The 72,089-nt window shown below is 47.7% G+C and overlaps 2 protein-coding genes across 4 annotated transcripts; one reads left to right on the top strand and one right to left on the bottom strand.

Annotated features, from left to right (window-relative positions):
• The first annotated feature begins 39,191 nt into the window (after positions 1-39,191).
• Positions 39,192-49,313, top strand: LOC120050524 (insulin-like growth factor-binding protein 5). Its single transcript, XM_038997112.1, has 4 exons — positions 39,192-39,525; positions 48,429-48,646; positions 48,774-48,893; positions 49,176-49,313. The coding sequence occupies exons 1-4, from the start codon at positions 39,192-39,194 to the stop codon at positions 49,311-49,313; spliced, it is 810 nt and encodes a 269-aa protein (XP_038853040.1).
• A 2,307-nt stretch (positions 49,314-51,620) lies between these two features.
• LOC120051450 (insulin-like growth factor-binding protein 2-A) lies at positions 51,621-71,469 on the bottom strand. Of its 3 annotated transcripts, XR_005477263.1 has the most exons (5): positions 70,978-71,450; positions 57,410-57,588; positions 53,242-53,382; positions 52,634-52,866; positions 51,621-52,394 (listed from the first exon to the last, which is right to left on the bottom strand). XR_005477263.1 is itself a non-coding variant. In XM_038998311.1 (4 exons), the coding sequence occupies exons 1-4, from the start codon at positions 71,354-71,356 to the stop codon at positions 52,708-52,710; spliced, it is 858 nt and encodes a 285-aa protein (XP_038854239.1). In that variant the 5' UTR covers positions 71,357-71,450; the 3' UTR covers positions 51,621-52,707. The 3 variants fall into 3 exon arrangements, 2 of the variants coding, with proteins under 2 accessions (XP_038854239.1, XP_038854240.1); XM_038998311.1 differs by having other exon boundaries at positions 51,621-52,866; XM_038998312.1 differs by lacking the exons at positions 51,621-52,394; positions 52,634-52,866; positions 53,242-53,382 and adding an exon at positions 55,841-55,993 and having other exon boundaries at positions 70,978-71,469.
• Positions 71,470-72,089: the final 620 nt, after the last annotated feature.

The following is a 72,089-nucleotide window of genomic DNA, read 5'->3' as shown; positions in this document are numbered from 1 at the left end:
GAGCACGTATGACAGACTTGCCGTGTTCAGTGTGACAGTTAATCTGCACAGGGTTCCAATGTCATTCAGAGGTCAAGATGACAGCCTAGCATGTGAGGAAACTAACCTATTCTTATGTGTCCTGGCTACAGTATCTATGCCCTGTCACTGTTTTGTTTGAGTTGAGTTTATATGTCTTTCTTTTTTTAACCACAGGGGCTGGATACAGACTCTAACGGAACCTTGGAATACTCAGGAAAACAAGGATAGTTTCAAACTGAACTAAGGGAATTCCCTTTGTGCAACTTTCAAGACAAGTCCCCAATGACTCAAACATGACCCATTGCGTAAAATGACCTGATACAATACAAGTCACAAAGTATCTGTTCCCTCCGTTATTTCACCAAACATCTCTCTGCAGTGAAATTCAGCCGACCTGAAGAGTATTTGGACGACGTCTCGGTCTCAGGTTTTAGGGAAGTATATCGTTGTGGACCTGTTTGACTTGGACAGGGTGCAGACTGTTTTGGAAGTGTTATTTCAAAAAGGATGGATGTGCAATTGGACTTTGGTGAGGCTCCACATGTGGGTCTTTGAAAAGCCTGGCTACTGAGACCGGCTGCCACACACATGAAAGACGTTTTCCTGCTCTCCCTCTCTCTGTCTTTTCTTTCCTTTCTCCCTCGTTCTTTTCAAGAAGAGGGAATACTTGGACCCTGGCTCAAAGAGCTTCCCAGAGGGGATGGAGCCCACCCTGACGTGGAGCTCAGTTTACCCCTCTGACTCCAGCAGAACCTGGCCTGGGACACAGCTCCTCCTTCCTCTGATTTAGTCTGAACTTGAGCTTTTCCCCTCCTTGCTAGTTAGTTAGGAGGATAAATACTAGATCTATAAAATAGTAGTTGTGGAGTCAGTGGTATCTACTGCAAATAGTTATCTACAGTAGTTAATGCATATGGAATCTCCCCACGACCACAATACATCTCTTATTTTATACCCTATAATCAGTGCTATAAAATAATCAGGGTATAGAAGGCGCCTGGTAGTGGGTAGCATAGGTGCAGGGCTGTAGATTCAATCAAGAGAGAGAGAAATACTTGATTTGTGCTCATAGCAACCATTGTGGATATAGAGGATGGCAACCATAACAGAGAAAACATGAATTCCGTATTCATTGGCTTGCTGAGGAGGATAGAATCTGCTGTGTTGGGTGCTGCATTCCAGAACCTCTTTGGTGGGTTGTAAACCATGACGTTGTGATTATACAGGGTATGTCTATGAAGTCTGTGCACATAAAGCATTATAGGGTTTTCATTCCCCTCGCAACAGTATATACTAGAAGACATGAACAAAGACACATTCAGACCTACATCCAAGAGAAACATCTGCACCTCATCCAAATCCACAATGAAGCACCCAGAAAAGATTTGCTCTAACAGCAGTACATACTCTGGGGATGTTACAAGTATGATATTGTTTCCTGTCCTCTGCTGTTTTCCCCTCTCCTCTCCAACAGATCCATCGCTTTTCCAGGATGAAGTCAACAGATGGGGAACTCTCTCGGTCTCTCTCTCTCTCTCTCTCTCTCTCTCTCTCTCTCTCTCTCTCTCTCTCTCTCTCTCTCTCTCTCTCTCTCTCTCTCTCTCTCTCTCTCTCTCTCTCTCTCTCTCTCTCTCTCTCTCTCTCTCTCTCTCTCTCTCTCTCTCTCTCTCTCTCTCTCTCTCTCTCTCTCTCTCTCTCTCTCTCTCTCTCTCTCTCTCTCTACAGACTTCTAAAGAGGAAGGGTAAGGCATAAAGATGTCAGTACTAGTCAGAAGGAGCCCATTGGTTCAATGTCATTTTATTGAAATGACGTGGAAACCATGTTGATTCAACCAGTATGTGCCCAATGGGAGTGCTCTTCAAATTGATACATCACCTACATAAGAACGCCTGAAATAATTCACCCACCCAATAGACCATGTGCTCCATCTCCAACTCTGTATCGGTTTGTCTTCCCTTATCAACATGAGACACGTCTTGTCCCAACTGTCCTAATATGGTTACTACTCAGAACAGTGGACAGACAGATATATTCGCCCTCGTGTTGGGAATGAGAAGTGATGAACAGCAGCGATAAGACATATCCCGCGTACTTCAGATACACACATGGTTCCCCCTCCGGGCTCCAAATATTTATTATCAGAGGAGTTATTAGCGGCTACAAGGAATGCCTTGATTGCGGTATCTGTGTTGAGTTGAACTGTGTTCTAATACTAAGGTCAAGGGTGATCCTAGCAGTGTTGCTACACTCTTTGGGCTCGTACAGCTGACTGACACACGCTGCTTCCCAAATGACACTGTATTCCCCTATGGGCCCTGGTCAAAAGTAGTGCACTAGGGGAAGTGCACTAGGGAATAGGGAGCCATTTGGGATACATGCAACTTCCCACCTCCTAGGTGACCTCATCTTGTCCCTGGGGTCCCCGAGGGAGCCGAGCCCTCTCCCCAGTCGCCTAAGATTCTGCCGTGGCGTGTAATGTGTATTTTGATAGTGTTCCTGCAAGGCCAGCAGTGTGAGTCTCTCTGACAGGCCAGACTGCAGTAAGAACACAGTGTATCAGAACCAACCCTGCTTCAGGAAACACAGGAGCAATGGTCAGTGACAGCATGCTGATGGATGACAACAATGTTTCAAGGAAAAGGGGGATGTGATGGGGAGCAATAGGGTGGGTGGGGGGAAGGAGAGTTCAGACCGTGGAATCCCTCCCAAACCTCTGTCCGGTCCGTCCAGATGGACAACTGGAATTACCTAAGAGCAGTGTTGCAGCCTGGCTTAACGGAGGGGAACTGCTGCTGGGCTGTCCGGGGGAGGGGAGAGGGAGGGAAAATCCAGAAAGAGAAGTATCAATGAACCATCGTTTTTTATTGTTTGATTTGCAAAAGTCCAGCAATCCCTTCTACTCCCTTCAGGTGTGTGAATCCTATTCAACCCTCAAGCTGCAAAAACTATTTGGACAGACCCTTTCAATGTTGCAATCCTGCAATCCTACCGTTTCTCAACTGACAACTGCAACGGATAGACCACAGAGCAACCGTTTGACCTGAATTCACAGAATCTTTTTTTGCAATCACATTCCTAATGCTCTGAGTGATGCAAGTCGGTCTCCCTAGCCGAAGACATCAACACGGATGTTCTTCTCAGCAAAGCCTAAATGAGAAGAAAGATGGCCGCCCTGGGTGTTCCTGAAAGTCCCATTGAGCAAAACTGTGTGTTACACTCAACAACATCTGCAAATCATACTGCACTGTTATTGCTTTTTCTGAACACAAACGTACGTTTGTTTGTGATTCACATGCATAGTTGCATACATTTGCTGTCAATGTCTGTCATCTACCGATCAGATCATGTTGAAATTGTCTCTGATTATATACGTACTTGAAAACACACCGTAAAGAAGAGGGGTGCATGGCAACTGTTAGGGTCCAATAACATAAATACACTACCTTACGGTTAGACAAAGGACAATGCATGATTGGAGTAAAAATGTTGCTCTGTATGAAGGTGTCTGCCTGATGACGATATGATAATCAACTATGCAAATATAAGTTTATGTCTACAGCTCTTCAAAAGGAGAACATCGCGCTCTCCCAGAAGTTTGGTTGTTGCGTACAATCTGTTGAGATAAGCAAAAAGGATGTCGCATAAACTTAACATAAAAAAATGTATATATCTTTTTTCACTGCAACAGGGATAGCATACACAGATGTTTCAGCTTTGCAGCCTTTTGCAGTGTGTTGGTACCTATCTTTCATTCAAAACAGCTCTGAAAAAGGCCTCAACAAATCTACAACTGAGAGAGACCCTCTAGAGAAGTGTACGAAGAAACCTCACAGGGAGAGAGAGATGTACAGACTCAGTGAGCATAGCCTTGCTATTGAGAAAGTTCTCAAGAGAAGACAGGCTATGTGCACACTGCCCACAAAATGAGGTGGAAACTGAGCTGCACTTCCTAACCTCCTGCCCAATGTATGACCATATTAGAGACACATATTTCCCTCAGATTACACAGATCCACAAAGAATTTGAAAACAAACCCAATTTTGATAAACTCCCATATCTACTGGGTGAAATACCACAGTGTGCTACACAGCAGCAAGATTTGTGACCTGTTGCCATGAGAAAAGGGCAACCAGTGAAGAACAAACACCATTGTAAATACAACCCATATTTATGTTTATTTATTTTCCCTTTTGTACTTTAACTATTTGCACATCGTTACAACACTGTATATAGACATAATATAACATTTGAAATTACTTCATTATTTTGGAACTTATGTGAGTGTAATGTTTGCTGTTAATTTTTATTGTTTATTTCACTTTTGCTTATTATCTACTGCACTTGCTTTGGCAATGTAAACATATGTTTCCCATGCCAATAAAGCCCTTAAAATTGAAATTGAATTGAGAGAGAGTAGTACTCTTGAGGCAGTCCTTCAGAGTGCTGTTGGAAGTGTCCAATAGGACTTTAACACGGGTTATATTGGAGGCCAGTCCTTCAGAGTGCTGTTGGAGTGTGCACTAGGCCTTTAACACAGGTTATATTGGAGGCCAGTCCTTCAGAGTGCTGTTGGAAGTGTGCACTAGGACTTTAACACAGGTTATATTGGAGGCCAGTCCTTCAGAGTGCTGTTGGAAGTGTGCACTAGGACTTTAACACAGGTTATATTGGAGGCCAGTCCTTCAGAGTGCTGTTGGAAGTGTGCACTAGGACTTTAACACAGGTTATATTGGAGGCCAGTCCTTCAGAGTGCTGTTGGAAGTGTGCACTAGGACTTTAACACAGGTTATATTGGAGGCCAGTCCTTCAGAGTGCTGTTGGAAGTGTGCACTAGGACTTTAACACAGGTTATATTGGAGGCCAGTCCTTCAGAGTGCTGTTGGAAGTGTGCACTAGGACTTTAACACAGGTTATATTGGAGGCCAGTCCTTCAGAGTGCTGTTGGAAGTGTGCACTAGGACTTTGAGACAGGTTATATTGGAGGCCAGTCCTTCAGAGTGCTGTTGGAAGTGTGCACTAGGACTTTGAGACAGGTTATATTGGAGGCCAGTCCTTCAGAGTGCTGTTGGAAGTGTGCACTAGGACTTTAACACAGGTTATATTGGAGGCCAGTCCTTCAGAGTGCTGTTGGAAGTGTGCAGCTGCAGCGTTGCTCTTTGTTTGTGTTCCCTGGCGGGCCGTGCCGTTGCTCCTCCCATAATTACATTGGTCTTACAGGACATCAATGGGCTGTAAAGCCTGGCACTGTTTAGGGAGTGGCCCTTGGCTTGGTTCTAGTCCGGCCCTCAGGGGCCAAGCCATGGAGATCCCAGCCAAGTTGTTTGATTTAGGAGGTGAAACGTCAGGACATTTATCCTAGGTTGCGTCCCAAATTTCACCAAATTCCCTATGAAGTGCACTACTTCAAATTAGTGCACTATGAATGAAATAAGGTGCAATTTGATACTCGGGCCCTAACTTGAAATGGTATCAAACCCTGGTTGTCAACACCTGCCTTCCAATGGCAGTACTGTACTTACGTGTTAACCAAACAGCTGCTTCCAGTCTATGGACGACAGTTGACTTTCCAAGTCTCAGACGATAGGTAACTCATCACATGAGGTAGTAGCTATACTGTAAATGCACATCCTCTGGTACAGAAACCAACTAAATGAAGCACTGGCAAAAACAAACAACGAAGATGAAAGAGGATTTACAGTAGAAAGCGAGAGTTCTGAGTTTGTTTTCAGAGCGTGAGGTTTTCCATGTTGATTTAGGAGACGTTGAACGGTAGGGCGACTAAAACCAACATTTAGACACGAGGTCTGAGGAGGGAAAGGAGAGGGAGAGAAGATGGGAGAGAAGGAGAGAAGATGATAAATTCCTGTGTGATGTGTGAGGTGGAAGGACACAGACAGGCCAGACAATTACACAAAGGTGAAAAACGTGTGTGTGTATGTGTGTTTTGTCTTCCACACTAGGACTGGAGTGCCCTGTTGATGGACGTGTACTGTAAGTACTAAAGCTTAGGCATTAACTCCGAAATCTTAAGGTTAGGCATTAACTCTGAATGGTTAAGGTAAGGGTTAAGGTTTGGGATAGCAAAAGCCAAACTGAAACCTACTTGAAGGTAACAGCGTTCACTGTTGCTCCTAGTTGCCGAGTCCCACGTCATCTCCCGACGTCCTCAGACATGGATGGACGTCACATACTGACTTTGTTGGAGGTACCCCTCATTAAACCAAATATTTTTCTACAAAAAATTGATACGTGTGTGATGGGAGCAAATGACTGGTTGGATATGGACACCTGCTGCTAACGGTCATCCTTTCCAAACTTGTAAATTCACCACCTTGATATACAAATCAGTATCTTGCACCACACCCAAATTATCTGAAGAACCTCTACTCATTCCTTCCTCTTTATTTAACTAGGCAAGTCAGTTATTAAAAACACATTCTTATTTTCAATGACAGCAGGTTAACTGCCTTGTTCAGGGGCAGAACAACACATTTTTACCTTGTCAGCTCAGGGATTTGATCTTGCAACCTTGCGGTTACTAGTCCAACGCTCTAACCACTAGGCTACCTCTGCACACTCTGCAAGGGTATAGACAAAACCTTTTCCTGGTTGTCAAAATACAAACGTCTAATCTTGGTTCAGGTTATGTAGTCCTATATACTGATGATGACAGTGAGTGAGCTCCATCCACTTTCTCTATGTGTTATTGCATACATTATACAATGTTAGGTGTGTTAGAGTTGACAGGCTCCCCCGCACCAATCTGCTTATATAACCCATTAGAAATGACCATACCATTCCATGAAGAAATGAGGAGATATCAAACTAATAATAAGTGTATGACTCTGTCTCTCTCTGCCTTCTCTCTCTCTCTCTCTGCCTTCTCTCTCTCGCTCTCTCTGCCTCTCTCTCTGCCTTCTCTCTCTCTCTCTCTGCCCCTCTCTCTGCCTTCTCTCTCTCTCTCTCTCTCTCTCTCTCTCTCTCTCTCTCTCTCTCTCTCGTGCTCTCTCTCTGCCTTCTCTCTCTCTCTGCCTCTCTCTCTCTCTCTCTGCCTTCTCTCTCTCTCGCTCTCTCTCTGCCTCTCTCTCTGCCTTCTCTCTCTCTGCCTTCTTTCTCGCTCTCTCTGCCTGTCTCTCTGCCATCTCTCTCTCTGCCTTCTCTCTCTCTCTCTCTGCCTCTCTCTCTCTTTCTCTCTCTCTCTCTGCCTCTCTCTCTCTCTCTCTCTCTCTCTGGGTCTCTCTCATGGGCCTGGATCTGGTATACAGTCAGGGCACCATTACTGCCAGTTCACTATTTGCTTTGGATACTACTGCTATCGAGTATCTCCCACAAAGGCTAATATTTCTTGGTAATTAATAGCAGCCACTGTTGTATATGTCTCCAGAGGATGCCCTGGCTTTAACGGAGAAAGGATGAGGATGCAGGCTTCTTTACTCTTTTTAAATGTATCATTTTTACATTAGACACTTTACTTAGACAGTTGGAAACAGAGGGGGAAACAGTAAGGGGGGTGCAGGGATTGAACCGGGAGCCCTAACCCTAGATCACGGGCTCTGCACCAGAATACTTTGACAGTGTATTGTACGATACAGTACTGATAGACATTTTGGAACATTTGGCTACTTTAGTCCAGTTAGCGTTTGCCCAATCGAGAGCGCATTTAAAAAAATGTTTTACCCCTTTTTCTCTCCAATTGGTAGTTCCAATCTTGTCCTATTGCTGCAACTCCCATATGGACCCGGGAAGAGGCGAAGGTCGAGAGCCATGCGTCCACCGAAACACGACCCTGCCAAGCCGCACCGCTTCTTGACACACTCCTCACTTAACCCGGAAGCCAGCCGCACCAATATTTTGGCGGAAACATCGTACAACTGGTGACTGAAGTCAGCATGCATGCACTCTTCCCGCCACAAGGAGTCACTAGAGTGCAATGGGACAAGGACATCCTGACTGGCCAAACCCTCCCCTAACCCAGACAACACTGGGCCAATTGTGCACCGCCTCATGGTCACGGCAGTCCCTAAGACCTCTGCACCACTCAGGAGGCTCCAGGCCTAGCTAGTGATATGGCATGTGACCACTGACCAGACCAACTGTCCTTTCCTTCCTAAATTAGTACATACAGTTTAAAGTCACCACTTCAATGCTCTACGTTCTCTACTCTGTGCCCTCCCTTTGTAGTAACACGAAAGAAGTGATTATCCATAGTATTATGACTGTCTGTCTGTCCAGTGTGTGTGTGTGTGTGTGTGTGTGTGTGTGTGTGTGTGTGTGTGTGTGTGTGTGTGTGTGTGTGTGTGTGTGTGTGTGTGTGTGTGTGTGTGTGTGTGTGTGTGTGTGTGTGTGTGTGTGTGTGTGTGTGTGTGTGACCAGGTTCTAACCCATAGTCACACTGGCACAGAACACTTGGTAAAGCCCTCCTGGGAGAAAAGACAGTTGGAGGGCTGAAGTTAAATGGAAATCCCAGGTAATAGGAACTGACATTCATGTTGGGTCAGGGGTTCATGGGAAGCATTAGGAAGTAGCACATGCAGTATTCCACTCAATAAAAGCTGCATTCATGGAGCACATATTTGTTCAGAACCAAGTTAAGGTGTTTGCCAGCTTGCTGGGAGAAAATTGCCCGAATATCACCATGGAAACACAAAAATGTGTTATCGCAACAGCAACATAACAGAAGTTGGAGTTAATGACATCATTGATGACTGCAGAGAGTGAAATAACAGTAGACAGACAAGGTAGGGGCTGGCAGGCTGCACACTGAGGTCATTTTGTCCATAAACCAAGTAACTGGTTCACCACTCAACAAAGGAATGTCCAGTTGCAATGCAATTCATATCACCTTCAAGAAGGAGTTGTAGCAGTAGCCTACATCAATATCTCTAATGTGCAGAACAAGCTATGTGAGAGAGGAGTGATATGCCAAGTGAGGAAACATTTTATGTCCTTCATGACAGATGGGCTTCCTCCTGCCAGCTGGAAGGTCATACCAGGATGGTACAGTACTGTAGGTATACACTGTAGTGTGGAGAGATGATGAATCCATCCATAGACATGTTTAAAACATCCTCATCCTGCCACTGTGATTGAAGGGACTGTGTTTGAGTCAAACTGAGGGAAGCAGGTAATACTAATTACAGGCAGTCTAAAAACACAACATGACAGGCTCCTCTGGCAGACGGTAGGAGAGGAGAGGTGATCTTTGTTATGGTGTCCTATTCACAACACAACACTGACTCAGCAACAGCTGATAAGAGCCTCCTGTCTTCAGGTCATCATCATGTCTGTCTGTCTGTCTACCTGTACAATGTGTGTGTGCGTGTGTGTGTGTTTAGGTGTGTGTGTGTGTGTGTGTGTGTGTGTGTGTGTGTAGTTGCAGAATGTCCGATGTGACACTAGCGTATCTATCCAATCTCCTTCCTGTGTCTAAACTTGCAGAATCGGTCAGATACAGATCTGCCACATCAGTGGAATCTTCTCCTCTCGTCCCTCACTTTTCTCCTGTTTTGTTTCTCTGTTTTCCCACTATGTACTTTCTCACAGCCAAGATAGATAACTTTCAAGGTCACTGGCAGAGTAGGAGCTCTTAAAACGCTGAGATTTTGGCGACTGGCTCATTTGACATTGTTTGTACTGTTTGTTAAATCTTCACATCCGGTATCCTTGACAGTTTGCTGACACTTTTCAACGTCAACCGAGGTCAGGTATTCCCTTGAGCGGAACCTTCCAGCCCACCAACACCATGCAGAGGTCAATGTCACCAGCAGAGGTCACTCTAATGATGGTGAGGTGTGTGTGTGTGTGTGTGTGTGTGTGTGTGTGTGTGTGTGTGTGTGTGTGTGTGTGTGTGTGTGTGTGTGTGTGTGTGTGTGTGTGTGTGTGTGTGTGTGTGTGTGTGTGTGTGTGTGTGTGTGTGTGTGTGTGTGTGTGTGTGTAGATGATTCTGGTGGGAGGACCTATAGCAGGACGGGCTCATTGTTAAGACTAATAGTAAAGATGGAACGGTGTCAAACAAATCAAGCACATGGAAACCACATGTTTGACTCCGTTCCATCGAGCCCATTGCAGCCATGACAATGAGCCTGTCCTCTTGTAGCTCCTCCCACCAGCCTCGTCTGGCGTACGTCCATTAGAAGGAGAAACAACAGGTCCTTGGATAAGACATTATCTCATGGATAAGACGTTATCTCTTGGATAAGACTTTATCTCATGGATAAGAAGTTATATCATGGATAAGACATTATCTTATGGATATGACAGTACCATTGAATGATATTGGTATCAGTGAAACAGTAAACAGTCAACACACTATTATTTCTCCATAGTTCAACAGGTGATACCAGGACACGGTGTTGCATCTGTACACATCCCCCCCTTTAATCACATACTTTTGGTTCTAGGCACATTCTTTCTGATGACAGAGGCCAAATGTCCTGAAGGAATGTGATTCACCCTCAACATGATATATTACGCTGCACTCAAATACCACTAAATAAGTAGTGTTACTTTATGAGATTTCTCCTCTGACATATTTATCCTTTTGATTAAAGGGTGATTAAAGGGTGCAACCTGGTATACAATGGTTGCTTGTTTAACACATTTGATAGTATATGATTCAGTGCTTATGTGTAAACCAAGAAGTTGCACGTGGTTTCATCAAGACAGGGTCAAACGTATCCAGAATAGGTTCATACAATTTTTATTGCAACGTCTTAGACTTTCAGTTATGCAAACAGATTATTGTCAAAATATGAAGCCCCTGGCTGGTTGGAACCAGTGCCACCAACCAGTAACCAGTGAGGATGGTGTAGGGGAGGGTTGAGAGAGACAGTAACCAGTGAGGATGGTGTGGAGGAGGGTTGAGAGAGACAGTAACCAGTGAGGATGGTGTAGGGGAAGGTTGAGAGAGACAGTACCCAGTGAGGGTGGTGTAGGAGAGGGTTGAGAGAGACAGTAACCAGTGAGGATGGTGTGGAAGAGGGTTGAGAGAGACAGTAGCCAGTGAGGATGGTGTGGAGGGGGGTTGAGAGAGACAGTAACCAGTGAGGATGGTGTGGAAGAGGGTTGAGAGAGACAGTAGCCAGTGAGGATGGTGTGGAGGGGGGTTGAGAGAGACAGTAGCCAGTGAGGATGGTGTGGAGGGGGGTTGAGAGAGACAGTAACCAGTGAGGATGGTGTGGAAGACGGTTGAGAGAGACAGTAACCAGTGAGGATGGTGTGGGGGAGGGTTGAGAGAGACAGTAACCAGTGAGGATGGCGTGGAGGAGGGTTGAGAGAGACAGTAACCAGTGAGGATGGTGTAGGGGAGGGTTGAGAGAGACAGTAACCAGTGAGGATGGCGTGGAGGAGGGTTGAGAGAGACAGTAACCAGTGAGGATGGCGTGGTGGAGGGTTGAGAGAGACAGTAACCAGTGAGGATGATGTGGAGGAGGGTTGAGAGAGACAGTAACCAGGGAGGATGGCGTGGAGGAGGGTTGAGAGAAACAGTAACCAGGGAGAATGGCGTGGAGGAGGGTTGAGAGAGACAGTAACCAGGGAGGATGGCGTGGAGGAGGGTTGAGAGAGACAGTAACCAGTGAGGATGACGTGGAGGAGGGTTGAGAGAGACAGTAACCAGGGAGGATGGCATGGGGGAGGGTTGAGAGATACAGTAACCAGGGAGGATGGCGTGGAGGAGGGTTGAGAGAGACAGTAACCAGGGAGGATGGCGTGGAGGAGGGTTGAGAGAGACAGTAACCAGGGAGGATGGCGTGGAGGAGGGTTGAGAGAGACAGTAACCAGTGAGGATGGTATGGAGGAGGGTTGAGAGAGACAGTAACCAGGGAAGATGGCGTGGAGGAGGGTTGAGAGAGACAGTAACCAGGGAGGATGGCGTGGAGGAGGTTTGAGAGAGACAGTAACCAGGGAGGATGGCGTGGAGGAGGGTTGAGAGAGACAGTAACCAGGGAGGATGGCGTGGAGGAGGGTTGAGAGAGACAGTAACCAGTGAGGATGGCGTGGAGGAGGGTTGAGAGAGACAGTAGCTGTGAGGATGGTGTAGGGGAGGGTTGAGAGAGACAGTAACCAGGGAGGATGGTGTGGAGGAGGGTTGAGAAAGACAGTAACCAGTGAGGATGGCGTGGGGAGGGTTGAGAGAGACAGTAACCAGGGAGGATGGTGTGGGGAGGGTTGAGAGAGACAGTAGCTGTGAGGATGGTGTAGGGGAGGGTTGAGAGAGACAGTAACCAGTGAGGATGGCGTGGGGAGGGTTGAGAGAGACAGTAACCAGTGAGGATGGCGTGGGGAGGGTTGAGAGAGACAGTAACCAGGGAGGATGGTGTGGAGGAGGCTTGAGGGAGACAGTAACCAGTGAGGATGTTGTGGAGGAGGGTTGAGAGAGACAGTAACCAGTGAGGATGGTGTGGAGGAGGCTTGAGAGAGACAGTAACCAGTGAGGATGGTGTGGAGGAGGCTTGAGAGAGACAGTAACCAGTGAGGATGGTGTGGGGGAGGCTTGAGAGAGACAGTAACCAGTGAGGATGGTGTGGGGGAGGGTTGAGAGAGACATTAACCAGTGAGGATGATGTGGAGGAGGGTTGAGAGAGACAGTAACCAGTGAGGATGGTGTAGGGGAGGGTTGAGAGAGACAGTAACCAGGGAGGATGGCGTGGAGGAGGGTTGAGAGAGACAGTAACCAGTGAGGATGGCGTGGAGGAGGGTTGAGAGAGGCAGTAACCAGTGAGGATGGCGTGGAGGAGGGTTGAGAGAGACAGTAACCAGTGAGGATGATGTGGAGGAGGGTTGAGAGAGACAGTAACCAGGGAGGATGGCGTGGAGGAGGGTTGAGAGAAACAGTAACCAGGGAGGATGGCGTGGAGGAGGGTTGAGAGAGACAGTAACCAGTGAGGATGACGTGGAGGAGGGTTGAGAGAGACAGTAACCAGGGAGGATGGCATGGGGGAGGGTTGAGAGATACAGTAACCAGGGAGGATGGCGTGGAGGAGGGTTGAGAGAGACAGTAACCAGGGAGGATGGCGTGGAGGAGGTTTGAGAGAGACAGTAACCAGGGAGGATGGCGTGGAGGAGGGTTGAGAGAGACAGTAACCAAGGAGGATGGCGTGGAGGAGGGTTGAGAGAGACAGTAACCAGTGAGGATGGTGTGGAGGAGGCTTGAGAGAGACAGTAACCAGTGAGGATGTTGTGGAGGAGGCTTGAGAGAGACAGTAACCAGTGAGGATGGTGTGGAGGAGGCTTGAGAGAGACAGTAACCAGTGAGGATGGTGTGGGGGAGGCTTGAGAGAGACAGTAACCAGTGAGGATGGTGTGGGGGAGGGTTGAGAGAGACATTAACCAGTGAGGATGATGTGGAGGAAGGTTGAGAGAGACAGTAACCAGTGAGGATGGTGTAGGGGAGGGTTGAGAGAGACAGTAACCAGGGAGGATGGCGTGGAGGAGGGTTGAGAGAGACAGTAACCAGTGAGGATGGCGTGGAGGAGGGTTGAGAGAATCAGTAACCAGTGAGGATGGTGTGGTGGAGGGTTGAGAGAGACAGTAACCAGTGAGGATGATGTGGAGGAGGGTTGAGAGAGACAGTAACCAGGGAGGATGGCGTGGAGGAGGGTTGAGAGAAACAATAACCAGGGAGGATGGCGTGGAGGAGGGTTGAGAGAGACAGTAACCAGTGAGGATGACGTGGAGGAGGGTTGAGAGAGACAGTAACCAGGGAGGATGGCATGGGGGAGGGTTGAGAGATACAGTAACCAGGGAGGATGGCGTGGAGGAGGGTTGAGAGAGACAGTAACCAGGGAGGATGGCGTGGAGGAGGGTTGAGAGAGACAGTAACCAGGGAGGATGGCGTGGAGGAGGGTTGAGAGAGACAGTAACCAGTGAGGATGGTGTGGAGGAGGGTTGAGAGAGACAGTAACCAGGGAGGATGGCGTGGAGGAGGGTTGAGAGAGACAGTAACCAGGGAGGATGGCGTGGAGGAGGTTTGAGAGAGACAGTAACCAGGGAGGATGGCGTGGAGGAGGGTTGAGAGAGACAGTAACCAGGGAGGATGGCGTGGAGGAGGGTTGAGAGAGACAGTAACCAGTGAGGATGGCGTGGAGGAGGGTTGAGAGAGACAGTAGCTGTGAGGATGGTGTAGGGGAGGGTTGAGAGAGACAGTAACCCGGGAGGATGGTGTGGAGGAGGGTTGAGAGAGACAGTAACCAGTGAGGATGGCGTGGGGAGGGTTGAGAGAGACAGTAACCAGGGAGGATGGTGTGGGGAGGGTTGAGAGAGACAGTAGCTGTGAGGATGGTGTAGGGGAGGGTTGAGAGAGACAGTAACCAGGGATGATGGTTTGGGGAGGGTTGAGAGAGACAGTAGCTGTGAGGATGGTGTAGGGGAGGGTTGAGAGAGACAGTAGCTGTGAGGATGGTGTAGGGGAGGGTTGAGAGAGACAGTAACCAGTGAGGATGGTGTGGAGGAGGCTTGAGAGAGACAGTAACCAGTGAGGATGGTGTGGAGGAGGCTTGAGAGAGACAGTAACCAGTGAGGATGTTGTGGAGGAGGGTTGAGAGAGACAGTAACCAGTGAGGATGGTGTGGAGGAGGCTTGAGAGAGACAGTAACCAGTGAGGATGGTGTGGGGGAGGCTTGAGAGAGACAGTAACCAGTGAGGATGGTGTGGGGGAGGGTTGAGAGAGACAGTAGCAGTGAGGATGGTGTAGGGGAGGGTTGAGAGAGACAGTAACCAGTGAGGATGGTGTGGGGGACGCTTGAGAGAGACAGTAACCAGTGAGGATGGTGTGGGGGAGGCTTGAGAGAGACAGTAACAAGTGAGGATGGCGTGGAGGAGGGTTGAGAGAGACAGTAACCAGGGCGGATGGTGTGGGGGAGGGTTGAGAGAGACAGTAACCAGTGAGGATGGTGTGGGGGAGGGTTGAGAGAGACAGTAACCAGTGAGGATGGCGTGGGGGGGCTTGAGAGAGACAGTAACCAGTGAGGATGGTGTGGGGGAGGGTTGTGAGAGACAGTAACCAGTGAGGAAGGCTTGGGGAGGGTTGAGAGAGACAGTAACCAGTGAGGATGGTGTAGGGGAGGGTTGAGAGAGACAGTAACCAGTGAGGATGGTGTGGGGGAGGGTTGAGAGAGACAGTAACGAGGGAGGATGGCGTGGGGAGGGTTGAGAGAGACAGTAACCAGGGAGGATGGTGTGGAGGAGGGTTGAGAGAGACAGTAACCAGTGAGGATGGTGTGGGGGAGGGTTGAGAGAGACAGTAACCAGTGAGGATGGCGTGGAGGAGGGTTGAGAGAAACAGTAACCAGTGAGGATGGTGTAGGGGAGGGTTGAGAGTGACAGTAACCAGTGAGGATGGTGTGGGGGAGGGTTGAGAGAGACAGTAACCAGTGAAGATGGCGTGGAGGAGGGTTGAGAGAAACAGTAACCAGTGAGGATGGTGTAGGGGAGGTTTGAGAGAGACAGTAACCAGTGAGGATGGTGTGGGGGAGGGTTGAGAGAGACAGTAACCAGTGAGGATGGCGTGGGGAGGGTTGAGAGAGACAGTAACCAGGGAGGATGGTGTGGAGGAGGGTTGAGAGAGACAGTAACCAGTGAGGATGGTGTGGGGGAGGGTTCAGAGAGACAGTAACCAGTGAGGATGGCGTGGGGCGGCTTGAGAGAGACAGTAACCAGTGAGGATGGTGTGGGGGAGGGTTGTGAGAGACAGTAACCAGTGAGGAAGGCTTGGGGAGGGTTGAGAGAGACAGTAACCAGTGAGGATGGCGTGGAGGAGGGTTGAGAGAGACAGTAACCAGTGAGGATGGTGTAGGGGAGGGTTGAGAGAGACAGTAACCAGTGAGGATGGCGTGGGGGAGGCTTGAGAGAGACAGTAACCAGGGAGGATTTTGTAGGGGAGGGTTGAGAGAGACAGTAACCAGCGAGGATGGCGTGGAGGAGGGTTGAGAGAGACAGTAACCAGGGAGGATGGCATGGAGGAGGGTTGAGAGAGACAGTAACCAGTGTGGATGGTGTGGAGGAGGTTTTAGAGAGACAGTAACCAGTGTGGATGGTGTGGAGGAGGTTTGAGAGAGACATTAACCAGTGAGGATGGTGTAGGGGAGGGTTGAGAGAGACAGTAACCAGGGAGGATGTTGTGGAGGAGGCTTGAGAGAGACAGTAACCAGTGAGGATGGTGTGGAGGAGGCTTGAGAGAAACAGTAACCAGTGAGGATGGTGTGGGGGAGGCTTGAGAGAGACAGTAACCAGTGAGGATGGTGTGGAGGAGGGTTGAGAGAGACAGTAACCAGTGAGGATGGTGTGGAGGAGGCTTGAGAGAGACAGTAACCAGTGAGGATGGTGTGGAGGAGGGTTGAGAGAGACAGTAACCAGTGAGGATGGTGTGGAGGAGGCTTGAGAGAGACAGTAACCAGTGAGGACGGTGTTGGGGACGCTTGAGAGAGACAGTAACCAGTGAGGATGGTGTGGAGGAGGGTTGAGAGAGACAGTAACCAGTGAGGATGGTGTGGAGGAGGCTTGAGAGAGACAGTAACCAGTGAGGATGGTGTGGAGGAGGCTTGAGAGAGACAGTAACCAGTGAGGATGGTGTGGAGGAGGCTTGAGAGAGACAGTAACCAGTGAGGATGGTGTGGAGGAGGCTTGAGAGAGACAGTAACCAGGGAGGATGTTGTGGAGGAGGGTTGAGAGAGACAGTAACCAGTGAGGATGGTGTGGAGGAGGCTTGAGAGAAACAGTAACCAGTAAGGATGGTGTGGGGGAGGCTTGAGACAGACATTAACCAGTGAGGATGGTGTGGAGGAGGCTTGAGAGAGACAGTAACCAGTGAGGATGGCGTGGAGGAGGGTTGAGAGAGACAGTAGCAGTGAGGATGGTGTAGGGGAGGGTTGAGAGAGACAGTAACCAGTGAGGATGGTGTGGGGGACGCTTGAGAGAGACAGTAACCAGTGAGGATGGTGTGGAGGAGGGTTGAGAGAGACAGTAACCAGTGAGGACGGTGTGGAGGAGGGTTGAGAGAGACAGTAACCAGGGCGGATGGCGTGGAGGAGGGTTGAGAGAAACTGTAACCAGTGAGGATGGTGTGGGGGAGGGTTGAGAGAGACAGTAACCAGTGAGGATGGCGTGGGGAGGGTTGAGAGAGACAGTAACCAGGGAGGATGGTGTGGAGGAGGGTTGAGAGAGACAGTAACCAGTGAGGATGGTGTGGGGGAGGGTTGAGAGAGACAATAACCAGGGAGGATGGCGTGGGGGGGGCTTGAGAGAGGCATTAACCAGTGAGGATGGTGTGGGGGAGGCTTGAGAGAGACAGTAACCAGTGAGGATGGCGTGGAGGAGGGTTGAGAGAGACAGTAACCAGTGAAGGTGGTGTGGAGGAGGGTTGAGAGAGACAGTAACCAGTGAGGATGGTGTGGAGGAGGTTTGAGAGAGACAGTAACCAGTGTGGATGTTGTGGAGGAGGCTTGAGAGAGACAGTAACCAGTGAGGATGTTGTGGAGGAGGCTTGAGAGAGACAGTAACCAGTGAGGATGGTGTGGAGGAGGCTTGAGAGAAACAGTAACCAGTGAGGATGGTGTGGGGGAGGCTTGAGAGAGACAGTAACCAGTGAGGATGGCGTGGAGGAGTGTTGAGAGAGACAGTAGCAGTGAGGATGGTGTAGGGGAGGGTTGAGAGAGACAGTAACCAGTGAGGATGGTGTGGGGGACGCTTGAGAGAGACAGTAACCAGTGAGGATGGTGTGGAGGGTTGAGAGAGACAGTAACCAGTGAGGACGGTGTGGAGGAGGGTTGAGAGACACAGTAACCAGGGCGGATGGCGTGGAGGAGGGTTGAGAGAAACTGTAACCAGTGAGGATGGTGTGGGGAGGGTTGAGAGAGACAGTAACCAGGGAGGATGGTGTGGAGGAGGGTTGAGAGAGACAGTAACCAGTGAGGATGGTGTGGGGGAGGGTTGAGAGAGACAGTAACCAGTGAGGAAGGCTTGGGGAGGGTTGAGAGAGACAGTAACCAGTGAAGGTGGTGTGGAGGAGGGTTGAGAGAGACAGTAACCAGTGAGGATGGTGTGGGGGAGGGTTGAGAGAGACAGTAACCAGTGAGGAAGGCTTGGGGAGGGTTGAGAGAGACAGTAACCAGTGAGGATGGCGTGGAGGAGGGTTGAGAGAGACAGTAACCAGGGAGGATGGCGTGGAGGAGGGTTGAGAGAGACAGTAACCAGTGAGGAAGGCTTGGGGAGGGTTGAGAGAGACAGTAACCAGTGAGGATGGCGTGGAGGAGGGTTGAGAGAGACAGTAACCAGGGAGGATGGTGTGGGGGAGGGTTGAGAGAAACAGTAACCAGTGATGATGGTGTGGAGGAGGCTTGAGAGAGACAGTAACCAGTGAGGATGGTGTGGAGGAGGGTTGAGAGAGACAGTAACCAGGGAGCATGGCGTGGAGGAGGGTTGAGAGAGACAGTAACCAGTGAAGGTGGTGTGGAGGAGGGTTGAGAGAGACAGTAACCAGTGAGGATGGTGTGGGGGACGCTTGAGAGAGACAGTAACCAGTGAGGATGGTGTGGGGGAGGCTTGAGAGAGACAGTAACCAGTGAGGATGGCGTGGAGGAGGGTTGAGAGAGACAGTAACCAGTGAAGGTGGTGTGGAGGAGGGTTGAGAGAGACAGTAACCAGTGAGGATGGTGTGGAGGAGGTTTGAGAGAGACAGTAACCAGTGTGGATGTTGTGGAGGAGGCTTGAGAGAGACAGTAACCAGTGAGGATGTTGTGGAGGAGGCTTGAGAGAGACAGTAACCAGTGAGGATGGTGTGGAGGAGGCTTGAGAGAAACAGTAACCAGTGAGGATGGTGTGGGGGAGGCTTGAGAGAGACAGTAACCAGTGAGGATGGCGTGGAGGAGGGTTGAGAGAGACAGTAGCAGTGAGGATGGTGTAGGGGAGGGTTGAGAGAGACAGTAACCAGTGAGGATGGTGTGGGGGACGCTTGAGAGAGACAGTAACCAGTGAGGATGGTGTGGAGGGTTGAGAGAGACAGTAACCAGTGAGGACGGTGTGGAGGAGGGTTGAGAGACACAGTAACCAGGGCGGATGGCGTGGAGGAGGGTTGAGAGAAACTGTAACCAGTGAGGATGGTGTGGGGAGGGTTGAGAGAGACAGTAACCAGGGAGGATGGTGTGGAGGAGGGTTGAGAGAGACAGTAACCAGTGAGGATGGTGTGGGGGAGGGTTGAGAGAGACAGTAACCAGTGAGGAAGGCTTGGGGAGGGTTGAGAGAGACAGTAACCAGTGAAGGTGGTGTGGAGGAGGGTTGAGAGAGACAGTAACCAGTGAGGATGGTGTGGGGGAGGGTTGAGAGAGACAGTAACCAGTGAGGAAGGCTTGGGGAGGGTTGAGAGAGACAGTAACCAGTGAGGATGGCGTGGAGGAGGGTTGAGAGAGACAGTAACCAGGGAGGATGGCGTGGAGGAGGGTTGAGAGAGACAGTAACCAGTGAGGAAGGCTTGGGGAGGGTTGAGAGAGACAGTAACCAGTGAGGATGGCGTGGAGGAGGGTTGAGAGAGACAGTAACCAGGGAGGATGGTGTGGGGGAGGGTTGAGAGAAACAGTAACCAGTGATGATGGCGTGGGGGGAGGCTTGAGAGAGACAGTAACCAGGGAGGATTGTGTAGGGGAGGGTTGTGAGAGACAGTAACCAGTGAGGATGGCATGGGGGGGGGGGGGGGAGGGTTGAGAGAGACAGTAACCAGTGAGGATGGTGTAGGGGAGGGTTGAGAGAGACAGTAACCAGTGAGGATGGTGTAGGGGAGGGTTGAGAGAGACAGTAACCAGGGAGGATGGCGTGGAGGAGGGTTGAGAGAGACAGTAACCAGTGAGTATGGCGTGGAGGAGGGTTGAGAGAGACAGTAACCAGTGAGGATGACGTGGAGGAGGCTTGAGAGAGACAGTAACCAGTGAGGATGGTGTGGGGGAGGGTTGAGAGAGACAGTAACCAGTGAGGATGGCGTGGAGGAGGGTTGAGAGAGACAGTAACCAGGGAGGATGGCGTGGAGGAGGGTTGAGAGAGACAGTAACCAGGGAGGATGCTGTGGAGGAGGGTTGAGAGAAACAGTAACCAGGGAGGATTGCGTGGAGGAGGGTTGAGAGAGACAGTAACCAGTGAGGATGACGTGGAGGAGGGTTGAGAGAGACAGTAACCAGTGAGGATGACGTGGAGGGGGGTTGAGAGAGACAGTAACCAGGGAGGATGGCATGGGGGAGGGTTGAGAGAGACAGTAACCAGGGAGGATGGCGTGGAGGAGGGTTGAGAGAGACAGTAACCAGGGAGGATGGCGTGGAGGAGGGTTGAGAGAGACAGTAACCAGGGAGGATGGCGTGGAGGAGGGTTGAGAGAGACAGTAACCAGTGAGGATGGTGTGGAGGAGGGTTGAGAGAGACAGTAACCAGGGAGGATGGCGTGGAGGAGGGTTCAGAGAGACAGTAACCAGGGAGTATGGCGTGGAGGAGGTTTGAGAGAGACAGTAACCAGGGAGGATGGCGTGGAGGAGGGTTGAGAGAGACAGTAACCAGGGAGGATGGCGTGGAGGAGGGTTGAGAGAGACAGTAACCAGTGAGGATGGCGTGGAGGAGGGTTGAGAGAGACAGTAACCAGTGAGGATGGTGTAGAGGAGGGTTGAGAGAGACAGTAACCAGTGAGGATGGTGTGGGGGAGGGTTGAGAGAGACAGTAACCAGGGAGGATGGCGTGGAGGAGGGTTGAGAGAGACAGTAACCAGGGAGGATGGTGTGGAGGAGGGTTGAGAGAGACAGTAACCAGTGAGGATGGTGTGGAGGAGGGTTGAGAGAGACAGTAACCAGTGAGGATGGTGTGGAGGAGGGTTGAGAGAGACAGTAACCAGTGAGGATGGTTTGGGGAGGGTTGAGAGAGACAGTAACCAGGGAGGATGGCGTGGAGGAGGGTTGAGAGAGACAGTAACCAGGGAGGATGGTGTGGAGGAGGGTTGAGAGAAACAGTAACCAGGGAGGATGGCGTGGAGGAGGGTTGAGAGAGACAGTAACCAGGGAGGATGGCGTGGAGGGGGGTTGAGAGAGACAGTAACCAGTGAGGATGGCGTGGAGGAGGGTTGAGAGAGACAGTAGCTGTGAGGATGGTGTAGGGGAGGGTTGAGAGAGACAGTAACCAGGGAGGATGGTGTGGAGGAGGGTTGAAAAAGACAGTAGCTGTGAGGATGGTGTAGGGGAGGGTTGAGAGAGACAGTAACCAGGGAGGAAGGTGTGGAGGAGGGTTGAGAGAGACAGTAGCTGTGAGGATGGTGTAGGGGAGGGTTGAGAGAGACAGTAACCCGTGAGGATGGTGTGGGGGACGCTTGAGAGAGACAGTAACCAGGGAGGAAGGTGTGGAGGAGGGTTGAGAGAGACAGTAGCTGTGAGGATGGTGTAGGGGAGGGTTGAGAGAGACAGTAACCAAGGAGGATGGTGTGGAGGAGGGTTGAGAGACAGGGAGAGAATGTAAAAGAGGAACACTGGAGAAAAAAACAACAACTCAGCATATTTTACACACACAAACACAAACACACACATGCACAAACACAAACACACACACGCACAAACACATACACACACACACACACACACACACACACACACACACACACACACACACACACACACACACACACACACACACACACACACACACACACACACACACACACACACACACACACACACACACACACACACACACACACACACAGGGTAGCTCTGAGCGGCAGGTTGAGTCTGCAGTAATTATGGCATATCTGGCCCCAAAACCATTTCATGGTGGTTGAAACCAAGTCACCCATGTTCTCATGCACTACCTTAGGGATTTTAATCAGCACAACGTTTCCAGGGTTTTCTACAGATGTAGGATCTTAATTTGAGCCAGTTTGCTAGAGAAGGGAAATAATCCTGCAGCATCAGGAAATGTGGATTATAATTTATTTATATTTTTCACAAGGGAAAAACAAATCTGAAACTTCAGAAGCTGAAAGTGAAAGTTCTCAAATTAAGATTCTACATCTGTTATCTACATAAATACTATGATGTTTTGTTACATTTCCAGGATAACATTTCTTCAGGTATACAGCAGTAAAAGTATCAAATCCAGGTTTCTGTATGTTGAAACTTGTCGTCAAGCTACAGAACTCCAAAAAACAATAGTTGTCACACCCTGGCCTTAGTTATCTTTGTTTTCATTATTATTTTAGTTAGGTCAGGGTGTGACATGGGGAAGTTTGTGTGTTTTTGTATTGTCTAGGGCACAGGTGTCAAACTCATTCCACGGGGGGCCGAGTGTCTGCGGGTTTTCGCTCCTCCCTTGTACTTGATTGATGAATTAACATCACTAATTAGTTAGGAACTCCCCACACCTGGTTGTCTAGGGCTTTATTGAAAGGAAAAACCAAAAACCTGCAGACACTAGGCCCTCCGTGGAATGAGTTTGACACCCCTGGTCTAGGGTGTTGTATGGTTTAGGGGGTTAAATAGAGTAGATGGGTTAGTGTTCAGTGTAGGTGTCTAGGAAAGTCTATGGTTGCCTGAATTGGTTCTCAATCAGACAGCTGGTTATTGTTGTCTCTGATTGGGAGCCATATTTAAGGCAGCCATAGGCTTTAGCTGTTTGTGGGTAATTGTCTATGTGTAGTGTTTGTGTCAGCACTATCTGTCTTTATAGCTTCACGGTCGTCAGTTTTGTTATTTTGTTAGTTCGTGATTAGTTGTTCGTTTCTTGTTTGTTTTTTCTCTCTTCTTAAAATAAAGAAGATGTATTTTGCACACGCTGCGCCTTGGTCCAATCTCTCACAGCAAGACGATCGTGACAGAATTACCCACCAATCTAGGACCAAGCGGCGTGTCAAGCGGCAACAGGACCCACCTACACAGGATTCATGGACATGGGAGGAGATACTGGATGGTAAGGGACCTTGGGCACAACCGGGAGAATATCGCCTCCCTCGTGAAGAGCTGGAGGCAGCTAAAGCCGAGAGGAGGCGATATGAGGAGGCAGCACGGAAGCAAGGCTGGAAGCCCGTGAGTACAACCCAAAAATTTCTTGGGGGGGGCCTTAAAGGGAGTGTGGCGAAGTCAGGTAGGAGACCTGCGCCTACTCCCTGTACTTACCGTGGAGAGCGAGAGTACGGGCAGACACCGTGTTACGCAGTAGAGCGCATGGTGTCTCCTGTACGCGTGCATAGCCCGGTTCGGTACATTCCAGCTCCACGTATCGGCCGGGCTAGATTGAGCGTTGAGCCGGATGTCATGAAGCCGGCCCAACGCATCTGGCCACCAGTGCGTCTCCTCGGGCCGGCTTACATGGCACCAGCCTTACGCATGGTGTCCCCGGTTCGCCTACATAGCCCGGTGCGGGTTATTCCACCTCCCCGCACTGGTCGGGCGACGGGGAGCATACAACCAGGTAAGGTTGGACAGGCTCAGTGCTCAAGGGAGCCAGTACGCCTGCACGGTCCGGTATTTCTGGCGCCACCTCCCCGCTCCAGCCCAGTACCACCAGTGCCTACACCACGCACCAGGCTTCCTGTGCGTCTTCAGAGCCCTGTGCCTCCTCCACGCACTAGCTCTATGGTGCGTGTCTCCAGCCCTTTACCACCAGTGCCTACACCACGCACCAAGCCTCCTGTGTGTCCCCAGAGTCCTGTGCGTCCTGTTGCTGCTCCCCGCACTAGCCCTGAGATGCGTGTCCTCAGCCCGGTACCACCAGTTTCGGCACCACGCACTAGGCCTAATGTGCGTCCCCAGGGTCCAGCATGCCCTGTTCCTTCTCCCCGCACTAGCCCTGAGATGCGTGTCCTCAGCCCGGTACCTCCAGTTCCGGCACCACGCACCAGGCCTACAGTGCGTCTCAGCCGGCCAGAGTCTGCCGTCTGCCCAACGGCGCCTGAACTGCCCGTCTGCCCAACGGCGCCTGAACTGCCAGTCTGCCCAACGGCGCCTGAACTGCCCGTCTGCCCAACGCCGTCTGAACTGTCCGTCTGCCAAGCGCCGCATGAACTGCCCGTCTGTACTGAGTATTCAAAGCCGCCCGTCTGTACTGAGCCTGCAAAGCCGCCCGTCTGCCATGAGCCTTCAGAGCCGTCCGCCAGACAGGAGCCGCCAGAGCCTTCCGCCAGACAGGAGCCGCCAGAGCCTTCCGCCAGACAGGAGCCGCTAGAGCCTTCCGCCAGACAGGAGCAGCCAAAGCCTTCCGCCAGACAGGAGCAGCCAGAGCCTTCCGCCAGACAGGAGCAGCCAGAGCCTTCCGCCAGACAGGATCAGCCAGAGCCTTCCGCCAGACAGGATCAGCCAGAGCCTTCCGCCAGACAGGATCAGCCAGAGCCTTCCGCCAGACAGGATCAGCCAGAGCCTTCCGCCAGACAGGATCAGCCAGAGCCTTCCGCCAGCCATGAGCAGCCAGATCCGTCAGCCAGCCATGAGCAGCCAGATCCGTCAGCCAGCCATGAGCAGCCAGATCCGTCAGCCAGCCATGAGCAGCCAGATCCGTCAGCCAGCCATGAGCAGCCAGATCCGTCAGCCAGCCATGAGCAGCCAGATCCGTCAGCCAGCCATGAGCCGTCCAGCCAGGATCCGCCAGAGCCGTCCAGCCAGGATCCGCCAGAGCCGTCCAGCCAGCCAGGATCCGCCAGAGCCGTCCAGCCAGCCAGGATCCGCCAGAGCCAGCCAGCCAGGATCCGCCAGCCAGCCAGGATCCACCAGAGCCAGCCAGCCAGGATCCGCCATCCAGCCAGGATCCGTCCCTCAGTCCGGAGCTGCCGTCCCTCAGTCCGGAGCTGCCCCTTATCCTGGTGCTGCCCCTTATCCTGGTGCTGCCCCTTATCCCGGTGCTGCCCCTTAGTCCGGTGCTGCCCCTTAGTCCGGTGCTGCCCCTTAGTCCGGTGCTGCCCCTTAATCCAGTGGGGTTAATGTGGAGGGTGGCCATTTGGAGGAAGCTACGAAAGCGGGTAGTGACTATGGTGGGGTGGGGACCACGACCAGTGCCAGAGCCGCCACCGTGGACAGACGCCCACCCAGACCCTCCCCTAGACTTTATGCTGGTGCGCCCGGAGTTCGCACCTTAAGGGGGGGGTTATGTCACACCCTGGCCTTAGTTATCTTTGTTTTCATTATTATTTTAGTTAGGTCAGGGTGTGACATGGGGAAGTTTGTGTGTTTTTGTATTGTCTAGGGTGTTGTATGGTTTAGGGGGTTAAATAGAGTAGATGGGTTAGTGTTCAGTGTAGGTGTCTAGGAAAGTCTATGGTTGCCTGAATTGGTTCTCAATCAGACAGCTGGTTATTGTTGTCTCTGATTGGGAGCCATATTTAAGGCAGCCATAGGCTTTAGCTGTTTGTGGGTAATTGTCTATGTGTAGTGTTTGTGTCAGCACTATCTGTCTTTATAGCTTCACGGTCGTCAGTTTTGTTATTTTGTTAGTTCGTGATTAGTTGTTCGTTTCTTGTTTGTTTTTTCTCTCTTCTTAAAATAAAGAAGATGTATTTTGCACACGCTGCGCCTTGGTCCAATCTCTCACAGCAAGACGATCGTGACAATAGTGTTCCCTACATCCAGATGAAACTGGAGTTGTTGTTTGGGGGGTTAACGTGTTCAGACAGCCTGACACAGATAGTATGAAATGAGACAATGTTTGTTTGGCTTTTCATGTATTAAAGCCAAATCTCAAATGCAGCTATCAATCATCTATCTCGTCATGCACCGCCACCAATGGGAATAGATGGGAGTTGAGGACAACTTGACCACAAGTTCAAAGTTCAGAAAGTGAGAGAAAGAACCAACAGAGCAGTAAGTGATGTGCTCAGCCAAGGAGCTCGTCTTTCCAGTAGGATCCATATTTTCTTGGAAAATCTTGTGACACGTTGGAAAACTCTCTAGACATGCAGTACTGCCTATTCTGAGAAAGCAGTATTTTTACATAGGAAGTGAACGGAAATTCAATGTACTCCAAGAGTCTAACATTTACACCACACTTTGCAGTTCCAAGAAGGAGCCAAGTTTGGATACAAAGCATGCCACTTGCATTTTGTCTCTTTTCTTGTTAGATGTTCAAATAATTATCTCACCTCTCTCTTTCTTCTCTCTATTCTCCTCTCCTCTCTATTCTCCTCTCCTACCCTCTCCTCTCCTGTCCTCTCTCTCTCCTCCACTCCTGTCCTCTCTCTCTCCTCCACTCCTGTCCTCTCTCTCTCCTCTCTCTCTCCTCTCTCTCTCTCTACTCTCTTTCTCTCTCCTCTCCTCTCTTTCTCTCCTCTCCTCTCTTTCTCTCCTCTCCTCTCTTTCTCTCCTCTCCTCTCTTTCTCTCCCTCTCCCTCTCCCTCTCCCTCTCCCTCTCTCTCCTCTCTCCTGTTCAGATCGGATTTCTAGTTCTTTCCCTGCTGTGCTCTCCTTGGCTGTCCTGCCTGGGCCTTGCGTGCAGATCCCTGCCTTCCCCTGCTGATTTGAGGTTAGAGTTACTGGACTGTAGCTGCCATATTGGCTAATTTAGTACTGTCTCCGTACTATATTTTGACAAATACACTGCATCATGAGTAAAGTGGACCGTCATCCTAATGAGTTAGTGAGTACACTCTCAGATTAGTTCCAGGCCATTCTCTTCGCATGCACAGGCTGAGCGAGTTGTGATACACCCCCCAAATATGACTTTATTCTTTGAGAATCAATAGGAAAAGTAAGTAACTATTGTCTCAGCACATTCTCAGTGGTTAGATCCCAGTAGTGTTGTTTACAGTAAGGGCTGAGTGTGTCAGAGAGGAGAAATACAGCAGAAACCCCCCTCTGAGCTTGATAAAGAGGGGCCATGATGAACTCATTGACACACACTGGGGGGATACAGTAGAACAAGAAAACACATCAGAGCAGCAAACAAAGGTCCATATGAGAAAGACAGAGAGAGAGGGGAGAGAGGGAGAGAGAGAGAGGGGAGAGAGAGAGAGAGAGGGGAGAGAGAGAGAGAGAGAGAGAGAGAGAGAGAGAGAGAGAGAGAGGGAGAGAGCGCTAGAAAGAGAGAGAGAGAGGGAGAGAGGCACAGCAAGACAGACAGAGTAAAATCAAGGCATTTGAGAAAACTGAATCATATCAGGAGAGGGGGAAGGTTAGTAGTGTGAGTGGTGGAGGAGGATGGAACAGGGAGAAGACTTATTAGACCTGCATCTTACCTTCTGCCTGAACAGCTCACTGTGATCCCAGGACTAAGAGAGGTCCTGAACAGCTCACTGGGATCCCAGGACTAAGAGAGGTCCTGAACAGCTCACTGTGATCCCAGGACTAAGAGAGGTCCTGAACACCTCGCTGTGATCCCAGGACTAAGATAGGTCCTGAACAGCTCACTGTGATCCCAGGACTAAGAGAGGTCCTGAACACCTCGATGTGATCCCAGGACTAAGAGAGGTCCTGAACAGCTCACTGTGATCCCAGGACTAAGAGAGGTCCTGAACAGCTCACTGGGATCCCAGGACTAAGAGAGGTCCTGAACAGCTCACTGTGATCCCAGGACTAAGAGAGGTCCTGAACACCTCGCTGTGATCCCAGGACTAAGATAGGTCCTGAACAGCTCACTGTGATCCCAGGACTAAGAGAGGTCCTGAACACCTCGATGTGATCCCAGGACTAAGAGAGGTCCTGAACAGCTCACTGTGATCCCAGGACTAAGAGAGGTCCTGAACAGCTCACTGGGATCCCAGGACTAAGAGAGGTCCTGAACAGCTCACTGTGATCCCAGGACTAAGAGAGGTCCTGAACACCTCGCTGTGATCCCAGGACTAAGATAGGTCCTGAACAGCTCACTGTGATCCCAGGACTAAGAGAGGTCCTGAACACCTCGATGTGATCCCAGGACTAAGAGAGGTCCTGAACAGCTCACTGTGATCCCAGGACTAAGAGAGGTCCTGAACAGCTCACTGGGATCCCAGGACTAAGAGAGGTCCTGAACAGCTCACTGTGATCCCAGGACTAAGAGAGGTCCTGAACACCTCGCTGTGATCCCAGGACTAAGAGAGGTCCTAAACAGCTCACTGTGATCCCAGGACTAAGAGGTCCTGAACAGCTCACTGTGATCCCAGGACTAAGAGAGGTCCTGAACAGCTCACTGTGATCCCAGGACTAAGAGAGGTCCTGAACACCTCGCTGTGATCCCAGGACTAAGAGAGGTCCTGAACACCTCGCTGTGATCCCAGGACTAAGAGAGGTCCTGAACAGCTCACTGTGATCCCAGGACTAAGAGAGGTCCTGAACAGCTCACTGTGATCCCAGGACTAAGAGAGGTCCTGAACACCTCGCTGTGATCCCAGGACTAAGAGAAGCCCCAGAAACAACCAGTATCGGGTGGCAGTTTAACGCATGAACCTCACAACACACATGCTAGTACACACACATACACGCACACACACGCATACACATGCACACACGCACGCACGCACACACACACACACACACACACACACACAAACAAACACCCACGTAGATGAGTTGGCCATGGTCTATTGCTACAGGGTGGGGAGTGTCAGAAACATCATGACTTCACTGAGCAGATGTCACGCCCTGACCATAGTTTGCTTTGTATGTTTCTATGTTTTGTTTGGTCAGGGTGTGATCTGAGTGGGCATTCTATGTTGTATGTCTAGTTTGTCTATTTCTATGTGTTTGGCCTGATATGGTTCTCAATCAGAGGCAGGTGTCAGTTGTTGTCTCTGATTGGGAACCATATTTAGGTAGCCTGTTTTGTATTGTGGGGTGTGGGTGATTGTTCCTGTTTACCGTGTTTCTGTGTTCACGTTACGGGACTGTTTCGTCGTCGTCGTTTGTTTGTTGGGTTTTTGATTTTGTTTTGTTCAAGTATTCGATTAAAATGAATACTCACCACGCTGCGCATTGGTCCTCCGATCCTTCTTACTACTCCTCCTCAGATGAGGAGGACGACGAACGTGACAGCAGAGCTGAGTTGAGCTGTCAGAACAACACCTCCATAGCCCTTATCCTCAGTCCATGTCTGTCAGAACAGCACCTCCATAGCCCCCTATCCTCAGTCCATGTCTGTCAGAACAGCACCTCCATAGCCCCCTAGCCTCAGTCCATGTCTGTCAGAACAGCACCTCCATAGCCCTTATCCTCAGTCCATGTCTGTCAGAACAGCACCTCCATAGCCCTTATCCTCAGTCCATGTCTGTCAGAACAACACCTCCATAGCCCTTATCCTCAGTCCATGTCTGTCAGAACAGCACCTCCATAGCCCCTATCCTCAGTCCATGTCTGTCAGAACAGCACCTCCATAGCCCCCTAGCCTCAGTCCATGTCTGTCAGAACAACACCTCCATAGCCCCCTAGCCTCAGTCCATGTCTGTCAGAACAGCACCTCCATAGCCCCTTATCCTCAGTCCATGTCTGTCAGAACAACACCTCCATAGCCCCTATCCTCAGTCCATGTCTGTCAGAACAGCACCTCCATAGCCCTTATCCTCAGTCCATGTCTGTCAGAACAGCACCTCCATAGCCCCCTAGCCTCAGTCCATGTCTGTCAGAACAACACCTCCATAGCCCCCTAGCCTCAGTCCATGTCTGTCAGAACAGCACCTCCATAGCCCCTTATCCTCAGTCCATGTCTGTCAGAACAGCACCTCCATAGCCCCCTATCCTCAGTCCATGTCTGTCAGAACAACACCTCCATAGCCCCTATCCTCAGTCCATGTCTGTCAGAACAACACCTCCATAGCCCTTATCCTCAGTCCATGTCTGTCAGAACAGCACCTCCATAGCCCCCTAGCCTCAGTCCATGTCTGTCAGAACAGCACCTCCATAGCCCCTATCCTCAGTCCATGGCTGTCAGATCAACACCTCCATAGCCCTTATCCTCAGTCCATGGCTGTCAGAACAACACCTCCATAGCCCCTATCCTCAGTCCATGTCTGTCAGAACAACACCTCCATAGCCCCTTATCCTCAGTCCATGTCTGTCAGAACAGCACCTCCATAGCCCCTATCCTCAGTCCATGTCTGTCAGAACAGCACCTCCACAGCCCCTATCCTCAGTCCATGTCTGTCAGAACAACACCTCCATAGCCCCTATCCTCAGTCCATGGCTGTCAGAACAGCACCTCCATAGCCCTTATCCTCAGTCCATGTCTGTCAGAACAGCACCTCCATAGCCCTTATCCTCAGTCCATGTCTGTCAGAACAACACCTCCATTGCCCCCTATCCTCAGTCCATGTCTGTCAGAACAACACCTCCATAGCCCCTTATCCTCAGTCCATGTCTGTCAGAACAGCACCTCCATAGCCCCTATCCTCAGTCCATGTCTGTCAGAACAGCACCTCCATAGCCCCTATCCTCAGTCCATGTCTGTCAGAACAACACCTCCATAGCCCCTATCCTCAGTCCATGTCTGTCAGAACAACACCTCCATAGCCCCTATCCTCAGTCCATGTCTGTCAGAACAGCACCTCCATAGCCCCTATCCTCAGTCCATGTCTGTCAGAACAGCACCTCCATAGCCCCCTATCCTCAGTCCATGTCTGTCAGAACAACACCTCCATAGCCCCTATCCTCAGTCCATGTCTGTCAGAACAGCACCTCCATAGCCCCTATCCTCAGTCCATGTCTGTCAGAACAACACCTCCATAGCCCCCTAGCCTCAGTCCATGTCTGTCAGAACAACACCTCCATAGCCCCCTAGCCTCAGTCCATGTCTGTCAGAACAGCACCTCCATAGCCCCTTATCCTCAGTCCATGTCTGTCAGAACAGCACCTCCATAGCCCCCTATCCTCAGTCCATGTCTGTCAGAACAACACCTCCATAGCCCCTATCCTCAGTCCATGTCTGTCAGAACAACACCTCCATAGCCCTTATCCTCAGTCCATGTCTGTCAGAACAGCACCTCCATAGCCCCCTAGCCTCAGTCCATGTCTGTCAGAACAGCACCTCCATAGCCCCTATCCTCAGTCCATGGCTGTCAGATCAACACCTCCATAGCCCTTATCCTCAGTCCATGGCTGTCAGAACAACACCTCCATAGCCCCTATCCTCAGTCCATGTCTGTCAGAACAACACCTCCATAGCCCCTTATCCTCAGTCCATGTCTGTCAGAACAGCACCTCCATAGCCCCTATCCTCAGTCCTTGTCTGTCAGAACAGCACCTCCACAGCCCCTATCCTCAGTCCATGTCTGTCAGAACAACACCTCCATAGCCCCTATCCTCAGTCCATGGCTGTCAGAACAGCACCTCCATAGCCCTTATCCTCAGTCCATGTCTGTCAGAACAGCACCTCCATAGCCCTTATCCTCAGTCCATGTCTGTCAGAACAACACCTCCATTGCCCCCTATCCTCAGTCCATGTCTGTCAGAACAACACCTCCATAGCCCCTTATCCTCAGTCCATGTCTGTCAGAACAGCACCTCCATAGCCCCTATCCTCAGTCCATGTCTGTCAGAACAGCACCTCCATAGCCCCTATCCTCAGTCCATGTCTGTCAGAACAACACCTCCATAGCCCCTATCCTCAGTCCATGTCTGTCAGAACAACACCTCCATAGCCCCTATCCTCAGTCCATGGCTGTCAGAACAGCACCTCCATAGCCCCTATCCTCAGTCCATGGCTGTCAGAACAGCACCTCCATAGCCCCCTATCCTCAGTCCATGTCTGTCAGAACAACACCTCCATAGCCCCTATCCTCAGTCCATGGCTGTCAGAACAGCACCTCCATAGCCCCTATCCTCAGTCCATGTCTGTCAGAACAACACCTCCATAGCCCCTATCCTCAGTCCATGTCTATCAGAACAGCACCTCCATAGCCCCCTAGCCTCAGTCCATGTCTGTCAGAACAGCACCTCCATAGCCCCCTAGCCTCAGTCCATGTCTGTCAGAACAACACCTCCATAGCCCTTATCCTCAGTCCATGTCTGTCAGAACAACACCTCCATAGCCCTTATCCTCAGTCCATGTCTGTCAGAACAGCACCTCCATAGCCCTTATCCTCAGTCCATGTCTGTCAGAACAGCACCTCCATAGCCCCCTAGCCTCAGTCCATGTCTGTCAGAACAACACCTCCATAGCCCCCTATCCTCAGTCCATGTCTGTCAGAACAGCACCTCCATAGCCCCTATCCTCAGTCCATGTTTGTCAGAACAACACCTCCATAGCCCCTATCCTCAGTCCATGGCTGTCAGAACAACACCTCCATAGCCCCTATCCTCAGTCCATGGCTGTCAGAACAGCACCTCCATAGCCCCTTATCCTCAGTCCATGTCTGTCAGAACAACACCTCCATAGCCCCCTAGCCTCAGTCCATGTCTGTCAGAACAGCACCTCCATAGCCCCTTATCCTCAGTCCATGTCTGTCAGAACAACACCTCCATAGCCCCCTATCCTCAGTCCATGTCTGTCAGAACAGCACCTCCATAGCCCCCTATCCTCAGTCCATGTCTGTCAGAACAGCACCTCCATAGCCCTTATCCTCAGTCCATGTCTGTCAGAACAACACCTCCATAGCCCCTATCCTCAGTCCATGTCTGTCAGAACAGCACCTCCATAGCCCCTTATCCTCAGTCCATGTCTGTCAGAACAACACCTCCATAGCCCCTCAGTCCATGTCTGTCAGAACAACACCTCCATAGCCCCTATCCTCAGTCCATGTCTGTCAGAACAACACCTCCATAGCCCTTATCCTCAGTCCATGTCTGTCAGAACAGCACCTCCATAGCCCTTATCCTCAGTCCATGTCTGTCAGAACAGCACCTCCATAGCCCCCTAGCCTCAGTCCATGTCTATCAGAACAGCACCTCCATAGCCCTTATCCTCAGTCCATGTCTGTCAGAACAGCACCTCCATAGCCCTTATCCTCAGTCCATGTCTATCAGAACAGCACCTCCATAGCCCTTATCCTCAGTCCATGTCTGTCAGAACAGCACCTCCATAGCCCCCTAGCCTCAGTCCATGTCTGTCAGAACAACACCTCCATAGCCCCTATCCTCAGTCCATGTCTGTCAGAACAGCACCTCCATAGCCCTTATCCTCAGTCCATGTCTGTCAGAACAGCACCTCCATAGCCCCTATCCTCAGTCCATGTCTGTTAGAACAGCACCTCCATAGCCCTTATCCTCAGTCCATGTCTGTCAGAACAACACCTCCATAGCCCCTATCCTCAGTCCAAGACAACATTCCAACACTCTCGAGGAACATTTACAGTCATTGTCTGCATCCCAAATGGAACCCTATTCCCTATGTAGTGCACTACTTTCGACCAGGAGCCAAAGGGCGACTTTGTGTCATTATTAAAAGTAGTGCACTACATAGTGAATGGAGTGTCATAGGGGACATAGCAGTGTCTGCTACAGCATGACAAATTGGGAGTATTGTTGGGACGTAAGTCTGTGTCTATCAAGTAGGCAAAAACATGTGTACTACTTTACTGTACTCCATCTAAAGTATCTATACAGTAGAAAGAATGGTGGGCCTGGACAGGAAGTCTGACTGACTGACTTACGAGTTGACACAAGTCAGGCAGGGTATAGTTGCCTTGTTACTTTCGAACAGGTGCCTTCCCCACAGTCCAAATGCTTCATTTACCATACTGTGTCATGCTTGTATGAGGAACATCAACATTTTGACCAGCCAGGACCATGGGTGCAGAAGAGACCATCAATGGGTCTTGCTTGGTTCAACAAACATTAGAACAACTACACCAGTTTGACAGAATCTGAAATGGAATGCCAAGGGGATGTTTTGTGGGCTCAATCTATACGTGTAATACTATCTCTCCTACACACTGAAGAAGGCTGCAAAGCCAAAACGTCTGTGTACGCTATCCCTGATGAAGTGAAAATATTTTTTTTACATCGAAAAATGAAGTAAGCTTTATGAGACATCTTTTTGAGTGAGGACCAATCACACCTTTTGTTTGTCTGAATTCAGGGGGTTTAAGCACCAGCCAAGCTTGTGGGAGAGTAGCTCTCCACTCTCATATCAACCTGCGCTATATTAGCCGCCTCGTGTTTCAACTGACACGACACCAGGCGTGTCCACACAGGAACCAGCCCGTCGTCCTCCCTAACCCAATGAACACAACGACAGATTTGATCAATTTAATATGCTCCACCAGCATTTAAATTTCACTCCAATTTTCAAATCCGGATGAAATGAATAGTGGGTTGGTTGACGTTGTATCTCAGTGACATCCATGCACGCCGGGCCAGGAGCATGTTCAAATCAAATCCCCCAAAAATATTTTGTCAAATTCGCCGAATCAAACAGGTGTAGACTTTAACGTGAAATGCTTCCCAACGATCCAGAGTTTCAAAAACAATAGTAACACAAGAGGAATAAAATACACAAGAATGAAGCTATATACAGGAAGTACCAGTACCAGATCAATGTGGAGCTATATACAGGAAGTACCAGTACCAGATCAATGTGGAGCTATATACAGGGAGTAGCAGTACCAGATCAATGTGGAGCTATATACAGGAAGTACCAGTACCAGATCAATGTGGAGCTATATCCAGGGAGTACCAGTACCAGATCAATGTGGAGCTATATACAGGAAGTACCAGTACCAGATCAATGTGGAGCTATATACAGGAAGTACCAGTACCAGATCAATGTGGAGCTATATACAGGAAGTACCAGTACCAGATCACTGTGGAGCTATATCCAGGGAGTACCAGTACCAGATCACTATGGAGCTATATACAGGGAGTACCAGTACCAGATCAATGTACAGAGAGATACAAGTTATTTGAGGTAGAAATGTACATGAAGGCAGGGTAAAGTGACTAGGCATCAGGATAGATAATAATCAAATCAAATGTATTTATATAGCCCTTCGTACATCAGCTGATATCTCAAAGTGCTGTACAGAAACCCAGCCTAAAACCCCAAACAGCAAGCAATGCAGGTGTAGAAGCACGGTGGCTAGGAAAAACTCCCTAGAAAGGCCAAAACCTAGGAAGAAACCTAGAGAGGAACCAGGCTATGAGGGGTGGCCAGTCCTCTTCTGGCTGTGCCGGGTGGAGATTATAACAGAACATGGCCAAGATGTTCAAATGTTCATAAATGACCAGCATGGTCAAATAATAATAATCACAGTAGTTGTCGAGGGTGCAGCACCTCAGGAGTAAATGTCAGTTGGCTTTTCATAGCCGATCATTAAGAGTATCTCTACCGCTCCTGCGGTCTCTAGAGAGTTGAAAACAGCAGGTCTGGGACAGGTAGCACATCTGGTGAACAGGTCAGGGTTCCATAGCCGCAGGCAGAACAGTTGAAACTGGAGCAGCAGCACGGCCAGGTGGACTGGGGACAGCAAGGAGTCATCATGTCAGGTCGTCCTGAGGCATGGTCCTAGGGCTCAGGTCCTCCGAGAGAGAGAGAGAGAGAGAGAGAAAGAAAGAGAGAATTAGAGAGAGCATACTTAAATTCACACAGGACACCGGATAAGACAGAAGTACTCCAGATATAACAAACAGAGATATTTGGGGTAGATATGTACATGAAGGCAGGGTCAAATGTCTAGGCATCAGGATAGATAATAATAAGGTATTTGAGGTAGATATGTACATGAAGGCAGGGTAAAGTGACTAGGCATCAGGATAGATAATAATAAGGTATTTGAGGTAGATGTGTACATGAAGGCAGGGTAAAGTGACTAGACATCAGGATAGATAATAATAAGGTATTTGAGGTAGATGTGTACATGAAGGCAGGGTAAAGTGACTAGACATCAGGATAGATAATAATAAGGTATTTGAGGTAGATATGTACATGAAGGCAGGGTAAAGTGACTAGGCATCAGGATAGATAATAATATAAGTAAGAATAAAGAAAAAAAGAAGCAGCATATGATGAGTGTGAAATTGTACGTGTGTTTGTGTGAGTGTGCGTGTGTATGTGTTTGTGTGTGTTGTGGTGGTATGGGTGTGTGTGTGTTATGTCTGTGTGTGCGTATGTAGTGCATGTGAATGTGTGTGGGTTTTGTATATACTGTGTATAGTCTTGTGACTGTGCATAGAGTCTGTGACAATAGGGTCAATGCAGATAGTCCAGGTAACCATTTAAATAACGATTTAGCAGTATTATGGCTATTTAGCAGTCTTATAGCTTGGGGGTAGAAGCTGTCTCGGTGTCCACCCTATTGAAATCAGCTGGGTAAATCCTCAATGTAAATATGGTGAACATATGGGCTTATTTCAGCTGTCTGAAGAGAACACAGCCTTTTGACCTCTGATATGTTTTGCATAGCCTGGTGGAGCACAATGAACCCTTTGGCTGGAGACAGACGTCTAGAGACAGACGTCTAGAGACAGACTAGAGACAGACTAGAGACAGACATTTAGAGACAGACGTCTAGAGACAGACTAGAGACAGATGTCTAGAGACAGACTAGAGACAGACGGCCAGAGAGACTAGATACAGATGTCTAGAGACAGACTAAAGACAGACTAGCGACAGACTAGAGACAGACTAGAGACAGGTTAGAGACAGACAAGAGACAGACATCTAGAGACAGACGTCTAGAGACAGACTGGAGACAGTCTAGAGACAGACTAGAGACAGACCAGAGACAGACTAGAGACAGACATCTAGAGACAGTCTAGACAGACTAGAGACAGACGTTGAGAGACAGACTAGAGACAGACTAAAGACAGATGCATAGAGACAGACTAGAGACAGACTAGAGACAGACTGGAAACAGACTAGAGACAGACGTCTAGAGACAGTCTAAAGACAGACTAGAGACAGACGTCTAGAGACAGACGTCTAGAGAGAGACTAGAGACAGATGTCTAGAGACAGACTAGAGACAGACGGCCAGAGAGACTAGATACAGATGTCTAGAGACAGACTAAAGACAGACTAGCGACAGACTAGAGACAGACTAGAGACAGGTTAGAGACAGACAAGAGACAGACATCTAGAGACAGACGTCTAGAGACAGACTGGAGACAGTCTAGAGACAGACTAGAGACAGACCAGAGACAGACTAGAGACAGACATCTAGAGACAGTCTAGACAGACTAGAGACAGACGTTGAGAGACAGACTAGAGACAGACTAGAGACAGACTGGAAACAGACTAGAGACAGACGTCTAGAGACAGTCTAAAGACAGACTAGAGACAGACGTCTAGAGACAGACTAGAGACAGACGTCTAGAGACAGACGTCTAGAGAGAGACTAGAGACAGACGGCCAGAGAGACTAGATACAGATGTCTAGAGACAGACTAGAGACAGACTAGAGACAGACTAAAGACAGACTAGCGACAGACTAGAGACAGACTAGAGACAGATTAGAGACAGACAAGAGACAGACAAGAGACAGACATCTAGAGACAGACGTCTAGAGACAGACTAGAGACAGACGTCTAGAGACAGTCTACAGACAGACTAGAGACAGACATATAGAGACAGTCTAGAGAGTCTTGAGACAGACTAGAGACAGACGTCTCGAGGCAGACTAGAGACAGACGTCTAGAGACAGACTAGAGACAGATGTCTAGAGACAGACTAGAGACAGACTAGAGACAGACGTCTGGCAGGTTTCAGCTCAATCCCTTTATTTTGTCTCTTTCTTCTCGCCCAGACGGAACGAGAGAGCAGGGAGGAGAGAGGGGGAGAAGAGGGGAAGGTTAGGGGTCAAAGAGAGAAAGAGAGAAAGAAAGAGAGAATGAGAGAAAGAAAGAGAGAAAGAAAGAGAGAAAGAAAGAAAGCAAGCAGAGAATGGGTTAATATTGCTTGGAGCTGAAAGGACCAGATATTAACTTTGGCAACATCACGCATGTACACACGCACACACGCACGCACGCATGCACACACACACACACACACACACACACACACACACACACACACACACACACACACACACACACACACACACACACACACACACACACACACACACACACACAGGCAATGTTACAAATATTACACAGTAAGATGCCATAGCATCTTCTGGCTGTAGTACACTCTTGTCTACTTGTTATTATCTGACATTGGCAAATCAACAATTACACAATGTACTCAAGGTCACATCGACCTTGGCAAACTATACTGAAGGTCACATCGACCTTGGCGAACTATACTGACCATAGGCTTATCTTGACCAAGGTCGATGTGGTTACAGACAACCACAGCTCACAGTGACCCTAGTTTAGCTGGGAGAGCTTCCAGGACACATCTTGCAGAGGTGGGGCTAACATCATCTGCCAAATATTTAACCTCAGTTGGTCAACTTTTTATCTCCTCAAAGAGTTGCAGATGTTGCTTTGAGGCAAATAACGTTTGTAATGTAGACACAGTCTAGTCCACTGGTCCTAAAATCAGCCCAGACATCTCAAGGCTGGATCACTGGTGTTACTTTATAATTTTTTTTAAAACACCTCCCCACCTGATTACAAAAAAACATCAGAAAATACACCAGAATAGTGTATTTCAAAGAGAAATTGTAGCCTACAAATAGATAGGCTTATTTATTCCCTGTCAATGTCCATGATTGATGCAGGGGACATCCAGCACTCCCCAAAACATTGTGGTCCCAGTCAGTTGGCTTTATTTATTTGCCCTCAGCATCGCCTTGTACCCAGCGGTAGAAGTCAGGGGACTTGTCAGGACCCGCCCTGTACAATCAACAGCACCGCACGGAGTTGACAAGTGCGCCCTCCCCCATCAACGTCGTTTGACATATACCCATCGTTACAGGATTCGCCTCTGGAAGTTTTTAAAAAGGCAAGCTCAAAGCCACATATTATACTGTATGTGCAGAACACGTGCGGGGGACAGCCTACAGAGATTGGTTCTTCTACAAGACAATCCCTGCTTTTTTCTTCTTCATTTGGAGACAATTGATGTGCATGCGTAAAACGACATTTGAAAGCCCAAAAGGAGAAGACTCGGGTTATTTCGCGGTGGACAATCTAAACTCGAATATAATTGGACATTTGACACAATAAAGACAACGCAGACACTTCGCCCGGGTGAAGAGTGGAACCTTAGCATCTGATACAGTGATTGAGGGACTTTTACGCACGCAGGCAGTGGCCACCTGTGGATGGTGACTCTTTCAAGGACTTTTGCCCCAAAACCCCAATGATCGAAAGCATTGCAAGCGTTCCATGCAATACACATAGTAGTTGATTATAGTTGTTTTATGTTTGTAATCATTTTAATTTGAAACAATATGCTGGTTAGTTTTTCACTCCTGGCAACGCTTCTCCTAAGCGAGTCGGGTTGTTTGGGCTCGTTCGTACCGTGCGAACCGTGTGACCAGAAGGCTATGTCGATGTGTCCGCCAGTGCCGGTGGGATGCCAGCTGGTGAAGGAGCCTGGCTGTGGTTGCTGCCTGACTTGCGCGCTCCCCGAGGGCCAGTCGTGCGGGGTGTACACGGGGACTTGCACGCACGGGCTCCGATGCCTGCCGAAGAGCGGGGAGGAGAAACCGCTGCATGCGCTCCTCCACGGGAGAGGAGTGTGCGCCAACGAGAAGATGTACAAGCCGCTGCATCCAGGCAGGGGTAAATATGAGTCTTCATTTACTGATTATCATTTGTATTTCTTTAAAATGTTCAATATGTAGACACATATATCTTTATTGGAACTACATCGGCAGATTATCCCATTTGTTAGACATGGACACACACACACACACACACACACACACACACACACACACACACACACACACACACACACACACACACACACACACACACACACACACACACACACACACACACACACACACACACACACACACACACACATAAAAACCCCACACCCTGTAGTGTATTCCAAATCCACCACATGTATTGCCAAGATTGTTTGATTGATAACACACAGCTGAGAGCTGAAAATCAGGGGTTTTCAAGGGCATCATCTTGGCATGAGTGACCTAGTGCCTGGTACATGAAACAAGGTGAAGAAGATTACAATAATTTTAGAGCCTCCTGAGGGCCATTTGAGGGACAGTCACTGTGTCTGACACATTAGCACTTAGTCAGCGGGTTTCTCAAGTGTCACGTTCTTTCACAGGGTTTCCCCCAAGCTTTAGTTTCATTTTCTCCCCTGAAATTTGTTGAAGAGAGAGGGATCAGCGTTTTACCCTCCTCCCCCTCAACCCTCCCTCTCTCCATTGCCATGCCCCCCCCCCCCCTTCCCTCAGCTTCAATAAGTAATCTCTACATCTTTCTCTGGCTAGATTTCTTCCTCCAACTCTTTCTCACCTAAGTAATTTCTCTCTCCCCTCCTTCACCAATATCCTTTCTCTATCTCACTCTTCCTCCTTTAAATCCCCTCTCCTTCTCTCCTTCTCCTCTGCCTCTTTCCATCTCTCCCTCCATCATCATCTTTAAGCTGTGCAGTGATTCAGCAGAATGTTAGCCGAGCGTGTCTCTCTGACTGCCAGCCTGCTGCTGGATAAGATTTACCACCTCTTCTCATTTCCTGCAGGGTGTGAGAATTTAGAGAGGACAGAGGGCAAGGGGGAGGAGAGAGAGAAAGAGATAAAGACAGAGCAAGACAGAGAGAGAGAGAGAGAGAGAGAGAGAGAGAGAGAGAGAGAGAGAGAGAGAGAGAGAGAGAGAGAGAGAGAGAGAGAGAGAGAGAGAGAGAGAGAGAGAGAGAGAGAGAGAGAGAGAGAGAGAGAGAGAGAGAGAGAGAGAGAGAGAGAGAGAGAGAGAGAGAGAGAGAGAGAGAGAGAGAGAGAGAGAGAGAGAGAGATGAAGACAGAGAGAGTGGGAGGTAGAAAGAGAGAGGAAGGGGATAAGGAGTCTTTTCGTTACTACTAAATCTGTAGGATTTCGAGAGCATCAAATTCGCCCAGATCAGGAAATGCATCATAACCCACTGAATCCCTCAATCAGCAGCACTGGGAAGATTAGAGAGGGCCAGATTAGGAAGTGAGGACTTGATTGGGTTTTATACTGGGCTATGCTGCCTACGCGCCAGCCTTGGGAGAGAAATAGTGTCAGCGGAACCGGTGGACTGAAGAGGGAATTCTCTTTTCTGAGAATAATCTAGGAAGGATGAAGGGAGCGATGATGTCACAAGAGATATTCTCAACCCCTGTGACATACAACTCAATCGCCTGCTTAGCGAGGTATAGTTTAGTTTATTAGGATCCCCATTAGCTACTTGCACTTTGGGTCCAAATGAAACATACAAGTACATGACAAAGTAAAGAACAGTAATAGACAAGAACAACAGAAGATATTACATTCAAATCAAAATCAAAAAATTCTAAATAATGCTAGCTGCGCCACCAGAGTCTCTGGGTTCGCGCCCAGGCTCTGTCGCAGCCGGCCGCGCCCGGGAGGTCTGTGGGGCGACGCACTATTGGGCTAGCGTCGTCCGGGTTAGGGAGGGTTTGGCCGGTAGGGATATCCTTGTCTCATCGCGCTCCAGCGACTCCTGTGGCAGGCCGGGCGCAGTGCACGCTAACCAAGGGGGCCAGGTGCACGGTGTTTCCTCCGACACATTGGTGCGGCTGGCTTCCGGGTTGGAGGCGCGCTGTGTTAAGAAGCAGTGCGGCTTGGTTGGGTTGTGCTTCGGAGGACACGTGGCTTTCGACCTTCGTCTCTCCCGAGCCCGTACGGGAGTTGTAGCGATGAGACAAGATAGTAATTACTAGTGATTGGATACCACAAAAATTGGGGAGAAAAGGGGATAAAATTAATTAAAAAAAAAATAATAATAATAATAATCTAAATAAAATCAAAGTTCTATAATATTTCACTTTTATAACTCTTATATAATATGTAACTCTTACAACTCTCATATATTATATAACTCTTGTAACTCTTATATATTATATAACTCTTATAACACTCATATATTATACAACTATTATAACTATTTTATATTATGTAACTCTTATAACTTATATAATATATAACTCTTATAACTCGTATATAATATATAACTCTTATAACTCTTATAACTCTTACAAAATATATAACTCTTATATAATATATAACTCTTATAACTCTTATATGTTATATCATTCTTATAACTCTTATAACTCGTATATAAAATATATAACTCTTATAACTCTTATATAATATATAACTCTTATTTATTATATAACTCGTATGTAATATATAACTCATATTACTCTTACATATTATATAACTCTTATAACTCTTATATAATATATAACTCTCATAACTCTTGTATATTATATAACTGTAACGGCAGCCTTCCTCCTCTTCGTCTGAAGAGGAGGTGTAGCAGGGATCGGACCAAGACGCAGCGTAGTTCGTGTTCAACATGTTTAATAAAAGACGAAAAAACGTGAACACTACACAAATACAAAATAACAAACGTGGCAAAACCGAAACAGTCCTATCTGGTGCAGAGAACACAAAGACAGAAGACAACCACCCACAAACCCCAACACAAAACAAGCTACCTAAATATGGTTCCCAATCAGAGACAATGACTAACACCTGCCTCTGATTGAGAACCATATCAGGTCATACATAGAAACGGACAAACTAGACACACAACAAAGAATGCCCACCCAGCTCACGTCCTGACCAACACTTAAACAAAGAAAACACAAAAGAACTATGGTCAGAACGTGACAGTACCCCCCCCCCCAAGGTGCGGACTCCGACCGCACAACCTAAACCTATAGGGGAGGGTCTGGGTGGGCATCTGTCCGCGGTGGCGGCGCCTCATGACTGAGGAAACTCCTCCGGACTGAGGGACAGCTCCGGACTGAGGGGCAGCTCATGACTGAGAGGTAGCTCATGACTGAGAGGTAGCTCATGACTGAGGGGTAGCTCATGACTGAGGGGTAGCTCATGACTGAGGGGTAGCTCATGACTGAGAGGTAGCTCAGGACTGAGAGGTAGCTCCGGACTGAAGGGCAGCTCCGGACTGAATGGCAGCTCATGACTGGAGGGCAGCTCATGACTGGAGGGCAGCTCATGACTGGAGGGCAGCTCATGACTGGAGGGCAGCTCATGACTGAAGGGCAGCTCCTGACTGGCGGGCGGCTCTGGCAGCTCCTGACTGGCGGGCGGCTCTGGCGGCTCCTGACTGGCGGGCGGCTCAGGCGGCTCCTGACTGGCGGGCGGCTCTGGCGGCTCCTGACTGGCGAGCGGCTCTGGCGGCTCCTGACTGGCGGACGGCTCTGGCGGCTCCTGACTGACGGACGGCTCTAGCGGCTCAGGACAGACGGGCGGCTCAGATGGCGCTGGGCAGACGGGCAGCACAGGCAGCGCTGGGCAGACGGGCAGCGCAGGCGGCGCTGGGCAGACGGGCAGCGCAGGCGGCGCTGGGCAAACGGCAGACTCTGGCTTACTGAGGCGCACAGTAGGCCTGGTGCATGGTGCCGGAACTGGTGGTACCGGGCTAAGGACACGCACCTCAAGGCTAGTGCGGGGAGCAGCAACAGGGCATACAGGGTTCTGGAGACGCACAGGAGGCTTGGTGCGTGGTGCCGGAACTGGTGGTACCGGGCTGGAGACACGCACCTCTGGGCGAGTGCGTGGAGGAGGAACAGGGCTCTGAAGACGCACAGGAAGCCTGGTGCGTGGTGTTGGCACTGGTGGTACTGGGCTGGGGGGAGGAGGTGGCACCGGATATACCGGACCGTGAAGGCGTACTGGAGCTCTTGAGCACCGAGCCTGCGCAACCTTACCTGGTTGAATGCTCCCCGTAGCCAGGCCAGTGCGGGGAGGTGGAATAACCCGCACTGGGCTGTGCTGGCGAACCGGGGACACCATGCGTAAGGCTGGTGCCATGTACACCGGCCCGAGGAGACGCACTGGAGACCAGATGCGTTGAGCCGGCTTCATGGCACCTGGCTCGATGCCCACTCTAGCCCGGCCGATACGAGGAGCTGGGATGTACCACACCGGGCTATGCACACGTACAGGAGACACCGTGCGCTCTTCCGCATAACACGGTGTCTGCCCGTACTCTCACTCTCCACGGTAAGCCCGGGAAGTTGGCACAGGTCTCCTACCAGACTTCGCCACACTCCCCTTTAGCCCCCCCCCCCCCCCCCCCCCCCCCCAATACATTTTTGGGGCTGCCTCTCTGGCTTCCAGCCACGCTTCCGTGCTGCCTCCTCATACCACCGCCTCTCGGCTTTTGCTGCCTCCAGCTCTTCACGAGGGCGGCGATATTCTCCAGCTTGAACCCAGGGTCCCTTACCGTCCAGAATTTCCTCCCATGTCCAGGAGTCCTGTGTACTTGGCCGCTGCTGCTGCTGTCCCTTACCACGCTGCTTGGTCCTTTGTTGGTGGGTGGTTCTGTAACGACAGCCTTCCTCCTCTACCTCTACATGCTTTGTAAGTAGGAAAACCTGCAAAATCGGCAGTGTATCAAATACTTGTTCTCCCCACTGTATAACTCTTATAACTCTTATATATTATATAACTCTTATAACTCTTATAACTCGTATATAATATATAACTCTTATAACTTGTTATGGCTGCAATCCCGTTAACGGGGTCGATATGACAACAGCCAGTGAAAGTGCAGGGCGCCGAATTCAATCAACAGAAATCTCATAATTAAAATTCCTCAAACATACATGTATCTCATACCATTTTAAAGGTAATCTTGTTGTTAATCCCACCAAAGTGTCCGATTTCAAATAGGCTTTTCAGCGAAAGCACCACAAACGATTATGTTAGGTCACCACCAACTCAAAGAAAAATTCTGCCATTTTTCCAGCCAAAGAGAGGAGTCACAAAAAGCACAAATAGAGATAAAATTAATCAATAACCTTTGATGATCTTCATCAGATGACACTCATAGGACTTCATATTACACAATACATATATGTCTTGTTCGATTAAGTTCATATTTATATCCAAAAATCTCCGTTTACATTGGCGCCATGTTCAGAAATGCCTCCAAAATATCCGGAGAAATTGCAGAGAGCTACGTCAAATAACATAAATACTCATCATAAACTTTGATGAAAGATACATGTTTTACATAGAATTAAAGATACACTTGTTCTTAATGCAACCGCTGTGTCAGATTTCAAAAAGCTTTACGGCAAAACACAATATTCAATAATCTGAAAACAGCGTTCAGCCACAAAAGCAAGCCATACAGTTACCCGCCCAAATTGTGCAGTCAACAAAACTCATAAAAAGCATTATAAATCTTCACTTACCTTTGCTGATCTTCGTCGGAATGCACTCCCAGGTCTCCCACTTCCACAAGAAATTTTCGTTTTTTTTGGTAATGTCCATCATTTATGTCCAAATTGCTATTTTTGTCGCGTGTTTGGTATACAAATCCAACGTCAGGGAAGCGCATTCACTAAACCTGACGAAATGTCCAAAAGTTCCGTAACAGTCCGTAGAAACATGTCAAACGATGTATTGAATCAATCTTTAGAATGTTTTTAACATAAATCTTGAATAACGTTCCAACAGGAGAATTACATTGACTTCAGATGAGCGATGGAACGGAGCTCCCTCTCATGTGAACCCGCATGGTCAAAGAATGGTCACCTCATGGCAGACCTGACTAATTCTCCTCTCATCCGGCCCCCCTTCACATTAGAGTCATCAGACAAAGTTCTACAGACTGTTGACATCTAGTGGAAGCCGTAGGAAGTGAAAACTCATCCATATCTCGCTGTGATTTCAATGGGAGCTTGGTTGAAAATCTACCAGCCTCAGAATTTCCACTTCCTGTTAGGATTGTTTCTCAGGGTTTTGCCTGCCATATGAGTTCTGTTATACTCACAGACATAATTCAAACAGTTTTAGAAACTTCAGAGTGTTTCCTATCCAATACTAATAATACTATGCATATATTAGCAACTATGACTGAGGAGCAGGCCGTTTACTCTGGGCACCTCTGTGCACCTTTCATCCAAGCTACTCAATACTGCCCCTGCAGCCATAAGAAGATAACTCTTATGTAATATATTACTTTTATAACTCTTATATAATATATAACTCTTATATAATATATAACTCTTATAACTCTTATATAATATTTAACTTTTATAACTCTTATATAATATATAACTCATAACTCTTCTATAATATGTAACTGTTATAACTCTTATGTATTATATAACTCTTTTAACTTTGTTGTAATGAAATATTCCTTATGCTTATAGATCTGTACCTGCTGCATATGGTCTATCTTTAGTCATTGTTAATATCTTTTTGACAGATGAAGTGGGTTGCTGAAATATGCATGTAGAGATGTGGACATTTGGATTTGGCAAGACCCAGGGATTCTTGACAGTTTTATAGGAGCTGTTCACATTTGTCATTCACAGACAAGGGGTAGAGAGAGAGAGAGAGAGAGAGAGAGGTGTAGAATGCTGTATGTTCATTGGATGACCCAGTTTAAAAGTCATGTCTTCCATTGCATGTGCCAAGCATTGACTTGAGAGGACTGTTGCATTGACATGATAGACCACACCACTCTCTTGGCCCTAATCCAGCTATGTCACAGTTTACATTTTGCTCCCTCTTAGCTCCAGCTACAAGCCAGGGACTCTGCAAAAGGAAATCTCCACCTCGCATGCAACAACTCCAGTGTACAACTCCAGTACAAATCTTGTATACATACAGTATTAACTGATTCATGGCATTCATCACTCCAAATATTATATGGAGTGAATTCAATGCCAGCCACTCCATATATTATATGGAGTCAATTCAATGCCATAAATGAGTAAATATGTACACAAGAATTGTAGTTGTCCAGTTTAAAAGGAGAGAGTGTTGGAAGAGAGGCAGGAGAGAGCCAGATAGAGGGTGGGAGCAGTGGTGTAAAATACTTAAGTACTACTTAAGTAGTTTTTTGGGGTATTTGTACTTTACTTTACTATTGCTATTTTTGACTACTTTTACCTTTACTTCACTACATTCCTTAAGAAAATACTGTACTTTTTACTCCATACCTTTTCCTTGACACCCAAAGGAAGTCGTTACATTTTGAGTGCTTAGCAGGACAGGAAAATAGTCCAATTCACGCACTTATCAACCGAACATCCCTGGTCATCCCTACTACCTGATCTGGCGGACTCACTAAACACAAATGCTTTGTTTGTAAATTACGTCTTAGTGTTGGAGTGTGACCCTGGCTTTCCGTAAATAAAATACATTTAAAAAATGGTGCCATCTGGTTTGCTTAATATAAGGAATTTGAAATGATGTATACTTTTATTTTTGATACTTAAGTATATTTTAAACCAAATACTTTTAGATTTTTACTCAAGGAGAATTTTACTGGGTGACTTTTACTTTTACTTGAGCCATTTTCTTTTAAGGTATCTTTACTTTTACTCAAGTATGACATTTGGGTACTTTTTCCACCACTTCAATTGACTCACTTCCCAAGAGAACAGCCCTGGTCATCCCTACTGCCTCTGATCTGACGGACTCACTGAACACACATGCTTTGTTTGCAAATGATGTCTGAGTGTTGGATTGTGCCCCTGGCTATCCATACATAAAGAAATACAAATGATGACTGAGTGTTGGATTGTGCCCCTGGCTATCCATACATAAAGAAATACAAATGATGTCTGAGTGTTGGATTGTGCCCCTGGCTATCCATACATAAAGAAATACAAATGATGTCTGAGTGTTGGAGTGTGCCCCTGGCTATCCATACATAAAGAAATACAAATGATGTCTGAGTGTTGGAGTGTGCCCCTGGCTATCCATACATAAAGAAATACAAATGATGTCTGAGTGTTGGAGTGTGCCCCTGGCTATCCATACATAAAGAAATACAAATGCAAATGGTGCTGTCTGGTTTGCTTAATATATGGAATTTGAAACGATTTACAGTTTTACTTTTGATACCTAAGTATATTTAAATCCAAATACTTTTAGACTTTTACTCAAGTAATATTTTACTGGGTCACTTTTTCTTGAGTCATTTTCTATGAAGGTATCTTTACTTTTACTCATGTATGACAGTTGGGTACTTTTTCCACCAACGGGTGGGGGAAAGAGAGAAGAGGGTCAGATTAAGAGAATGGAGAAATGCTTGTAAATGGACTGTGGCGAATAACTCCCTTAACCACTGACTAACCATGTGAGAAGTAGGCACACATTGTATGAGTCAGCTGGAGATTTCTTGATTAGGAAAACCTCAAGGTCTCCCTCTAGTGTTAGGAGAGGCTCTGTCTAAACCCGCTGCCTCTCTTCAACTCTTTTCCTTCATCTGCACCGATGTGGAAGACCTTGACAGTATCCCACTCTTCCTACCTGCTCCTCCTCCTCCTCCTCCTCCTCCTCTTGCTCCCCCTCTTGCTCTTGTTCCTCCCCCTCCTCCCCCTCCTCTTCCTCCTCTTTTTCCTCCTCCTCCTCTTCCTCCTCCCCTTCACCTCCTCCTCTTCCTCCTGCTCCTCTTCCTCACCACCACCGCGACCACCATCATCATCCTCTCTGACTCTCTGTCTCCCCAGACGGTTATTCTCCAGAGGAAGCTATGTTAGCAGAGGTTCCAGAGTCCCTGCTGCCCCAGGCCAAGGTGCCTCTGTACGGGGGCAGAGACCACATCAGCAGCCGCAAGGCTCAGGCCATGAGACAGGCTAAAGACCGCAAGAGACAGCAGGCCAAGCTCCACTCTGTCAGCAGCCTTGACTACTCAACCCTCGCCCTGGACAAACTGCAGCCTGAGTTTGTAAGTTGAACATATGTGTATACAGTGTATATGCAGACAAACACGCAGACACACACACACACACACAGACACACACGCACCAACCCACGCCATACTTGCCCTAAACTATGACCCTGTATGTGTGTAGGGACCCTGCAGGAGAAAGCTGGACGGGATCATTCAGAGGATGAAAAACACATCTAGAGTCCTAGCTCTGTCCCTATACCTTCCCAACTGTGACAAGAAGGGATTCTTCAAGCACAAGCAGGTACCCATGGACTATTCTATCCTATACTATTGTATCCTATTCTATTCTATCATATTCTATTCATTTGATCCTATTCTATCTTATTCCATTCTATCTTATACTATTATAGCCTATCCTATTCTATTATATCCTATTCTATCCTATTCTATCCTATTTTATTCTATCCTATTCTATTTCATTTAATTGTATTCCTATCACATTCTATCCTATTTTATTCTATCCTATTCTATTTAATTTCATTGTATTGCATCTTATTCCCTGCTATTTCCTCTCCTCCTGCAGTGTAAACCATCACGTGGGCGGAAGCGGGGGATCTGTTGGTGTGTGGACCGTTTTGGCGTGCAGCTCCCTGGCACTGACTACAGTGGAGTGGACATCCAGTGCAAAGACCCGGAGAGCAACAGCAACAAAAACGAATGAGCGATGGCCAATTTGCTCACCTGACATGAGCCAAGGCCCGCCTCCCTTTACCCCTACTCCTGCAAATCACATGTACATGCAAAATATGCAAAAGCCAATCAAATCAGGAAAGCAGGGCACAGATACAGTACATGCACATGGTTTTAAACTATACATCCACCTATACTGAGATGACCTATAACCTCCCTTTAAAGCACATATAACAATGTTCTCTGGTATAAATTATATTAGATTCTGTTTAAATAACATTTTAAGGCTAAAGAGTAAAGCTCATCTTTTTCACCAATGTTGTTATCGTGATGTTGACAGGAACTCTTTACTGGGGAGCACAGTAATCTGGGGTCGTATTTAAACGTAACTGTTCTCTTGGTCCAAATGTTTGTCCCTTCAGAGCACTTCCCTACAAGAGAACCTCAGTGATTGAAAGTACTTTACTGTCTCAGTTTGGGTCTATGTCCTTATATGTCCTTCTGAGTGCGATGAGATGAGAAGAGCTTTTTTCAGTCCTGCCTTTCTTCCACTTTGTCTCACAGATTGTTCTGAGTTGAGGGTCTTAAGAACTAGTAACTGCTCGTATACAGTAGGTTGTTACAGGGTAGTTACAGTAGCTATCTTAATAAACCCATCAACTGCTACTTCTGATGGGTTGTGTCTCAATATAGTTTCATAGGGGTGACTGTATGAAATTACTGTGTGTGTGTGTGCCTCCTATACTTTCTCCTTTAGTAGTCTGTATTGTGCCTTACCTTCCGTCAAGTATAGAAAAAAGATCACCTCAAAAACACATCATGACAGTCATTTGCTTGTTTTGTCGTTTATAAACGACAGCCAAGAAAGTACAGGTGCTTTGAAAAGTCCAACACAGGCTCAAATCGCATGCAAATGTTGCACGCCGTTTCTATTGGCTTCTCGTAGCCTCCTGTCTGACCACAACACAGTCTTCTGCCTAGGACTCTACTGTATGACCCCTGGAAAGGTGTGGATCTTTGGGTTTCTATGGAAATCTCAGTGCCTTCTCTCTCTCTCATGACTTTGAATCCAGATTTACATCCAGATTATCAGGCCTTGTCGTTGAACGAGGACATTTTAGCAGTATGTGGATGTGGAGATTGGTTGCTAGAGACCCATGAGTTGACGAGTGTGAAGATATAAGTCTCCACGATATAAGGCCGTGATGATACTTTTTGATCCTACGTCCCGTTTGTGAACATGATGTTCAATCAGACGTCAACTGATTTTATTGAAGCTCAAAACATTTGTCAGATATTTTGTTGACATTCCTTGAAATAGACATCCCTTTTTTCATGGTATGGTAACATGCCAATAGCTTTGACAGGGGATGTGTGTACAGCCTATGCCTGCCACTAGAATGCATAGGAGACTTGGAAAGGTTTCTCAACTCAGTCTTAAGCTGGCTTGTATGAAAGACCATGAAATCTCAAACATTCCATATTCGTGATAAAAAAGCAAATAGGTAACAATTTACTCAAAGTCAATCGGTATAATGCTTCTTTGCTGCAATTTTTGAACAGGCTGAAAATATCTGTTTAGTCAGGGTCCATCAGAGACGATGGTAAGACGTTATAAGAGGGTCATACATGCTTATGACAATTCTTTCAATGCAATACACCTGTTGGCTTTAAGTGAAGTGTTACTAACAAATCTATGTGAATATAACAGATATGTCATATTTATTCACTGTGTAATTGATGTACTTTAACCTTGTCTTTTTTGTAACGACAAAGCATTTATTTAAATAAAGTTATGTATTGATGTATGGGAAGGTTTGTTATGTCTTTTGTTTGCTCTATGCTGTGGAAGTAGGGTTGCAAAATTCCGGTAACTTTCCCCAAAATTGCCAGATTTTCCAGAAATCCCAGTTGGAAGATTCCCAGATTCAGGAGGGAATAAGCAGGAAATCCAGAATCCTCCAATGAGGATTTCTGGAAAACCTGCCAATTTAGGGGAAACGCTATTTGTAAGCCTTAATGCAAGTTCCCTATACACCTGCTGCTGGCTTCAAATGATTGTCTACCAGAAGATCCAGTTACCATAGCTACCATACCACATAAAGAAACGTAGAAGAATTTCCATACATACAAAGCAGTGTCTGCCAACCGCCATGAAACACCTGAACATAGACAATCATGTGGGTTTTGCTTTGAACTGGGCTGTAATCATGAAATGGGTTGTACCATGAAATGGGTTGTACCATGAAATACGATGGCTTATCTACACCTAGACCTCCAGTAAGAAAATGAGACAAAAGATACCAGGGCATAAGCCCGAATGAATACACAATCAACGTACAGGAAGTTACCATCCATTTAATCACGTACTTCATCTTATAACAAGACGTTCTTTATCACAAAACAATTCTACATTTCTATTTGTGTTCCTATTAACGAGAAAATCTAAAAACGTGTATTTGTGTTTGTAACAACAACACTTTGTCTATGTGGTTTTCCTACAGTGTATAGAAGACGTATGTGTATTCCAAAGGCTATAGAAGGTAGGGTTCATAGTTTTAGTAGCCTACCAACCTGAAGGCGTAGAACACAGTAAAACAAACAAACGGTAGGCGGAGTTGAGTAGACAACCACCAAACATTTGACATGTTCACTTCCCAGCACCAGAAAGTAAGACACTTGGGCTGCGTTTACACACGCAGAAGATCTGATCTGATTGGTCAAAAGACGAATCGGTGGCAAAATATTAGAATTGGGCTACCAGTGTAAACACAGCCATGCAAACACTAAGTAAGAAAGACACTAATCCCTTAAAGCGTCAATTCACCGTTTTGTTTTATGCTTCACATATTCACCTTTCAAATAACTCAAATCATTTTTTCATGATAACATTTCTCTAGATACCCTACAACAGATACATTGAATACAAGAGGTCCATAGGGGTGAATACTAATTGCCAAATGTGCATATCATTGGAATTTACGTGCAAATAGCCCATTGACATCAATGCTTGATTTTTACACAAAAGTCTGAGATGGACACACAGATTTCTAGTTAGAATTCAGCCCATAGTAAACATTCTTCTCATTAGACTTTGTTCACCACAGAAAAGCTACGAGAGGAGGGAAAGAGAGAGAGATCAATGAAAATACCAGTTAAACACTGACTTCCTTTGAAATTGCAAAGAAGAATGGATTTCATCTTTGTTGCTTGTCACATCCTATGCCCTTGCAGTGGAATTTGTTCTCAAGCCAAGACACATTATGGTGGTTACATTGTACGATATCGCTGAGAATTGACTTAATACCAAACAAAACTATACACAGAAACAGAAACATTTTGATAGCTTACTTAAGTGTTTAGAGTACTGCTTCCTCTGTTGTGTTTTAAGACTCAGGCCGATCAAAGGGAGAATCAGGGCCGTACTATTTCTGGGCTGAGGCGAGGGTGTCCATCTCTGGTCCTCTAAGGTACTGGCTGCAGTTTGGGTCTCCCCTCACGGTCGGTGCTGATGGGATGGGCCGACCGGTGTGTGGGTTGATGCACCAGCACTCCCCCCTCTGGCCGTGCAGAGACATCTTACACTGAAACACAGAATGAACATGTGTTTGTGTGTGTGTCTGTGTGTGGATGCTTCTGGGCCATAGAGTAAGAGTGAGTAGTCACCTGTTTGAGGTTACACTGCCCCCTCTTGTCACAGTTGGGGATGTGCAGGGTGTAGTCACCTGTTTGAGGTTACACTGCCCCCTCTTGTCACATTTGGGGATGTGCATGGTGTAGTCACCTGTTTGAGGTTATACTGCCCCCTCTTGTCACAGTTGGGGATGTGCAGGGTGTAGTCACCTGTTTGAGGTTACACTGCCCCCTCTGTCACAGTTGGGGATGTGCAGGGTGTAGTCACCTGTTTGAGGTTACACTGCCCCCTCTGTCACAGTTGGGGATGTGCAGGGTGTAGTCACCTGTTTGAGGTTATACTGCCCCCTCTTGTCACAGTTGGGGATGTGCAGGGCATACAGGTCTTCCAGTGGGCCTCGGTTATCTCTGAAGGGCATCTTAGATATCCTCTCCAGCACCTGGTCCAGCTCCTGCTGACACTGAATCTACAGTACACAACAGGCAACACCAGTCACATGATTAATAGCCTGGGAAATCTCAGACCTTGGAGCAACAGGCAACACCAGTCACATGATTAATAGCCTGGGAAATCTCAGACCTTGGAGCAACAGGCAACACCAGTCACATGATTAATAGCCTGGGAAATCTCAGACCTTGGAGCAACAGGCAACACCAGTCACATGATTAATAGCCTGGGAAATCTCAGACCTTGGAGCAACAGGCAACACCAGTCACATGATTAATAGCCTGGGAAATCTCAGACCTTGAAGCAACAGGCAACACCAGTCACATGATTAATAGCCTGGGAAATCTCAGACCTTGAAGCAACAGGCAACACCAGTCACATGATTAATAGCCTGGGAAATCTCAGACCTTGAAGCAACAGGCAACACCAGTCACATGATTAATAGCCTGGGAAATCTCAGACCTTGAAGCAACAGGCAACACCAGTCACATGATTAATAGCCTGGGAAATCTCAGACCTTGAAGCAACAGGCAACACCAGTCACATGATTAATAGCCTGGGAAATCTCAGACCTTGGAGCAACAGGCAACACCAGTCACATGATTAATAGCCTGGGAAATCTCAGACCTTGGAGCAACAGGCAACACCAGTCACATGATTAATAGCCTGGGAAATCTCAGACCTTGGAGCAACAGGCAACACCAGTCACATGATTAATAGCCTGGGAAATCTCAGACCTTGAAGCAACAGGCAACACCAGTCACATGATTAATAGTCTGGTAAATCTCAGACCTTGAAGCAACAGGCAACACCAGTCACATGATTAATAGCCTGGGAAATCTCAGACCTTGGAGCAACAGGCAACACCAGTCACATGATTAATAGCCTGGGAAATCTCAGACCTTGGAGCAACAGGCAACACCAGTCACATGATTAATAGCCTGGGAAATCTCAGACCTTGAAGCAACAGGCAACACCAGTCACATGATTAATAGTCTGGTAAATCTCAGACCTTGAAGCAACAGGCAACACCAGTCACATGATTAATAGCCTGGGAAATCTCAGACCTTGGAGCAACAGGCAACACCAGTCACATGATTAATAGCCTGGGAAATCTCAGACCTTGGAGCAACAGGCAACACCAGTCACATGATTAATAGCCTGGGAAATCTCAGACCTTGAAGCAACAGGCAACACCAGTCACATGATTAATAGTCTGGTAAATCTCAGACCTTGAAGCAACAGGCAACACCAGTCACATGATTAATAGTCTCTGACTATTACACTGGGGCCGAGCTCCCTGCCATCCAGGACCTCTATACCAGGCGGTGTCAGAGGAAGGCTCTAAAAATTGTCAGACTCCAGCCACCCAAGTCATAGACCGTTCTCTCTGCTACCGCACGGCAAGTAGTACCGTTGCACCAAGTCTGGAACCAACAGGACTCTAAACTTCTACCCCCAAGCCATGAGGCTGCTAAATAATTATTTGAATAGTTAACCAAATAGCTACCCGGACTATCTGCATTGACCTTTTTTGCACTAACGTTTTTGACTCATCACATACGCTTCTGCTACTGTGTACTATCTGTTTGCTTATTTCTAGCTATATGTACATATCTACCTCAACTCCGGGGAGGGTGCTCTTCAGAATATATTACGAGTTTGGTTTGGACGGGCTTAAAATGCAGACGGGATTTCTGCTCGTGAAAAACAACGTTGTAAACTTGTAACGCTAACGTTAGCTGTCATGGCACAAGCAAACAACGTTGTAAACTTGTAACGCTAACTTTAGCTGTCATGGCACAAGCAAACAACGTTGTAAACTTGTAACGCTAACGTTAGCTGTCATGGCACAAGCAAACAACGTTGTAAACTTGTAATGCTAACGTTAGCTGTCATGGCACAAGCAAACAACGTTGTAAACTTGTAACGCTAACGTTAGCTGTCATGGCACAAGCAAACAACGTTGTAAACTTGTAACGCTAACGTTAACTGTCATGGCACAAGCAAACAACGTTGTAAACTTGTAACGCTAACGTTAACTGTCATGGCACAAGCAAACAACGTTGTAAACTTGTAATGCTAACGTTAGCTGTCATGGCACAAGCAAACAACGTTGTAAACTTGTAACGCTAACGTTAGCTGTCATGGCACAAGCAAACAACGTTGTAAACTTGTAACGCTAACGTTAACTGTCATGGCACAAGCAAACAACGTTGTAAACTTGTAACGCTAACGTTAGCTGTCATGGCACAAGCAAACAACGTTGTAAACTTGTAACGCTAACGTTAGCTGTCATGGCACAAGCAAACAACGTTGTAAACTTGTAATGCTAACGTTAGCTGTCATGGCACAAGCAAACAACGTTGTAAACTTGTAATGCTAACGTTAGCTGTCATGGCACAAGCAAACAACTCACTTGTCAAATACACTCATTGAAAATATCTAGCTAAAATACACATTTTGTGTCCGGTGGTAGGCTAATGTTTGCGTCAGGACATGAACGGAAAGGCTCTGGACTGATTTCCTGCTCGAGTCCCATTTCCGCCTCTTGTCCCAACCGATGCTGGTACTGTCAGCAGACATGTGTGCTGGAACACTGGATACATTGTGGGAGGCAAACCGTCGGCCTAGGGAGACTACATGATTAATGACCCAGCAATACCTTCAGACCACTGTTTGAGAAAATAAATAAAACATTCTCCAAAATCATCTTCAAAGGTTAAGAGCTGGATTCTCGGAGGAATAATAATCCACAGGAAATGAAATGAACAGCACTACCAAAATATAGAATACAATTATTAATTCACATGAAAATGAATAATGTTTCCCTCACAGGTATAACTGAGAGTAAATTATATTTGCATGACTAATTCTATTCATGGATTATTGCCAAAGCACCTGATCGCCCTCTTTCTCTAGGTGTTATGGCTTCATCAATAGTAAAACAATTGGAATGTTCATTTTTTTGCACTTACAGTCTCTCCTGATGGGTTTTGATGTGTTGCCAAGACTCGCTAATATCCGGGGTAAATGGTTCTATTTTAAACTTGGCATCCGTGAAATGCCAAAATCATTATCCTCAAGGAAAATCACTCAATGTGGGAAAATAAGTACTGGTAGTAGTTTATAATAACACCTTGAAATAAAGCGCTTATAATAGATTAGTGAAGCGTTTATTCAGGTAGTGCTGGAATGTCTACCAATGGCATGTCCATCATTTTGTGAGAAATTACACTGGTCACTCAAAACATTTACAAAGCATTTATAAAGTATAAATAGCGCTCACTTTAAATGAGGCCCCACAAAACAACTTAACTAATGATTAGTAGATGGTTTATAAGGACCGATATTAAACATCTTATGAACGATCGTGTTAATTATTATGACATAGTTATTCATAAATATGTGAATACCTGGCTTACTAACATTTACAAATGTGGGCGTAATGATGAATAAACTATTTATTAATCCATTATAAATGCTTTATTACAAGGTGTTATTATAAAGTGCTACCAAAGAATTTTTCTAGGTCGGTCTACAACAGAACGCCAGGCTCGACTTCAAGGAAACAATACAGAGTTTTCAACAGTAGGGTCTTGTACTGTCATGTGTGAAACATTTACATCTTCCCCATAGTCACGTTCAGTACGCTTCAAATGGGGGCAGATGTTGTCAAACGGAGGGCTATCTTGTCCAATAGAAATGCTTACCTACATTTTCCGATTGAAAAAGCTGGCCTTAACTGTGCAAATTGGCAGTAAGACATTGTTAGCTGCTGGACACCATCAGGTCTGCTCCAGAAGATGGCAGCAGTGCACTAGGTTCTGTTAAGACCGACTCCTTCCTAAAGGGACATGGACACTGCTAATCATGATCCCAGGTTCACTAACTGTTTACTAACAGATGCGATCCACTAATGGTCTCGGTTTACTAAGGTAGCGTCTCAAATGGCACCCTATTCCCTATATAAGGATAATTATATTAAGGGAATAGGGTGCTATTTGGGATGTAGCCTAACTGTTTACTACTAGGTGTTTACTAACCTGCTTGCCGCGGGGAGTTTTGGGGTCCTCCGGCTTGTTACTCTTCATCTTGGTCTTCATCTCCTGTCGGTGCTGGCGCATAGCGCTCTCCTTGGGCCCCAGCCATGGGTTGTCCTTAGTGGCCTTCCTCAACGGGGGGATCTCTGTCAGGCTCGTGTCCAGGAGGTCCACCTCCTCCCCTGAGGGACAGACACGCACGCAGACACAGATACATGCACAGACTCACACACATGCACATACGCACACACACACACGCACACACACACACACACACACACACACACACACACACACACACACACACACACACACACACACACACACACACACACACACACACACACACACACACACACACATACAAAACACAGTCAAAACAGCTCTATGGAAACCAGTTCCATTAAATGAATTGATCGTTCATTACAACACTGTCATAACATTGTCGTTATATTGTCATTACATCACAGAAAAGCTCAACCATTTGAATGATTAAGTATACTGCACATTCCTTCATGAAATGAGAAATGATAGGGCCAGCAGGTTGGCTTTAGTACATTTGGCAATGGCATACATGGTGAATTTTTCAGCGGAAATAGATACATCTTTAAAGGTGCAATATTTTGGACCTTTTTCAAAAATATTGTGAAATATTATTATTTGTTTATTTTTTACATTTTAACATCCAAGAATGAGAACCAATAGTGAACATATGATTCTGTCTGTGTACACTCCAGGTTTATTGGCCACTGAAGAGATGAAGAGCTGAAGACATAAGACTTTTCTGTTAACTCTGGGGCACCTTCACTTGCTATGACGAGTGTCCTCCTCACCTCCAATGTCAAGGCATGTCATGAATGGGCACTAGCTCAATTTCATGTTCGACTGACTAGAACGAAAGCTTGAACAGCAACCACCCAGAACTAACACACCACACTATCTGGGGAAGGGAGGTAGAAGTCCTCAGCTGTTTGACCAGATAACGTGTGGTTAAACATCAACCTCTAAAAGCCTCATTCCAAACAGATATGAGAACAAACAATGCAGGGGGCCTGGCCCTGCGAGTCCACTAGCTGTCCATGCTATTCCTGGTGGCTGAGGGCCCACTAGCAGCTCTCCCAGGGCTCTGGGACCGTCAAAATGGAAGAATAACAGAAACGGCAGGGGAGAGGAAACAGTTGGCTGGACCTTGTTTTGAGGAAATCTTAGATGAATAACCTTTCAGAGTAATGTATTGTTTACAAACTCTCTGTACTGTCAGGCTGTCCAGTGACATACCACTATTAACGACAGAGGGGGGAGCAAAAACTGTGTTTCCAACGGCGCAGTTGAATAATAACAACCCACCGGAAAACAGAACAATCAATAAATGGGTACATAACCCGACGCAAACCAGACATAACGTGCACAAGCACTTACAACACAAAAAGGTTTTGGGTCGAGAGCCAGACCCGGTCCCCCGGTGCGGTGGCGGTCCGCGTTCTCTTTTTGGCGCAGCACGGCCCGCTGTAGGTGAACACGGACAGCTTCCCATGTCTCCTCCGCGCGCCTGAACCAGTCATCCACCACAGGAGCCTCGGTCTGACTCTGATGCCACGGTGCCAGAACCGGCTGGTACCCCAGTACGCACTGGAAGGGAGAGAGGTTAGTGTAGGAGTGGCGAAGCGAGTTCTGTGCCATCTCGGCCCAGGGCACGAACGCTACCCACTCCCCCGGCCGGTCCTGGCAATAGGACCGCAGAAACCTGCCCACATCCTGGTTTACTCTCTCCACCTGCACATTACTCTAGGGGAGAAACCCTGAAGTAAGGCTGATCGAGACCCCCAGACGTTTCATGTACGTCTTCCAGACCCTAGACGTGAATTGGGGACCTCGATCAGACACTATATCCTCAGGCACCCCATAGTGCCGGAAGACGTGTGTAAACAGGGCCTCCGCAGTCTGGAGGGCCGTAGGGAGACTGGGCAGAGGGAGGAGACGACAGGACTTCGAAAACCGATCCACAACGACCAGGATCTCGGTGTTACACTGTGAGGGGGAGATTGGTTTGAAAATCCACCGACAGGTGCGACCAAGGCCGTTGTGGAACGGGTAAGGGGTGTAGCTTCCCTCTGGGCAGGTGCCTAGGAGCCTTACACTGGGCGCACACCGAGCAGGAGGAAACATAAACCCTCACGTCCTTAGCCAAGGTAGGCCACCAGTACCTCCCGCTCAAACAGCGCACTGTCCGACTGATCCCAGGATGACCAGAGGAGGGTGATGTGTGGGCCTAATAGATCAACCGGTCACGAACAGCAGACGGGACGTACATACGCCCAGCGGGACACTGGACGGGAGCGGGCTCTGCACGTAATGCCTGCTCAATGTCCGCGTCCAGCTCCCACACTACCGGCGCCACCAGGAAGGAGGCGGGGAGTATGGGAGTGGGATCCATGGGCCGCTCCTCTGTGTCATACAGCCGGGACAATGCGTCTGACTTCACATTCTGGGTGCCTGGTCTGTAGGAAAGGGTAAACACAAAACTGGTGAAAAACATGGCCCACCTTGCCTGGTGAGGGTTCAGTCTCCTCGCTGCCCGGATGTACTCCAGATTGTGGTGGTCAGTCCAGATGAGGAAAGGGTGTTGAGCCCCCTCAAGACAATGTCTCCACGCCTTCAGAGCCTTGATGACAGCCAACAGCTCCCGGTCCCCCACATCATAGTTTCGCTCCTCCGGGCTGAGCTTCTTCGAGAAGAAGGCACAGGGGCCGAGCTTCGGTGGCGTACCCGAGCGCTGAGAGAGCACAGCTCCTATCCCAGCCTCGGACGCGTCCACCTCCACTATGAACGCCAAAGAGGGATCCGGATGGGCCAGCACGGGAGCCGAGGTAAACAGAGCCCTCAGGTGACCAAAAGCCCTGTCCGCCTCACCCGACCACTGCAAACGCACCGGGCCCCCCTTCAGCAGTGAGGTAATGGGAGTCGCTACCTGACCAAAACCCCGGATAAACCTCCGGTAGTAGTTGGCAAACCCTAAGAACCGCTGCACCTCCTTTACCGTGGTGGGAGTCGGCCAATTACGCACGGCTGAAATGCGGTCACTCTCCATCTCCACCCCTGAGGTGGAAATGCGGTACCCTAGGACGGAGACGGACTGCTGGAAGAACAGGCACTTCTCAGCCTTGACGTACAGGTCATGCTTCAAAAGGCGACCAAGCACCCTGCGCACCAGGAACAAATGCTTGGCGTGTGTAGCGGAGTATATCAGAATGTCATCAATATACACCACTACACCCTGCCCGTGCAGGTCCCTGAAAATCCCGTCTACAAAGGCCTGGAAGACTGATGGCGCATTCATCAACCCATACGGCATGACGAGGAACTCCTAGTGCCCTGAGGTGGTACTGAAAGCCGTCTTCCACTCGTCTCCCTCCCGGATACACACCAGGTTGTAAGCGCTCCTGAGATCTAGTTTGGTGAAGAAGCACGCCCCGTGCATTGACTCAATCGCTGTGGCTATGAGCGGTAGCGGGTAACTATACCTCACCGTGATCTGGTTCAGACCCCGATAGTCAATACACGGGCGCAGACCTCCCTCCTTCTTCTTCACAAAAAAGAAACTCGAGAAGGCGGGTGAAGTGGATGACCGAATGTACCCCTGACGCAGGGATTCGGAGACATATGTTTCCATAGCCTCCGTCTCCGCCTGAGAGAGGGGATGCATGTGACTCCTATCTACCAGGAGATTTATCGCGCAATCGCCCCGTCGATGGGGTGGTAATTGAGTCGCCTTCCTTTTGGAGAAGGCGAGAGCCAAATCGGCATATTCAGGGGGAATGCGCACGATGGAGACCTGGTCTGGACTCTCCGCCGTAGTAGCTCCAACGGAAACCCCTAAACACCTTCCGAGCACTCTCGCGACCACCCAGTGAGAGCCCTCTGTGGCCAAGAAACAGTGGGGTCATGACAAACTAACCAGGGTAGGCCTAGCACCACGGGAAACGCAGGAGAGTCAATAAGGAAGAGACTAATTCTCCCCTCTGCGTCACCATGCCCAGAGGAGCGGTGGCCTCCCTGGTCAACCCGGACCCTAATGGTCGACTATCTAAGGCGTGAACGGGGAAAGGCACAGCCACGGGAACAATGGGGATACCTAAACTATGGGCGAACGAACTATCTATAAAATTCCCAGCCGCGCCTGAATTGACGAGCGCCTTATGCTGGGAATGCAGGGAAAACTCAGAAGTTACATACACAAACATATGTGTGACAGAGGGCTCTGGGTGAGAATGGTGCCGGCTCACCTGGGGTGACGCAAGAGCGCCCTGCCTGCTGCCTCGATACCCAGAGGAACCAACCCAGCACTGACCGGCAGTGTGACCTCTGCGGCCACAGATGGTGCACGAGCTGGAACCCTCTCCTGTCTCCCTCCGCACCGCCCCTCCCAGCTCCATGGATATCGGAGAGGGGGTGCGGGGGGATGGAACCCACAGACCCCAATCTGAACGTCCGCGGGCAGCCAGCAGGTTTTCCAGCCGGAAGGACAGGTCCACCAGCTGGTCGAACGTGAGGGTGGTGTCTCTGCAGGCCAACTCCCGACGGACGTCCTCGCGCAGACTGCAGCGATAATGGTCGATCAGGGCCCTGTCGTTCCATCCCGCGCCGGCAGCCGCTGGGCGCTCCTCGTCCCCTGCCTCAGATGGAATAGGGGTTCACCCCTCAAACTGGTCCAACGCTGCATCTCCCTCTCTCCACACGGCGTTTGCCCACTCCAGGGCTTTCCCGGTGAGGCACGAGACGAGGGCGGACACCCTCTCACGGCCCAAAGGAGCCGTGTGGACGGTTGCCAGGTACAAGTCCAGCTGCAAGAGAAACCCCTGGCAGTTCGCAGCCGTCCAATTGTATTCCTGGGGAAGGGAGAGACGAATCCCACTGGGACCAGGAGAAGGGGGGGGCGCGTTGTGGAGACCCCGGCTGTGCTGGTGGAGGCGCTGGGAGAACTCCCTGTCTCTCCCAGCGGTCCATTGTCTGGACAACGCAGGCCATGGCGGTGCCAAGATGGTGGAGCATTGCTGCGTGCTCCCGGACGTGCTCCTCCACCCTTATACCCGGGGTACCTGTTCCTGCTGACTCCATAAGTTCGGTCCGGTATTCTGTAAGGGGGGCGTACTGGCGGCAGAGAAGTCAGACGCAGGAGAGCAAAAACTGTGTTTCCAACGGCGCAGTTTAATAATAAAAACCCACCGGAAAACAGAACAATCAATAAATGGGTACATAACCCAACGCACACCAGACATAACGTGCACAAGCACTTACAATAAACAATACCGGACAAGGACATGGGGGGAACAGAGGGTTAAATACACAACATGGAATTGATGGAATTGAAACCAGGTGTGTGGGAAGACAAGACAATACAAATGGAAAATGAAAAGTGGATCGGCGATGGCTAGAAGACCGGTGACGTCGACCGCCGAACGTCGCCTGAAGTCGTGACATCTCCTCATGAAACTATCAGATCTAACTTCAGCTCTCCTCATGAAACTATCAGATCTAACTTCAGCTCTCCTCATGAAACTATCAGATCTAACTTCAGCTCTACTCATGAAACTATCAGATCTAACTTCAGCTCTACTCATGAAACTATCAGATCTAACTTCAGCTCTCCTCATGAAACTATCAGATCTAACTTCAGCTCTACTCATGAAACTATCAGATCTAACTTCAGCTCTCCTCATGAAACTATCAGATCTAACTTCAGCTCTACTCATGAAACTATCAGATCTAACTTCAGCTCTACTCATGAAACTATCAGATCTAACTTCAGCTCTCCTCATGAAACTATCAGATCTAACTTCAGCTCTACTCATGAAACTATCAGATCTAACTTCAGCTCTCCTCATGAAACTATCAGATCTAACTTCAGCTCTCCTCATGAAACTATCAGATCTAACTTCAGCTCTACTCATGAAACTATCAGATCTAACTTCAGCTCTACTCATGAAACTATCAGATCTAACTTCAGCTCTCCTCATGAAACTATCAGATCTAACTTCAGCTCTACTCATGAAACTATCAGATCTAACTTCAGCTCTCCTCATGAAACTATCAGATCTAACTTCAGCTCTACTCATGAAACTATCAGATCTAACTTCAGCTCTCCTCATGAAACTCTTTGTGCTCTCAGTGTCTTTGCAGAACAGAGGGCAGAAGTCAACTGGAATCAGGTGTGAGACATGCACAAAAACACACACACTTATACATCCCTAAACACACACACACGCACACAAATTATGCTGTTTTCATCTATTAGATAATCCCAATTTTCTCCAACTGTAATTCAGCTTCAGCTACTGAAACTGATTTCAGCTTCATGGAGGAAACCTGAATGTCAGTTCCTATTACCTGGGATTTCCATTTAACTTCAGCCCTTCAACTGTCTTTTCTCACAGGAGGGCTTTACCAAGTGTTCTGTGCCAGGCTGTGCCAGTGTGACTATGGGTTAGAACCTGGTCACACACACACACACACACACACACACACACACACACACACACACACACACACACACACACACACACACACACACACACACACACACACACACACACACACACACACACACACACACACGGACAGGGTCAGGCCCCCCCTCTAAGGGGGCCCCGTTCCTGCAGTACACTCTGTTCCACCGATCCACAGAGGTGGGCCTGGGCTTTGCAATGTCAACAGAGCTGCAGCTCCATTGTTTTTACTTTGTTGTCCATCCAGATGGCCCATGGATGGAGAAGGGGAGACTGGTTAGGTCAAACCAACACACATTCATGGTTCAAATGATCCCTTTAACTATCCCCTTTAATCTCAACTTATTGTGTAACAAATGAATATTACCTCACTCTAGGGCCAGCATAGTGATAATGATACTGTATTTCCCTGTGTTTATGTGTATATATAACGTATCACCTTCACAATTGACTGTACAGTCATGGCCAGAATGACACAAATATACATTTTCAAAGTCTGCTGCCTCAGTTTGTATGATGGAAATTTGCATATACTCCAGAATGTTATGAAGAGTGATCAGATTAATTGCAAAGTCCCTCTTTGCCATGCCAATGAACTGAATCCCCAAAAAACATTTCCACTGCATTTCAGTCCTGCCACAAAAGGACCAGCTGACATCATGTCAGTGATTCTCTCGTTAACACAGGTGTGAGTGTTGACGAGGACAAGGCTGGAGATCACTCTGTCATGCTGATTGAGTTCGAATAACAGACTGGAAGCGTCAAAAGGAGGGTGGTGCGTGGAATCATTGTTCTTCCTCTGTAAACCATGGTTACTTGCAAGAAAACACGTGCCGTCATCATTGCTTTGCACAAAAAGGGCTTCACAGGCAAGGATATTGCTGCCAGTAAGAATGCACCTAAATCAACCATTTATCGGATCATCAAGAACTTCAAGGAGAGAGGTTCAATTGTTGTGAAGAAGGCTTCAGGGCGCACAAGAAAGTCCAGCAAGCGCCAGGACCGTCTCCTAAAGTTGATTCAGCTGCGGGATCGGGGCACCACCAGTACAGAGCTTGCTCAGGAATGGCAACAGGCAGGTGTGAGTGGATCTGCACGCACAGTGAGGCAAAGCCTTTTGGAGGATGGCCTGGTGTCAAGAAGGGCAGCAAAGAAGCCACTTCTCTCCAGGAAAAACATCAGGGACAGACTGATATTCTGCAAAAGGTACAGGGATTGGACTGCTGAGGACTGGGGTAAAGTCATTTTCTCTGATGAATCCCCTTTCCGATTGTTTGGGGCATCCGGAAAAAAGCTTGTCCGGAGAAGACAAGGTGAGCGCTACCATCAGTCCTGTGTCATTCCAACAGTAAAGCATCCTGAGACCATTCATGTGTGGGGTTGCTTCTCAGCCAAGGGCGTGGGCTCACTCACAATTCTGCCTTAGAACACAGTCATGAATAAAGAATGGTACCAACACATCCTCCGAGAGCAACTTCTCCCAACCATCCAGGAACAGTTTGGTGACGAACAATGTCTTTTTCAGCATGATGGAGCACCTTGCCATAAGGCAAAAGTGATAACTAAGTGGCTCGGGGGAACAAAACATCAATCTTTTGGGTCCATGGCCAGGAAACTCCCCAGACCTTAATCCCATTGAGAACTTGTGGTCAATCCTCAAGAGGCGGGTGGACAAACAAAAACCCACAAATTCCGACAAACTCCAAGAATTGATTAAGCAAGAATGGGCTGCCATCAGTCAGGATGTGGCCCAGAAGTTAATTGACAGCATGCCAGGGCGGATTACAGAGGTCTTGAAAAAGAAGGGTCAACACTGCAAATATTGACTCTTTGCATCAACTTCATGTAATTGTCAATAAAAGCCTTTGACACTTATGAAATGCTTGTAATTATACTTCAGTATTCTATAGTAACATCTGACAAAAATATCTAAAGACATTGAAGCAGCAAACTTTGTGAAAATTAATATTTGTGTCATTCTCAAAACTTTTGGCCACGACTATACAGTAAAGCCAGCTCCATAACTGCTTCCCATTATCCTTTACAAGGCCTGCTAGGACTCTCCTCCTAGAATCACACAGTCAACACAGAGCAAGTGTGTTTACCTCACAGCCAGGCTATCTGGCCTGAGAGGCTCCTCCACAGCGTGAAGCTAGCTGGGGCTGGGCAGGTCCTGACACGTAGACACTGGCTGCACCCAGCCAGGCATCTATCCACCCCTGAACTGACTGACAGCAGGCTAAACCTGGGACTCTGGATGCGTCCCAAACAACACTGTATCCCTATATGACTCTGGTCTAAAGTAGTGCACTATATAGGGAAAAGGGAGTATTTTGCCATTTGAGACACACACACCTGGCTCTGGAGGACAGAGAGACAGGGAGACGGAGGCAAGCCAGAGCCCATCGAACCTGCAGGGCAGCATGGACAATTACAGCACACACATACAGAGAATAGAGAGAGAGGGGAGAGAGATGGTGCCCATCTTTCCCATTCCTTTGGGATTGAGGCCTGTAGACGTGACCTTGACATTAGACCACTTTTGAGGTCTGAAAAGACCAGATTAACTTTGAAGAGTGAACATATCCATATCTCCTTTATTAACAGAGATGATAGGACACCAGATTAGGGTTACATTTCCGGGACTTTCAATAAATTCTCTGGTTCGCCCGAAATCCCGGTTGGAGGCTCCCCCGGAGTCATGGGGGAATAATCATGATATCCAGAATCCTCCAACCAGGATTTCTGGAAAACCAGTGAATTTATTGAAAGATGAAAATGAATTTTGCAACCCTACACCAATCATGTGATCCAAGTCATGGCACCAATGTTACAAGTCAACTGGCCTTGATACACAAACCACCATCATACAAGGATCAATTCCTAAGACAGTAGCTCTGCCTGCAGCCATCGGGCTAGCCATGAACAACAGATCTTGGGTGATTGCAGCAGCCAAATGCATTGGCCTCCTTCTGTACACACATACCCAGCACTTAAATCTCCTTCAACTCCATTATCTTCGGTGAAGAAACATCAAACCATCTGGCGAAGCCAGCCCTATCCCCTGCAAAGCCCTTTCACAGGTCCCCTTCCAATCCCACTCAGCTCAGTAACATTTCAGACATAGCTTGTGTTTTCTCCAAGCACCGAAGAGGGAGGGAGGGAGTGGAGTGGAAGGAAGGAGGGAGCCAGCGAGAGAAAGAAAAAAAGAAAGGAGGGAGAGAGAGAGAGAGAGAGAAAGAAAGGAGGGAGAGAAAGAGAGAGAAAGAAAGGAGGGAGAGAGAGAGAGAAAGAGAGAGAAAGAAAGGAGGGAGAGAGAAAGAGAGAGAAAGAAAGGAGGGAGAGAGAGAAAGAGAGAGAAAGAAAGGAGGGAGAGAGAAAGAGAGAGAAAGAAATGAGGGAGAGAGAAAGAGAGAGAAAGAAAGGAGGGAGAGAGAAAGGGAGAGAGAGAAAGAGAAAGGGAGCAGGTTTATTCTGGAACGCATCTGAGGCACGCTGAGATTCTTAGCATGGCTTCGGGTGAAGTTGCAGCCCCAGGGGTGGATGGCAGTGATGCCTGTGTTTCAGAGAAGCAGGAGGGATTATCAGGGGCTATTTTGGGCCTGCGGGCACCGTCTAGAGGGCTGGGCACCCCGGCAGTGGACCCATGCAGGTACAGATGAATACCCCTCGTTAGGGAGCCGTGTTATTTCACCGCCCAGTTGCAGCCAGATGGTCAGGATCTGTTTTCCTTGTAAAGCTTTGAGAGGTTTTTGTTGGTCTTTTGTTGGGTTGTGGGTGGGGTAACCCTCCCTCTGTTGGATAAGTGGCAGCCCAACGATGTGATCCTGATGGGAGGATGAGTGATGAACCTTGGTGTGTCTCAAATAGCACCCTATTAAGTTAACCTTTATTTTAGCAGGGTCTCTTTTGCAAAGGAGTGCACTACTTTTGACCAGGGCCCATTATATGGAACCATTTGGGACGCTACCCTTCTCTTAAATATATTTTTTAATAGTATGTTTTTGTATTAGCGTGATGTATTATTGACTATGACGTGTCTTTACGTAATAATATGATATACTCCCCGTCTGCCTGTTGTGGAATCAATCACGCCCCAACGTCTCTATTTACATCATTCTCTGACATGTCACAGTAAACCGACTGTAGTTGTACCACTTGATATTGACAATGAGGGGCTACTGTCTAGGCGTAGGCTGGTGGACTAATAACGATGCACATCCACCACAGGGTTCAGGTAAGGAGGAGACACGGGGTGCACCACAGACACTGAGGAGGGTTTTCATATCAAGTCTTCCATGGATGAAAGGCTACATGCCAGTCATGCATTAAGGCCTGTATGGCATGAGATGATGAGCATGAAGGAATGCATATCGGGTGCTCTGCATTTCCCAGTGATCCAATCTTGGAGAATGCAGAACACGTTTTCCTTGGTTATAACGTGTGTTCACATAATAACAATAAGAAGTAAGCTTTATGCGACAACTCATTGCATTTGTGTGTATTACGTGTGTTCTGCCAGATGAGAAAGACAGGTAAGTTAAGTGACGATTATTTTGATACATGAGCGGATGTGACTGTTAACCAATGCGTTTTAGTTTGACTTATAAACTGATCCTATAAACTCCTCACAAACTCTTTATTAAACAAGCCCTTTATTAAACAAGCCCTTAATTAAACAAGCCCTTTATTAAACAAGCCCTTTATTAAACAAGCGCTTAATTAAAGTGAAGTGTTACTGCTATTAATTATCCCAAGGTTTACTCTGTTTCAACAAGCAGGACATGTGATGTAGCTAGGTTACCATGGCCTGAGATGTCATAGATTGTGGTTTCGCACATCGGCCTATTTAGACAATGAAAACGTGTAGGAAACGTGTGTAACTGGGGCTGCTTTCTGCATAATCTCGTGGACACACCAGATTGTGTCCAGAAGTTTATATCACTCTGCATACTGGGATGCTTAAACCTGCAAGATAGTGGTTAATAAGGGACTGTTTGAAAGGGAGTCATATAAACATTGCCTCATTTTTTTTACAGGTAATACTGTGAATTCTGTCTGAAGTACATGATAGTACTGTGTAACCCAGGTGTACATGATAGTACTGTGTAACCAAGGTGTACATAATAGTACTGTGTAACTCAGGTTAACATAATAGTACTGTGTAACCCAGGTGTACATGATAGTACTGTGTAACCCAGGTGTACATGATAGTACTGTGTAACCCAGGTGTACATAATAGTACTGTGTAACCCAGGTGTACATGATAGTACTGTGTAACCCAGGTGTACATGATAGTACTGTGTAACCAAGGTGTACATAATAGTACGGTGTAACTCAGGTTAACATAATAGTACTGTGTAACCCAGGTGTACATGATAGTACTGTGTAACCCAGGTGTACATGATAGTACTGTGTAACTCAGGTGTACATAATAGTACTGTGTAACCCAGGTGTACATGATAGTACTGTGTAACCCAGGTGAACATAATAGTACTGTGTAACTCAGGTGTACATAATAGTACTGTGTAACCCAGGTGTACATGATAGTACTGTGTAACCCAGGTGTACATGATAGTACTGTGTAACCCAGGTGTACATGATAGTACTGTGTAACCAAGGTGTACATAATAGTACTGTGTAACCCAGGTGTACATGATAGTACTGTGTAACCCAGGTGTACATGATAGTACTGTGTAACTCAGGTGTACATAATAGTACTGTGTAACCCAGGTGTACATGATAGTACTGTGTAACCCAGGTTTACATTATAGTACTGTGTAACCCAGGTGTACACGATAGTACTGTGTAACTCAGGTGTACATAATAGTACTGTGTAACCCAGGTGTACATGATAGTACTGTGTAACCCAGGTGTAACCCATCCCTTATATGCCAGGCTGTGAATACATAGAAACAGTCAGAGTAGAAAAGAAACAGTTTGAGCAGAGAAATATAGGATGGCGTCATGGCAATTCACTGTACTGTAGGCTAGGACTGTGGCATCTGGCTGTAGCAAAGCAGACTGCAAGTAGCTATTTCAGGAAGAGTTCCACCATAGAAATAGTATTAGAACACCACTACCTCCTAAGACCCAACTTATCTCTGGCTACATGTGTATGTGTAGGTTACTCCACGTGCATTTCTAGTGCTACTGTCTGTGGTGACCTGGCCCTAATCCGTTTGAACTTTTCAGGAATCACAGGTTCTCCTTTATAATCTAACCAAATGTTACATTTGGCAGATGGGGACATTGACATTAGGTTTAGTAGAAATCACACCATACTGAACAAGCTTCAACAAACACTCCATGACTAGTTGACAGTGGTTTGGGTCAAAGTACAAAGTCCAAATTGCCAATCAATGTGGCATTATTTTACTTATCTCTCCTCTCTCATGTTATCCAATTAAATAGGAATGTTTTGGGATTTCTGTGTAAAACACAAGCTGGGAATGTTATTTCAGGGTATAATCAAGCATACAGTATGTCTTACAGTATAGGCTGCTTATATAGTGTAAGATCTGTTATACAGGAATAATACTGTTAGGTAAGGGGGTCTATTGGATTGCAGCAAGGGACCAATAAGTCTACACATGGAGGTCAATAAGTCAAACTAGTCCAGTGTAGTTCTGGTTGTTGTTGGAGACTGATGGATGATACTACCTGCAAACGTTTCTTTCATTTGTGATTAGGACATATAGCCCAAAGCCAAATATAGGCTTATAGCATTTGCAACTCAATTCGGTACATATTAATAAAGGCAAAAGTACCTTGATAAAATTGTGTTATAAACGAGTTATAACTGTGTAATAACAAATAATTCAAATAAATAGGCGTTTTAGAGTGAGTTAATTACAGTTGAAATGTTTCTGTGAGCAAATGGACGCCAAAATCATTAGCTTAGACTGCTGCGAATTAAATAAATCACAATACGGTCCATGCTAAGGGCTGTAAGCCATCCCAATGACAGTGCAATTATTAATTAATGCCTACTACTGATCATACTTCCCAAACTTCCTCTCTGTTCCATTATAACATTGTAAATGTATCAAGCTTGTTGAAACTGACCGCTAAGTTGCTCCTGGCTCCCCGTGGGCTCGGTGACCACTTTGTGCCCGCACAGTCCCAGCCCCTGGACCAGCTGCTCGAGAGGCAGATCGGAGTCCGGCTTCGGGTAACACCGGAGACCGCTGGAGCATCTCGGGGTGTACACGCCGCATAACTCGCCCTCTTGCCGGGCGCACACCGGGCAGCAACCGCAGCCCGGTTCGCGCACTATCTCTGCACAGGTCTCGGTGAGCTTCGGGCACGCAGCCTGACGTTCGGCGGTACAACTCGAGCAACGGAAGACCATCTCCGCGAAAGAAGCGCCCACGAAAGCCACCGACAGCAGCAGCAAGCTGCAGCCTGAATACGATATCATTCTCGGCATGGAACTTCTTGTCATTTAATGAGGCGATGGAACGCAACTCCAGGTAAAATAACTGTGCATGCGAACAGGTGAAGCCAGCGGCTGGGTTGAGTTCTGCAGGGTCCTACCAACGGCAGGATTAACTGACAGCTCGTCAGACCAGTGGTGCGTATGGAAGAGCAGCAGGCAAACCCTAGCAGGCAATTTTGTGCTATGACGAAAATATTATATAGCCTCTCAAGTTTTCATGCACAAGTATACCTAAGACCAGTCCAAATGACTTGTTATTTTGTAATCAACTTACATTATGGTACTCAGCCAGGTGTCTCTGGCCAACTGTTGATGTTGATGAGGCCTGTATATAGATAGATTTGGTGATTTATTACAACAAGCAGAAATAACTGTCAGACAAACCCGAACCCACATAGGCTACACTGAAGTGATGCCCTATAAACTTTCTATTTAAAATGATTCTGAACAATGGAAACTAAGAAATGTAAGTACTAGATACTATCCTCATTATAGGCTATGCAGCCTATTTGTAATAGTACTATTGTTGGAAATGTGCATAAAATACACTGTACAATAGGGAAAGGCAAGAAGAGAATGTTCTATGTGGTAGTATCATGTAACTCACTGGAGGAAAACGAGGCAGCATTCCCATGGCTGGGCCTGAGACTGAGAGAGGCAATATTACATACTGTAGCATGTTTATTTTTATCAGCATGCACCCTCTCCCAGAAAATAAATAAATAAACAAACATAAACA

Source organism: Salvelinus namaycush, chromosome 7 (assembly GCF_016432855.1).
Source record: "Salvelinus namaycush isolate Seneca chromosome 7, SaNama_1.0, whole genome shotgun sequence".
NCBI classification, from domain to species: domain Eukaryota; kingdom Metazoa; phylum Chordata; class Actinopteri; order Salmoniformes; family Salmonidae; genus Salvelinus; species Salvelinus namaycush.
This window is presented reverse-complemented; position numbering and strand designations above follow the sequence as displayed.

Bases quoted from the DNA above. Each gene is read 5' to 3' on its own strand.
- LOC120050524 (XM_038997112.1), top strand. From the start codon at position 39,192: ATGCTGGTTAGTTTTTCACTCCTGGCAACGCTTCTCCTAAGCGAGTCG. The intron at 39,526-48,428 runs GTAAATATGAGT...CTGTCTCCCCAG, and splicing joins GCCGCTGCATCCAGGCAGGG to ACGGTTATTCTCCAGAGGAA. The intron at 48,894-49,175 runs GTACCCATGGAC...CTCCTCCTGCAG, and splicing joins GATTCTTCAAGCACAAGCAG to TGTAAACCATCACGTGGGCG.
- LOC120051450 (XM_038998311.1), bottom strand. From the start codon at position 71,356: ATGACAAGAAGTTCCATGCCGAGAATGATATCGTATTCAGGCTGCAGC. The intron at 53,383-57,409 runs GTTAGTAAACAC...TGTGTACTGTAG, and splicing joins AAACTCCCCGCGGCAAGCAG to ATTCAGTGTCAGCAGGAGCT. The intron at 52,867-53,241 runs GTGACTACACCC...TCTGTGTTTCAG, and splicing joins GGCAGTATAACCTCAAACAG to TGTAAGATGTCTCTGCACGG.